At 44.4% G+C, this 72,089-nt stretch overlaps 1 long non-coding RNA gene across 1 annotated transcript; it reads left to right on the top strand.

The window, feature by feature from the left end:
• Positions 1 to 14,100: 14,100 nt before the first annotated feature.
• On the top strand, positions 14,101 to 70,342 carry LOC144827692 (uncharacterized). Its single transcript, XR_013610307.1, has 2 exons — positions 14,101 to 14,279; positions 69,709 to 70,342. It is a non-coding gene; the product is annotated as an uncharacterized LOC144827692 (long non-coding RNA).
• The last annotated feature ends 1,747 nt before the right edge of the window (positions 70,343 to 72,089 follow it).

The raw sequence follows: 72,089 nt of genomic DNA, 5'->3' as shown, positions 1-72,089 counted from the left end.
ATCTTCTTCCATTGTTTGTAATTCAACTCCCTCAGGAGAACAATATATTCTGCAATTCATCTTGCACAATATGTCTCTGCCCAATAGATTCACTGGACTACTATTACAAACCACAAATCTATGTTTGTCTTTGAAATTTCCAATTTCAACTGGTACTGGATCAGTCAAATCAGTCCTAATTTGTTGATTGCTTACTCCTACTACTTGGATGGTATCCCCAGAGAGAGGTAGGTTTTCTATTTCTACTGATCTAACAGTAGAACGGGTAGCACCAGTGTCCACTAGAAAAGTGATGTCTACATCATTAACTTTCCCATTTACAAATGGACCAGACTGGTCAACCTCAAGAGTGGCTCCAACAACACACTCTTCCTCCTCTCTTGGGCACCGTCAGTAATAATCATCAGAATCACTCTCCTGCCCTTCTGTTAACAAAAACTGTTGTGCAGTATTTTGCACCCTTTGCCTTTTTGGTTTTATTACCTGATCATCTCCTTGAAATCCCACACCTGAATTATATTTTTGCGTTCCCCCACAATTTGGAAACGGTGCCTGTGGCAATTGATTCTGACGGTTATTCACTTGATTCACCTGTTGCTGGTTTACCTGTTGCTGCAACTGTCGTTGAAGACTCAATTCGTTTAAACTCTGTTGCAACTGTAGCTGTTGCTGCAGGTCAACATCATTCTGCATCTGTGGATTTAACAATGGGCTTTTTAAATTTCTAGGTGGTTTCTTACACTCGTCTCTCCAGTGTCCAATCTCGCCACAATTAAAACAAGGTAGTCTTTGCTTCATCTCTTCAATCTTTGGGTTAATTTTTCTCACAAAATTATTACCTTTAAACTTCCCTTGCCCTTGGTTTGAATTTGCAGTTTGAATAAAATTTGTGTTTTTATTACCAAGGCTGGCAATCTGTTGCTCAGCCACTTTTACCTGAGCCCACATGGCTTTCTCCTTGAGTTTCTTTTGTCTCACTTCTAATTCATCGCTGCAGTATTTTGCCTTTCTCAAAATGTCATCAACAGAAAGTGCTTGCCATCCAACAATGCTATTCCTAATCATGTCTGCAATTTCTGGTTTTAAACCATAAACAAATCTGTAGACGAAATGACTCATATCTTTCTCGTCTATTTTTTCATAGCCACTGTATTGTTTAAAAATCAACAGTAACCTTTCATAAAATGAATGGACTGATTATTTTGTTTCCTGGTTTGTTCTTTCTATTTTAACCCAATCAACCTCTTTTGGTGGAATTTTGTTTTTCAACCAGTAAATCACTTTTTCATAAAAATCCATTACAAGAGGATTTGGAGCACCTGTTTCCTTGACCCGATCAGGTTCCGTTTTTGGCCAACTTATGGATATTTTACATTCTGTCCAAAGATCTGATGGAACAACTATATCAAAAAATCCATCCAGATCAATCCACAGAACTTTTGAGACTTTGATCAACCTGTCCACCTGCCTATACCACTCCACTGGCTTTTCCCTCAGTTTTGGAAAATCATTTGTGAACAGCAATATGTCCTGTCTTGACCATGGGACATGAACGTACCCTCCACCTGCAATCTCTCTCATTGGAAATTGTTTTGACAATTTTTCCAATTTCTCATCTTCCTTCTTTTTAGTCCATTTTACTCTCCACTTATTCAGTTCTCCCAATTTTTTTATGTAAACAATCAAGTCTTTTATGTGCATTATTCTTCCCATAGAGTTCAAACTTTCAATGTCACTTTCGGAAAAGTCTAATCTGTAATGTTTTGCAAAATTCTTTTGCTTGCTCACATCTATTTCAAGTTCAGCTGCCAGTTCTTCCAACTGGTCATATTTATTTTTTGTTTTCCACTGCATACTCTTGCAAATGAACAGTAGTTCATCATCTCGATAATAATTTAGACTGTCAGGACCAATCGTACCAATTATTAATTCCTCAATATTTGCTTTTAATTTTGCAACATCCAGTTTAGGTTTGATCACCCTGACTTCAGGACTCTCTACATCAGATTCTGCACCCATCGGTGTTTTTGGAGATAAATCTTCATTAAAAGTTAAATCTGGCATTCTCGATCTTGAAGAGTTTATTTCAGATATGTCTGAGTAAAATTTTTCAGCAACCTTCTGGATTTCTGCATTTAAAGGAACAGTTAACCCTGTCTTATTAACTTCTCTTTGTTCAAAAACAGGTTGAACAGGACCAATAGTTACTGGAACTGTCACAGCTTCCATGCTTTTTGTTATTTGTCGAATTAATTCTTCCTTTGATCTCAAATACTCAGAAGAATCAACAGCCTCAACGTTTCTTGTTTCTCTCACATAAATTTTTGGAGCTTCCCTTGCTCTTGGAGTCACTGAAAAATGTCTACCCTCATTACGGACATTTTCAAATTCTGGTCTTCTTGGAGTTTCAATAATTTCACAATTATTTGGATAAAGTTTAGGAGCTTCGTTAATTGGAGGTGCACTTGGTGAAGTTTCTGTAGAAACCACCGGAGTAGACCATGACCTAGGAGGTCTCAAAGGCTGATTCCTTTTATCTGTAGTGTATATTTCCTCTAAGACTGCATCTTCTGATTCACTTTCTAAAGGAGCACTATTTCTTTTTTCAGTTCTTTTTCCACCAGGAGAGCCTAAAACCATTTCTCTAATTACAAAAAGTCCCTCACTCATGTTTCCCTGTCTCCACATTCGCATCCTATCTTCATGTGTCTCTCTCTTCCAACTTGGAGGTTTAGAAGATCTTTTAATTCCACTTGCTTCCCTTTGTAATTGGTACATTTCATCCTCCCATTCAACTAAAGCTTCAAATTGAGTTGGTCTCGGCTTGGGTTTAAGAGCATTCAATTTCTCTCGCAGATTTCTCAAAACCTTTACATTAAATGAACCATCATCAGGCCAAGCCAAAACACCATCCTCCTTGGTGTAGTGTTTCCAGCTATCGAACCACAGAACAGTATGATAACCATATTCACCTTCCATATACGCTGCAGGTGTTTTGTACTTATGAAGTAATTTACCACCTCGCGTTTCAATTTTCTTGTCAGGCGAAATAAAAAAAAAATTTTTTTGAAACAACGTTGGCTTTTTCTCAACATGTTTAAAATGATAACTCATTTTTAAGATTTAAATTCAATTACCAAATTCGTTCGAAAAATTAATTACGGGATGTTCCGCAAAAACAACCAATCCGTACGCGAAACACACCAACAAGCCAATGAGAGTTGAGCTATGTCCCTTCTTTACTCAACCAATAAAAATGGAGATTTTCTGAAGAACCAATTAGCTTACAGCTCATCAGAGATTCAAGAACCAATCAGAGCACAGCTTGTGACGTATGTCACCCAATCCCAGCGCGGCTCTGTGACGTACACAGCAGCTGCGGTTTCTCACTTCTCACTCCTAGCGCTTACCCCTCCTTCACAAAATCTTTGCACAGCGCCATTTTGAGAACGCTTTCTCGATGTAAATTAACTTTTAACAGTGACAATAAGGACTCATCTGTCTGTTTCTCTAATTAGGATAGTTTGCATGCATTCAAGTATTCACGCTTCGGAATAGTCGGCGCTATTCTCATTAAGAATAATTTCCAATTGCCAGTAGAGTAACTCTTACTCTACCTTTCTAACAAGTAAAATATGAACTCATTTCCCTCAGAACGCACAACTAAGTGACTGTTCGAAAGTTCCACTTGAACATACCTTACAAAACAATCACGCACTTTCACACGGAAAAATCCCTAAAATCAAACACACATGAAACCCGTACAGGACTCTCACCTGTTTATAGATATCATGCACCGTTAGCAAAATAACGCCGTTATCCGTACAGGACTCTCACCTGTTTATAGATATAAAACATGTATCCCTACAGGACTCTCACCTGTTTATAGATAATCATGCACCGACATTACCCTACCCTTCACTCAAGCTCGAATATATCTAATACTCTTATCACAGTGAGTTTTACAACAGGCGCTTTGTCCCTATTCTCATGCTGCTCAAATTTCTTAGAAAATCCTCACTATACAAGATTCACACCTAGCCCTAAAACTGTGTTGCACGGCCACAACACTGTGTTGCACGGCGACAACACTCGTGGTACACGACGATACCACTTGTGATACACGGCGATATCACTACTCTGAAACAGATCAAATGTTCTGTGTGACTACCTTCTCATCACACAGTTTGTACCGGTACACACATAGCACAAAAACGAACTCAACATGTGTTAAACATCGATCCTATTTCTATACCATAACACCTTAGCAACCCTTATCAACCACCATATCATCCTTGGTTACCCTTACCAACCATCAATTTCTGCTACCAGAAGTATTGATCCAGCGGCCTATAGGAAATATATCATAAACAACGTTACCTAACTCTGTAACCTACTTCATAATACACCACTTTAACTCATGGACCCATTAACTAAATATGACATATTTTGGCCTACTGAATCAGGTGGTCAAATTAAACCTATTACTCTTTATTTACAAATTATATACATCTATATACATCCGCGGTAGATAATGACAACATAAGAACAAATCCTATCTATTTAAATGACCACCATGGCGATGATATCTAGCTAATAGTAACCTGTGCTTCTGAATAACCAAGACCAGCTTGAGTTCAAAAGTAAGATTGTATTAACTAATTGTAGATATTTCAAAATATAGTTTCATAAATGTAATTTTATTAGCATTAAAGCAAACATGTTTGAAAAGTATCATGAGAAAATATAGTTTAAGCAAGAAAAAATAAGTTTAGCATTTCTAAAATCCTAAATCCCTAACTGAGCTAAATAAAATGGAAATAAAGTAAAGTTCTTTGAGGATTCTTACGTGCTCCACGCAAAGTCCAGTAGCACGACACCCTCATCGGAAAGTCAGAAAGCAGCAGCCAGCCCATCCCCAGGGCATGGACTTTTTATACCTTACTATGCTAGCTAATCTAAGTAAAGGAAAAATTTCTGCAAACGACGATGTCTCATTGGACGAAGGGTGACAAGTGACATGTCACCTACATTTCAAAACTTCCATTCAGTCATATTCTTTGGGACCATTGTCTTTCTTGTACGAGTTCCAAAGCTTCCTTGGTTTGCAACAAATTAAAACAAGAGTTCATACTGACTTCATTGCACTTCCGCGGATGCCAAGTTAACAAAGTTCTTTTCTACCGATTTCTGACCTTGGCCACGTCCGACAGAATGATGACAACACATCATCTTTGCTGAATGAATGCAATTTTGATGGAAAACTTTTTCTTTCACAGAGACATCTCGTGCTCCTTGCAGAATTAAATTCATCTTTTAGCAAACTCGAGCAAACTAGGCCCAAAAGCAGGCAACTTATTTTTCTAGTATAAAACAAACACAAGAAAAGTATTAATGTAAGAAATGTCATTTATTCTGTATCCACCCTTCGTTTACTAATTGATTAACCCACCCAATTAGTCTAATGTTACCTAGCACCAAGCAACATATAAGCAGCATTTTATATCTACCAGTCTTTATGAATCCATGAAACCTTATGTGCACCTAGAATAATAGAAATGACATCACATAGACAAGGAAAGCAAAATAAGCACATGCTTCTTTTAAATCTGCTGCAGTTTAGTAATGACAAAAACGAAAACGACAAATTAATTTATTATTTTAGCACGAACAAAAGATGGAACATTTATGCACGTTTATGAGCACACGTGTTACCAACCCCATGTGTAAAGTTTAATCTAGGTTGTGTTAGCAAAAACATCACAAATCTTTAATATTATTATTTATGTTATGAAAATGTGACTTCACGAGTTCAAACAGATTTCTGTTTTCTATCTCGCTCCATCAATACCCAACTTTTCCCGAAAGGCCGAGACTCTACTGAGGTTGACACACAAAGATGTGTCCGATCTGGTGCTCTGGTGCAATGATTGCTTGAACACATTCCTGGAGCAGAAAAAAAGCCTTTGTTGCACTGCTGCTTTAGGAAGGCCAAATGATTACAAAGCCTTTTTGGTCTTTTGTTGTGAATGAGAAGGTTGTGTTCCCTCAGTACTGAAACAGAATCATGGAAGTGCCCATCGACCAGCTGCTTATTTTCCAGATATTCTGGATCCAGTAATAATAATATAAGTCTTTATTCAGATGTTATCACAACCATAAGAAATAGAAAAAAACATACAATAAAATGCATCACTACAAATACATTTCTGCAAAAGGAGGGGAATGCAAAACTCCTCATTGATATTGATTAAAAACAATGTGTAAAAGAAGCACAGTCCAGATGTCTATCAATCAGGTATTGATTGTCTTGACCTAATAGCTGCCCTCAAGAAACTCAAAACTATTAAAAGAGTGTGGTCATTAGGAAAAAGCTGCAAGTACATGAGCGCTATATAGGCTTGCCTAAACTTCAGGGATTTTAAAAAGGGTCAGGGAAATTGTCTCCTGCGGTTACTAAATTATTTACATTTGAAGGAATAAAACCAGTAGGGGATGACAGGAGATGGTGAAGCTGATTAAATCTAAAAATCTAAGTCGAGTTTCTAAAAACCTGTTGCTAGCATTTATGAGGACTGAGAGATATTTCTCCATACCTTTCGTTGATTTCACCAAGACATGCCCTCTCACAATTGGTTTCAAAGGCTTGTTGTTTTTTTCACATAGTCGGGTTTGAGAAAAATATCTGCCCTTCGTTTGGCAGTGAGGGACTCTTTTACATACTGTAACCAAGGAGTTTTAAGTGCATCGTCTAGTGACATGCAATCTGGTATGATCAGAGGGTTTAACTCAGCATCTACTCTAGACCATATCTACAACCAACACAACAGGGTCCTCAATGCCCCCAGGTCAACCTTTAGTTAGCTCCAAGTTCTTCATGTATGGTATACGAGGAGGTGCACTGAGGGACCTTCAGAATTCATCTCAGGAACTTGTTTTGAGCAATCTGTAACTTATTAGCCATCGTATACCCCCAATCATCACTACCGTATAAAACCCTCGAGATACATATGGACTGGTATAACTTTAAAATCACGCCTGGTGACCATGACCCCAATCTGTGGGCATAGTTTGCAATGGCCCCCATTAATTTATTAATATCACTCAACTTTCTCTAAATCAATTGGTTCCAATTAAGTTTTGTATCAAATAGGATTCCCAGGTAGGAGAAAACCCAGGCTTTTGTTAAGGTGTGGGACCCTACCTTAAAAGTTTTAGACTGAGTTGCTCGATGGCCAACTTCCAAAATGTACAATTCTGAGAAATTTACCATCAGGTCCTACCTGGCCATAAAAGAAACAAACTCATCTATTAAAACCTGCAGGCTCAAGGGTATACGTACCATAAGTACTGCATTGTTGGCGTACAAAACAACTGGCAATGATTTCCTACCAATTCTGGAGCAGTCATACTTTAATGTAGAGAGGGCTGCTTCTAGGCCATTGTTGTGGATGGTAAATAAAAAAGGGGCTAATATGCAACCTTGTCAGACCTGCCTGGTGCAGTTAAAATGTTCTGTATGTCTCACCCCCTGAGAGTATCTAACCACCTCTGTGGTATTGGCATGAAGGTTCATTAACAAGGATACAATGGCTGGTTCGACTTCAAAGGAAATAAGTAGGTCTCACTATTTCTTGTGATTCACATGGTCAAAGGCAGACGTGAGGTCCATAAAAGCTAAAAGCAGGCCACCAGGTTGGGCTACCGTATATTTATTCACTAATAAATAGTGGTTAAGGCATTGCTCGGTGGTCGATTTGCCCGGGCGGAAACCAAACTGCACCTCAGAAATTATTCAATTTGTGTCAGCCAATTTTGAAAGTCTCATCAGTACAAGCAACCCATAACCTTGACTTCATAATCAGTGAGTGATATGGGGTGGTAACATGGGGAATTGTCCCCTTCTTAAAAATCACTATAATTTTGTCAGTTGACCAAGAAGGCTGCGCCCCTTTTCCAGCTGCAGCGTTTAATACCATGGTCAAGACCGGGGACCAGACATCTATATTATCCGCAAAGAGATCCAGAACAATCCCATCGGGTCCAGGTGCCTTGTTATGGAAAATGCCTCAATGCCATGTGAACTTCCTCCAGGAAAAAAGTAACAAGTGTTTCACCCGGGCTGAGTTCTTTCACGTTGTAAGTCTCTTCGATGTGGCCAAAGTTGTATCCACCTTCGAAGTTGTCAGCCTACTGTTCAGGGGTGATGTGATGGCGTAGCGCAGGCTTTGTTGGCTCAGAAAAGCAGGGTCTGTTTATGACCTGCCAGAAGAGTGTGCTATCCCTCAGCTCACTGGCTTTAGATAGCTTGTCCCATGCCTATCTTGGTAACAAATGCTTCCGATCTTTCAAAGCCCTCTTATAAGCGCTGCAGCAATTTCCCTGTCTCAAGAGGACTGCTTTAGGGCTTTCTTCGGAGGAGGAGAGCTTGGGAGCCGTCCTCACACAAGAAGTGGAGCCAGGGAAATGGGCACCACTCGCATTCTTTGGCAAAGCCCTTACTCCAACGGAGACCCGATCCTCCCAAATAGAGAGAGAAGCATTGGCCATTTCCATCTATACCTCAGGGGTAGGCCATTTTGTGTGGTCACTGACCATTGGCCGCTTGTCCCTCTATTTTGTGGCACAGCACCACATCCTAATCCATGGATCGAGCACTGGGCCATTCAATTGCAACACTACCACTTGGAGATAATTTACCGAACTGGGCCTAGGAATCCAGCTGACTTCCTCTCCCGGTAACCACCTACTCATGTCAAAGACAACCACGACAGGTCGGAGGCCACGGAGGAGTATGTCAGTATGGTGACACAATGTGCATGTCAGCAGGCACTCAGCCTCCAGGAGATCAGTGATGCCACTAAGTCGGACTCGGACCTCGTGAAGGTCATGGACGCCCTCCATCGAGGGTCATAGCAAAACTTCTTAAGAGATGCCAAAAACTGGCATGGCCCTGAAAAAGAAAGCCTGATCAAAATGTGGACAGTGCCTGATGAACTGAGCACCACTAAATAAGGATTAATGCAGGGAGGGGCACGCATAGTTATATCTGAAGACCAGCCAGACAAAGTGCTGGCCCTAGCTCATTGAGGACACCAAGGGACAGGTTGAATGAAGTCCAGGATGAGAGAAATGGTCTGGTTTCCCAGGCTAGAGACAGCCATTCATGAAGCTGTGAGATGCTGTCCTTCATGTCAAATTACAAGTCTCCAGGAACCACCAGCATGCATCATCACCGAGGAACCGAGCACCACCCAATGGTACCAGGTGAGCCTAGACTTTGGGAGCTTCCCAAATGGACACTTTACCGCCGTAATGGTCGACAGCTACTCCTAGGTCCCATTGTTGAGTTGGTAGACTCCACAGCCTTCCAAAACATAGCCCTGGTGCTGGAAAGAACGTGCCACAAGAAATAAAGACGGACAATGGCTCACCCATCCAGGGATCAGAGTTTAAAGAACTCCTTCACAACTTGAGGATAAAACACCTCAGGATAACCCCTCAATGTCTGCAAGCCAACTGCAAAGATGGGCGCTTCATGTGCACCCTGAACAAAACACTCAGAATCGCTAAAGGTGCCAATCCAGAACTGAGCATGCACAGATTCTTAAGAGAATACCGGATAATACCTCACTGCACCACACAACGGTCTCTGTTGTCCGTGACACCATCGCAGTCTTCCGAGGATAGACTCCACCTTTATATGATCCAGCATGTGCCCTGGCCAGGTGCACTCAAACCAACGTGCACGCCAGTGTGAGGCGGCATGCAAGAGTCCGAATAATATCCCCTGGAGACAAAGTATTGATAAAAGACAGGAGACCAGGATGGAAGTTCTAAACTCCATTTGAACCCGGAACCTGGACAGTCACCCGCTCAGACTGTACCATAATCACCGCACGAAAGGGCAAAGAAACAGTCACCAGAAATGTGTCATGTAGTCACGAATGAGGTCATCACTAACCTGTTAAGCCGGATACAGCAGGAGCGATGAGAAGCTAGTTTACTCCCTCCCCTATATGGAACCACCTAGGAGTATTATAAACACCCACCATATGCCACCATAGTTGGGGAAGGGGAAAAAAGGGACAAAGGAAACAATAAAGTTGCAGCAGTCAACTGACGTTGTCCGAGTACTGCTGTGGAGTCGTTTAGACCTCTCTCCCTGCCGTGACTCAGTATATCCTGTATAAAGATATAACCATCCACACATAAATATACAGACAACACTGGCAGTGCTCTATTAATGTAATATGTGTCTGTGATACACTTACAATTATAACTGCTGCCAGCTCCTCATAACAAAAAAGACACAAAAGGAAAAAATAAAGAAAAGAAAGCAAATAGAGTTCGTATCACTTCAATAGCAGTGATAGTTCTAAGGCATAATAAGTAATCTGTTACTTCTTAAATACTATGCACTTATCTGTCACCAGTATATCCTCTGGTACTCTTGTAGAAAAATATATGAATGATATCTTTTCTACATCCGAAGTGTAGAATAATCCAAAGCTGCATGAACAACTAATCCGAGCCCTCAATAGTTCAAGGGGCTAGTAGATCCGTTGCCTAGTAACAGCAGCTTGAAGGTCAAGAACTCTAGGCAAAGAATATTGCTCCTTTCTGCTCTGGAGGCCACGTTGAGGCCGAATGCCACTGGTGCAGTGATAATAACCATATAACGCCGTCTGGCGTTTAAAAAGACAGAAGCGCCCAGCGCAACAACAAAACAAAGGCACTCGCGATTCCTGGTGCGGGAGAACAAAGGCGCCCCAAGCGCGAGGAGTACAGAAATGTGTAGCGCCGTCCGGCGCTCGAAGGAAATAACAAAGCACCCCAGGCGCGAAGGATTGTTTACAGGTTCAGCGTCTTCCGGAGTGAGGAAACTACACGGCGTCTCTAACGCAAAGGTGTCAAACGAAGGATCAGCGCCGTCCAACGCTCGAAGAATCAAAGCGCCCCAGCCGCGAAGGAATGCTGGATCGCAAGTCGGCTTCTTCTTTCAGGTGACAAGCACCCTTTCCCTGGCAGGAAGCGTTTAAAAGAAGAGAAGAAAGGAAGATAGGACTAACATCATCCCTAGGATTCTGGGAGATGTAAATGTAAATGTACAGGAATTTATATAGCGCAAATCACCAAGCGGTTTCTAAGCGCTTGCTTAGGGAACCCGTCCTGGTATTCCCCTGTGAGATAACCCCGGCAGGGTATCCGCAAGGTGAAAGCCAGGCATCCCGCCGCGAGGGGCCGTTGTGGAGATTAAGCAAGCTATTGCCCAGAGTCGCAGAGTGTGAACCCGTGAATCGAGTAGGCACCGGAGCGAGAATTGTAGAGTCCATGGACATTTTAGGACTCAAGACCCCGCCGAGCCGGGAATTGAACCCTGGTCCCGGGCTGACCTCTGCTTCCAGGTCTGCCTCCTCTAACCAGTGAGCCACACTTCTCCATGTAGTTCATGCATTCAACCATGTTTCCCACTATCTAACCCTTCCTCTGGTATGAATCGTGACACATGTTTCCAAAGAGTTGACTTCCCAATGCAACCAGTCTCAGAAGCAGAGGAACAGAAGAACGAGTTGTAGAGCTCATATTGGCAGCCAGGCTCCAGGGAGACCCCGGAAAGCAGCCCTATTCCTGCATCAAATGATTCAAAGGACAATGTTGTCAACTCCCACTTGGGCAGGCAGGAGTCTGAAAAAGGTAACAGCCACTTCTGCCATCAGCGATATATGACCACAGGGAAAATCCACCCCCAAGCCAGAAACTCAGAGACTTTGTATGCCAAGCACAACAGCAAAGTCCAACGCCAAGTTGCGGAGAGAAGTGATCCAGCTCAAGACTAATACCTAATCAGGAATTGATACTCAATATCATCACACTACAATGGCCCATACACATTCACCCAGAATCCCTGATGCGCTGGGGCCAATTTATAAAGACGTTCAATTCTTTTCTTTCATAGATTCAAGTTGACACTGGTGATGCTGTGTGGTACCTTTTCTGTGCATTTATTGGAATCTTGCACTCCAGTTCTGTGGATGCGAGAAACATGCTTTTGTGGTCCCCATGTGGAGCCTGTTCCGTGACTATTGTTTGTTGTGTTACACCTCTTCTGATGGGCCGGGGAATCTTTGCACTTCTAATGGTCATGTGTCACCTGTTATGTGTGTGAGAGGGAAGCTTGCACTGCTAATGCCCATGTGTTATCAGTTAACTGTGTCAGAAGAAAGTTTGTATTCCCCCAGCTCAGGTGCAGCAGGAGTATACCAAATGGCAATTTGTTATCTTTGAGAAGCAGACATTTGTTACTGCTATCCTAATGTTACATCTTCATGTTGACATCTCAAAATACATATCTAACCTAGACCTCAACTTTCCTTCTACTTTGTCGATGAACCAATTAGTTGAATAGTTGATGGTAATGATAGTACTATCTAACTAACTATTCAGTCAGTTAAATAATCGAAGACTCTTGGTAAAGTTAATAATGTTTTATCTCAAAATAAATGGTTAATCCTCATTGCACCCTGTCACAAAATGCAAATAATGAAGTTCACAAAGGGAGAGAAAACATAAGCCACTTCAAATGAAAACAAACTCATCATGCACGCAATGACTTTGTGCTTAAAAGAGTGGATAGATTAAGAGACAAAAGTTTCAGCAAAATTAAATGCGAAACAAAATACACCTAACGGAGGGGATAGATGAAGAGACAATTCCATCTAAAATAATACGTAACAATATACCTATGATGGAGTAGATAGGTGAAGAGACAAAGGTTTCAGAGACAAAGTACATTTGCAAGTAATTTTGCAAGAATGAGTCAGAATAATACAAGCCTAACAGTCTGTGGAAAACCACCCCCTTGGCCTAGGTGATGGTGGGGTTTCCCTGAAATAGAATCAGGGAAAAAAGATTACAGAACCCAGGAGCAGGACAGGGACAGGAACAGCTAGGCCTCTCTGCAAACTGACCAACAGAGACGTATTCACCTGTCTTCTCTTCCTCCCCACAAGTCTAAACCACAGCACTAAAGGCAACCCAATTATACCCTAAAATCTACATGTCCATCCGACATTAGTTCAAACAATTTGCAACACTCAACAGGGGATTGGTGGGTTTGGGAGGTGGTGTTGTCACACCACTGTGACTTCACTTACAATTTAGTCATTTTATTGTTCTACATTCTTTCTCATAGCTTAGTTCTTGATTCGTTCTCACGATTTTTACACAAGATACATTTAAACATTTTAATTCATAAACAATGTCCGCGGAAAGTGTCTCTGGTCCCATGGCTGGTCACAACCCTTGGCAGACGATCATCACATTGGCCTTCAACCTGTGTTCTTTTCTTTGCAGCACTCAGCATTTCTGGCTGCTCTGTCACGTCAATTAAACTCTGACTTCAATCCCTCTTTTATTCGGCTAATTTAGGAAAACATGGCGTCTCATCCAGTTTACTAAAGCAAATGGAGAATAGACATTCATTAATTATATGATAATGCATTTTTCACTGTTTACCACCCACCTTTGCATTATTCCTCATTAGAGTTACCTAGCATAAGCTCTAAGCAAAAGCGGCATTATTTATTATTTCAAAGCAAGATGCAACATGCAAACTACGAAATGCACATGCGAAATAGTCATGCATTACTTCTCGTTTATTTCAAAGCGCACTTGTGTAATTACGTTTTAGTTCTTTCATATATTATTTCATATTAGTGCATAAATGCGCAAAGCTAATTCCCTCGTGTTTGTGTAAGGTGCATGTTTGTTTTCTATTACTACATACTATTAGTACATATTATAGGGGTGTCAATTCGAGCAGGTTTCTTTTTGCGAATCCCTGCTCCATCAGATGTAACAACCAACAGGCAATGCCTCCACAGTGACGACATGCCCCGGTACTGCACCTAATGCATCCTCTGGACAGGCGTGGCCAGAGGCTAAATCATTAACTGGCAGAGACTGCACGTGGTCTGATGGCTCTCACCATAGCTGTGTGTGTGTGCTTTTCATTGTTCCAGCACGACATGCTCAGGCTTACTGCCCGAAGCGGGAGGCCCTGTTACAGGCGCTACCCAACTGGAAGCAAGCAAGTAATGGAAGATCTGCATAGAAAGAAAACTTTTTTTCAATAGCATACCTGCTGGTCATATGTTACTTCTTCTGAGTTCGTGCGAGCGGGGCTTTCACTTCTAATGGCCACACGGAACCTCATCATTATGAGCAATGGAAAGTGAACTGCTGTGCCCATTTAGAATTTTTTCTACTTTTGTGAGGTAAGGCTATACTGGAAATTCCAATGTGCTACCTTTTCTGTTTGTGGAAGAGCAGTTTGAACTGCTGATGCTTACATGGTACTTGTTCTGTGTGTGTGGGAAAAGCTTGCACTGGTGATCAATGTTCCCCCTAATTTTTTCCCTCAGTGTGCAGCAGTGGAGGGTCTCTGTGCACTGCAACCATGGCTATGTGCTCCAGGAACCAAAGCGCGCGTTTCTGCGGTGCCAAATGGAACTCAAAACGTTTACTTTAAAAAGTGAAAAGATGGTGCATTTTCACACATACAGCGCCACAATAAGTGTCTTAAGGGCAGTTTGCAAATTTATTGTATTGCCTGTATTTTCATTGTTGTGCCTGTGACTGCTGTTGTCTGTCTTCCCCGCTGCCTGTACGTGGTCCGTGCCCCTTTTTCTTCCCTCTGTTCCCCTCACTGTCCCCGTGCTCTCTCTGCCCGGTCTTTCCTTCTGTACCCCTCGCTGCCGTGTCTCTGCCCAGTTTTCCCTTCTGTTCCCCCATCGCTGCCCCGTACCTCTCTGCCCGTTCTGCATTCTGTTCTTAGCTGCCCCTATATTTCTGTATTCTGTATTTTGCCTCTGTGCCATTAGTTTTTGTGCCCGTCTTCCATCTGTACCACTTGTTTTTGTGCCTTTCTGCCCTCTGTTCCACTCGTTTTTTGTGCCTTTCTGCCCCCTGTTCCACTCGTTTTTTGTGATTTTCTGTCCTCTGTCCCACTCGTTGTTGTGCCTTTCTGCCCTCTGTTCCACTCGTTTTTGTGCCTTTCTGCCCTCAGTTCCACTCGTTTTTGTGCCCTTCTGCCCTCTGTCCCACTCGTTTTTTGTGCCTTTCTGCCCTCTGTTCCACTCGTTTTTTTGTGCCTTTCTGTGCTCTGTCCCACTCGCTTTTGTGCCCTTCCGCCCTCTGTTCCACTCGTTTTTGTGCCCTTCTGCCCACTGTTGCACTCATTTTTTCCTCGTTTTTGTGCCCCTTTTGCCTTCTGTTCCGCTTGTTTCCCCAGCCGCTGTGCCCCCTGCGGCCCGCCCTCCTGACTGCCCACTGTGGTCTTTTGTTTAAGTATTGCTGTTAATCGGAGCCCCTTCACAGGCTCTAATTAACAGCAATACTTAAACAAAAGGCCACAGTCTGCCCTGCGCTTTTCTAACAAGAGCGTAGAGACAGTTTCCAAACACAGCGTGTGCTAAAGTACACGCTGTGTTTGGAAACTGACTACGCTTTTGTTAGTAAAGTGCGGGGCAGACTGTGGCCTTTCGTTTAAGTATTGCTGTTAATCAGAGCCCGTGAAGGGGCTCCGAGTAACAGCAATACTTAAACAAAAGGCCACAGTCTGCCCCGCGCTTCCACATTGCCACAAGCCTCACCAGCCCCCCCGCCTCCTTACCTGCACTCCTCACGTGCCTCATGTTTGCGCCGCTCGCTTCTTTCAAGCGGCCGGCGGCGCAACTCTCTCGTGCGACGTCCTGTCTGCGCGCTCCACGCGAGGCGGTGCGCGCTAGCGTGAGGGGAGGTGCGCGCGCGCACCCTAGAGGGAATGGTACTGGTGATGCTGTGTGGTACCTTTTCTGTGCATCTACTGGAATCTTGCACTCCTGAGTTCTGTGGATGAGAGAAACCTGCTCATGTGGTCCCCATGTGGAGTCTGTTCTGTGACTATTGTTTGTTGTGTTACACCTCTTCTGATGGGCCGGGGAATCTTTCCACTTCTAATGGTCATGTGTCACCTGTTCTGTGTGTAAGAGGGAAGCTTGCACCGCTAATGCCCATGTGTTATCTGTTAACTGTGTCGGAAGAAAGTTTGTATTCCCCCAGCTCAGGTGCAGCAGCAGTATACCAAATGGAAATGTGTTATCTTTGAGGAGCAGACATTTGTTACTGCTATCCTATTGTTACATTTTCAAGCTCATTAACACATTTTCAATGCTAAAAAAATCCAAAACGACTGCGATTGCCAATGCTTGCTTCTGTAAAGGACTGACACATCCCTAATCACATTATATAGAACTTTGCATCTCTTTTGATCTGCAAGAGTTGTACCTGGTATCTGTCTTCTCTTTACATTATTGTTATATTTTATATACAAGGAGTTTACATAGAAACAGTGGAGTCCCTCTTGTCCGTGGAGATTTTAAAATGAGTTTAAAATATCCTAAATAGAAAGAAGCAGCTCAGAATAAGGTTTAAAATGGGAGAATTGTACGACCTTATTTTTGAAAGTTAAGAGAAAAATGCTTTGTTAGGGGATGAAAAAGTCATTATCATTGCGGGAGACATTTTAAGAAGGTAAAAATATACATATATATTTTATTCTGTAAAGCATGGGAGTTTATTTTATGTAACCCACACTTTCTTTGTAGATGGAAATTCACATAAATGATGCAATATAATTTTGATCAATTACTTCTCATTTTAGAGCTTGCCTATTAGACAGAGCATGCACTGTCTGTTGCGAGATGTATTGTGAGCTTACAGTGGACCTATAGCCTGCCCACTGCATAGCATTGATTGCCTTTTTGTCACCCTCATTTGTATGATTATTCTTCATACACTTGTGTAGGCTTTCCTTACTCTTGTGTTTGTCCCTCCCAAGGAGCATAGACGCATTACTTGTGTCTTTCCACCGCTCTCTTTTTATGTGCTGCTTTTTTATTTAAACACTCTATGAGCATGTGAACACCATTTAACAGCTGTCTCATGTACGTCTCCCTCCTCCCGCAGTGCTCTGGTGTTCCTCTCTCTCACCCATATCCTTCTACTCCATTTCCCTTGCATTGCTTTCTCACCTGCATGCTTTTCCCCATCAGCTCTGAGAGAGCACAAGTTTGAAAAAAATGTATAAGTACGCCATATTTACAAGCACGTAGTTAGTTTAAACATGTTTTGCACACGAGTGTTTTATATTCAATAGCGAAATGTATAGAATGTTAAGTAGAGTAACCATAATTATAACGGTGTGAGATTAAATGTAGAAATGTTGGAGTATATGTGAAAACCTCATGGTTCTCTCATGTTAAAAGAGTCATGTCCGAATTAAATGTAACTTTGGATTCCAGTATTTTGTGTAGGCCTTAGGGCAATTCACAGCAAACCTGAACGTGCTGCTAAAATGATGTGAGATAAAGTTGACATGGTTCTTTCAAAATGTACTATTGAACTTAGGGTTAAAAGTATATGCTTTATAGATGTGTTATTTTAGAAACGTATGCTAGTTAAGAATGTTTGCTGTTTAAATCAAGTTAACGTTTTAAGAGTGCAGGAACCTGCTGCATGTAAATCAAGTAGGCCAGAACAGATAATGTCATGTAGTTTAAATCGTCATGTGCTCGTTAGAGGAGAGGTCGTGAGGTGTCCAGTATGGAGCTCTGAGAGTGTTTTATGACCTAAGATATGGTGAAGTCTGGAATTTGAGGCCCACTGCAGGACGAGCTGTATGCAGGTGCGAGGGTCCTAATCAGCTCGAATGAAAGGGACTTTGTTCAGTGGCGCCTTGCGCAGGCCTGTAGGAGTTTCCAGGAATTTCAGGGGGTATCAGCGCACGGAAGAAGGAGCCTGGGAACCAAGGTCAACTATAACGAGGGTCTTCAAGAGTACCATCATGGAGTTTACCGCGCAAAGATGTACCACGTGAGGGGCGTCCCAAGGGGCGTTTCTATTGGAAATGTGATTTGGTATTAGGGAAAGTGACCTGGGAGGAGAGCAGAGCAGATGATTTTGGGAGCCTAAGGAAGCGGATGGGTAGGCAGATAGGCTGATCAGGAGAGACCCATTATCAGAGAAGAGACAAAGAGAAGTGCGTGATCTTCTTAGGAAGTCACCACGGCTGACACCTAGAGGGTTAAGATCTTGCTAAGTAGGGATGTCATTTAGTGTAGTGTAGGGACAGACTAACCTTAATTTTCTTTTCTGTAATGACTTTGAGGTTGCAACTTGTATCTATTTTAGCAACCCTGATGGTTTTCGAACTTGTACTTATTATTTTGTTCTTCAGACTCAGACTATTCAAAAAGTTCATGTTCATAGTGATTCCGATCTACCTCTTGAATCTCATTTTGAGAAGTTTGTATCTTCAGTTATCTTTGACTTTATATTAAATCTTTAAAACTTAATTTTGGTCAGTGGTCATTTAGAGTGGTGTAAGTTCTTAAATTGATTGTTTACTGCGAGATTACCTTTTACTCAAGACAGGTACCAACGATTCAGTCGACAGGAAATGGGATTTGGTAAGATAATTAGTAACCAGAAATCCCGCGTTAGCAGTTGGTAGCAGAGTGAGGATGGTTATCTTCTTGAGGAAGGTAATCTAGAGAGGTTAGTTTACCCCAAGGCCCGAGACGTCGAGAGACGAGCAGCGGAAGAATCGTGTGCCGAAAGGTGCAGACGGTGCGAGAAAAGCAGCAGTATCGGAGAGTGAGTATAAAAAGGGTCATGCGTGAACAGATTGCGGTGTTTTGTGTTGTATTTGTATTGTAATGTCTTGCGGAGTTGAATGCCTGTAGTGTGAAAGAGAGAAGGTTGTGAGCGCGCGCAACCTGGTAAACTGGTAACCTGGTAAACGGGTGAACTGGTGAAATCTTAAGTTCAGGCCAGAGCTTAAGTGGGTTTGGGTGTATCGAACATCCAGGGTAGTTGTCGACCATAGTACGGAGGTCACGAGGTACCATTGACCGCCGTGGATCCAAGATAGGGGGAGTGTAAGAGTGTGTGTATGAGTAACGGACGCTGGTCGAAAGTTACTGTGTGTGAGTAACCTATCGGAGAAGGCGATTGTCTGGAAGTAATCGGAAAGACATTTCGCCAAGTTAGGGTGACAACTACAGAAAGACTGTGGGCGTACAGTCAAAGAAAGGTGATCGCTTGGACGGAAGTAATCATTTTTCAGAGTATGAATGGGATGCGTGCATGACCGAGGAGACGAGCTGAGAAAGGAGGGGAACTGCTGCGAAGGGGGACGGGTGACGTCGGCTAGAGCCGCGCTCTGATTGAGCGGTTGGTGTGACGTTAGCTAGAGCCGCGCTCTGGTTGGGCGGCTAGAGTGACGTCGGAGGAAAGCCGCGTACGGATAGGCCAGTTAGTAAGAACGGGGCTGAGATTGGTGGAATATCATCAGGAAGTAAACAAACGCGGAGAAAAGAGAAATCATGAAGTGTTTTAAGTGTTTGAAAGGGATTTTTAAACGTAAACGAAGTGAACATTATTACGGGGAAGAGGCTCCCCCAGAGGGTACGCCAGCTCATTATATGGCAACGAATGTGGGGCTGCATACGATATTGTGGATTGGGGCTTGGAATAAGCTTACGGAAGGAAATGAGGAAATGCAGTTCCCGAAGTATGGAACGTTTAAGTTAGAGGTGTTACATCGGCTAAAAGCAACCATGTCCTCATTGAAACCCTCACCTAGACCAACACAGTTTGAGGCTCTTAATGCATGGATTAAGGCTGCACACGACCGAAATTTGAACAGGCGTCAACAAAGGCTGACGCGATCGGTAAGGGCAGTGCGAGATTCCAAATGGGATGAGGAGGAAAAGCGTTGGAGGGTACAGACTATTGAGGTGGAAAAAATGTATCCGATGAGGGAGGTGTCAGGAGGAGGAAACCTCATGGAAGAAGACGAGGAAAGCGAGTCGGAGGACAATCTGATAAACAGATTGTTGATGGATAGACCACCTCCGAGAGTGGAGTTAATAGAAGATAGAGGGCTCGCAAGGGAAGACGGGAATGAGATAGAGGGATATACACCACTCCCTATATCGGAATGGACACCTAGCAAAGGCGGAGAAACACCTCCAAACAACACTGTACAGAGTGTAGTGGGAAGGTTTGTGGTGCAGAAAACGCCAACCACAGAAAGGGTTGAGTCTGTGGGATTGCCAGACGCTCTTCAAGTGCCTGTTACCATAGGACCCATAGTTTCGATCTATAATTCTGAGAGAGATAGAGGGGAACAACAAAGGCAATTGGATAGGGAAAGGGTTGAGATGGAAAGGAGGAATAATGTGACGAATGCATGGAAACAATTGCCAGGTTCGGTAACATGGAATACCCCATTAGACACAACTGTCGGTCCCAATTCAGAACAGGGAGGTCCGAGAGGACCAATGGATCTAAGGGGACCGCGGCCAAGATCTTTTTCAGAGTTAAGAGCTGATTTGAGGGAATGGGACGGGTCCATAGTATCTCCGAGTAACAGGACAAGAACGGAACCAGAGTGGGAAAGCAGGGGTAACGGGACTGTATCTCATTGTGGGGCCAGCGAAAGCAGTCAGGGCCGGGAAGGCCAAAGTCAAGAGAATAGAGGGGATGCATGTCCTACAAATCAGAGAGAACAGCCGGAACAAAATACTAGGATTGTAGAATGTGAGGAAATGTCCCGTCTCTGGGGGAACGGAGGAGATGAGGCGGTACGGGCTTTTCAGAATAGGTTTAGGTGCCTTCATCATACACTTGGGGAAGACGTTCAACATTGGAGAAAGGAGAACAGCGATAGGTCCCGCCACGCCTCGAATAATCAGGAATCACAGGGAAGTAGGGAAGAAAGAGGGAGTAATAGAACCTCTTACCCTCTATCCCGTGAAACTAGCCAGGATGGAGAGAGAGAGGTTGGGAGGCATGAAGGAGTGTTTCACCACCCACCCCGAGAAGATGGAAAGGCATGGGACTTAGAGAGATGGGAACAGGGGAGGACTCCCTATAATTCACCAATACCTAAACGTAGATCTCGGAGCTGGGATGGGAGAGATGCGGATGGAGGAGCTAAATTGAGTGTCTTGAAAGCTGAAATAAAGGCAAAAAGGCTTGATGTTACCAGTTTAAAATCAGATGTTGATGAGATAATAGATGGAACATTGCCTTTGGAAAGGATAGAATTGTATGAACAGGATGAGTTATTGTTCATGGCAAAGGATATTACTAGGAAAGCTAGAGCGTTTCATGAAAAACTGACTGATTTGGCAGACAAGTATGCCGTGGATTTGTCTAGGACAAGGGCATTGCAGAGCAACCACAGATTACAGTACGCAGACCAAGATCTAGATGAGAAGAGAACTACTGGATTAAAAACACACATAAGAGAGTTGGTAACAGGGATAAGAGTGTGGAGAGAACTGGATAAATGGGAAGAAAGGTGGTCGAAAAAGGGCACAGTTAGGCGAAGTACAAATGTGATGACCCCTGAGGGAAGGGTAATGCAGATGGAGGCATTCCCTTTGCGAGAAATATCAAATGGAAATTATGTACATGTGCCCTGGAGTAGAGGAGACTTAGCCGCATTTACCAACTCATTTCCGAAGTTGCGGGACAATCCAGTCGAATGGTATAAGCAGGTAGAGAGGTTCGTTAAAATCTCGAAAGTACTGTGGATAGATTTGAACACGTTGTTTGACATCGTGGTCCCATCTGATCTATGGACCCCTTGTAAGACTAGTGTCGAATGGCCAAATGCTGAACCATTGAGGGATGCTCGAACAAATGGACCATCTGAGATTGTCATGCGAAAGTATGAAAGGGTAATAGCATGGCTGAAAGATAAGGTACCACCACAGGATATAGATTGGGTAAAAATAGACCGAACAAGGCAGGAACCCAAGGAGACAGTTCACGAGTTTTATGAAAGATTGTTGAAAACATTCAAGCAATACAGTGGACTAGATGTAATGGATCCCAAAGACATAGGGCAGTTCGTGTCAAAGTTTGTCTTGGGGTTGAGACCTGATATTTGTTTGATGATACAGCAACATTTAATCTGTTGGCAGAACAAACCACTAGATGAGATTTTACGATATGCGAGGTACTGCAGTGACGAGATAGATTCTAAAGCCAAGAATCTAAAGGAGAAATTGATGGTGGTGCAAATGCAGTCCGCTGGGAAGGGTGGCCAGCAGAAGCAGGGGATGGGACGAAAACCAAATGGTCAGAACAAAGATAATGAAGAAGGGCAGAGACCTAGGATAGACTTTGCCACTTTAAAGAAAACGACAAAGTGTCATCTGTGTCATCAGGTGGGGCATTGGCGACGCGAGTGTCCCTTTAACCCTGAAAACGGAGAGCTAGAAGTAGAAGAGCAGGTCCAAGAAGACCCAGTGCAAAAAGTGACAGTCCCAAGCAGTAAGGTGGCCAAAGGGGGGACTTCGGCCCCACGGGCCCAATTCCCACAGCCACCGAAGATAGCAGCTGGAGGAAAGGTCTTTAAACAAATGCCTCTGTTTATCGAGGAAGAAAAATGTTATTACATTGATCCATTGACAGGACAACGGGTGAGCAGTGAAGAAGACTGTACCCTCGGGGCAGTTCTAGAAGTGGATCAGAGAGGGCCATTTGTTGAGGCAGAAGTGGCAGGGTGTCCCACTACGTTCTTAGTGGACACTGGGGCTACTCGTTCGACTCTGAGATCAGCGGTAGTTCCAGACTTGCCAATGTCAGGGGAAACAATTCAAGTGGTAGGAGTCGCAAATAAAAGAATGACTAGTCCCTTGACAGAACCAGTGTCTGTGAAAATTGGAAACCACATGAACGAACATCAGTTTGTGGTTTGTGACTCGAGTCCGGTATGTCTGTTAGGTAGGGATTTGTTATGCAAATTGAATTGCACCATATACTGCACCCCACAAGGAGTGGAGGTACAGACTACCGACGATGATGCTACCTTTAAGGTGGCCAATTCAAAATTCTGTGTAGAACTATATCCTACTCTGACTGTAGAAGATCTTCCACAAGACTTAAGAGATGCAGTGGCGTCAGAGGTGTGGGATTTCACAGGAGAAGATATAGGATTGATTAAAGGGGTAGAACCGGTAAAAATTCTGGTAAAACCAAATGTTGAGTTTCCAAGAACGCCTCAATACAAATTGTCCCAGGAAACGATTGCGGGAATAAAGCCTGTGATCGAGTCAATGATACAGCAGGGAATACTGAAGGAAATCGTGGGCAGTCCTTGTAACTCCCCGATTATGGGTTTGCAGAAACCTAGCGGGAAGTTTAGGATAGTTCAGGATTTACGAAAAATTAACAACATAGTCGTTTCATGTTGTCCCGTGGTACCGAATCCATCAGTAATATTGTTTCAAATACCATGTCAAGCAGAATGGTTCACAGTGATAGATCTTTGTCAGGCTTTCTTTTCAATCCCATTGGATGAAGAGAGCAGGTACCTTTTTGCGTTTAAAATGGAAGATCGCGTTTTAACATGGTGTCGAATCCCACAAGGATTCACAGACAGTCCATCCATCTTTAATCAGTTGTTGAAAAAGAATCTTGAGAATCTAGTACTGCCACAGAACTCGGTTCTGGTACAGTACATAGATGACCTACTTGTTGCGTCAGAAACAGAGGAAGCTTGTAAAGTAGATTCAATTGCCTTACTGAATCATTTAGCTGAAAATGGACATAAGGTATCTCCGAGCAAGTTGCAATATTGTTTGACAGAAGTACAGTATCTAGGGCACAGGTTAGAAAAAGGGAAACGTAAGGTGTCCCCAGAGAGGATTGAGGCGATAATGAAAATGAATGCGCCTACAACTCAGAGAGAGGTTAGAATGTTCCTAGGAATGGTGGGTTACTGCCGACAGTGGATAGTTAACTTTTCACGGAAAGCAAAGCCCTTACAGAAACTGACGCACAAGGAGGTGAGTGATCCGGTACCATGGGATGAAGAATGTCTGGTGGCGTTTTTACAGCTGAGAGACGATTTATGTCGTGCTCCGGCTCTGGGAATGCCAGATTACGAGAAGTCATTTTCACTCTATTGCTGTGAGAGAGAGGGATGTGCTTTGTCAGTCTTGGCACAGACCCACGGTAATGCCCGTAGACCAGTTGCATATTTTTCGGCTACATTAGATCCAGTAGCCGCAGCGTTGCCCGGATGTCTCAAATCCGTTGCTGCAACGGGTGTCAGCATTGAAAGGAGCGAGAGTATTGTGATGGGACATCCAGTAGTGGTGTATGTACCACATTCAGTTGAATTGTTAATGACCAGGACGAAGACGCAGCATCGGACCAATAGCAGGCTCACGCGTTATGAGCAAGTTATACTTGCCGCAGAAAACGTGACTCTCAGGAGATGCTCTGTCTTGAATCCTGCTACTTTGATGCCATTACCTACGGTAATAGAAGGCGAAGGATGTGAAGACCACGATTGCCTTGATGTGACTGAACTATGCACGAAACCCAGACCAGATATAGTGGATGAGCCATTGTCTGACCCCGATGAAATTTACTTTGTTGATGGCTCATGTTTAAGAGACGATACTGGTCGGTTGAGAGCAGCTTATGCTGTTTGTACCATTACTGGAGTTGTGGAAGCCGCTTGCCTGGAAGGAGTACATTCCGCACAGGTAGCAGAGATTATTGCCCTAACTCGTGCCTGCATAGCAGGAAATGGAAAGAGAGTCACCATCTACACGGACAGCCAATATGGTTTCGGTGTGGTTCATGATTTCGGGCAGTTGTGGTCTCAGAGGGGTTACATGACCTCCTCTGGTTCGCCCATTCGAAATGGAGAATTTGTGCGATTGCTGATAGAAGCATTACAAGGTCCTGTTGACATTGCAGTAGTGAAGTGTGTAGCTCATACTAAGAATACAGATTTTGTGTCACAAGGTAATAGATATGCTGATGAAGTCGCACGCTATTGTGCGGAACAAAGTTATTCTTTCTCAAAGGTGGAAATAGAAGGTGCAGAAGAAAAGACTGAATTAAGTATGATGTTAGAAACTGTAGACACTTGGGAGGATTTAAGGATAATGCAGGAGAACGCACCTGAAACAGAGAAAAAGGCATGGGAAATAGCAGGCTGTGTGCGAAGTGAAATGGATTTTTGGGTTTCAGCAGATGGGAGAGCTGTGTTACCTGAAGAATTAGCTAATCCCATGGCGAGAGAAATACATGGTCCAGTACATCTAGGAAGGGATGCTATGATGAGAGTTTTTAGGCAGACTTGGTATTGCCCGAAATTCAGAATAGCAGCAGAATCAGTATGTAAGCGATGTGTTACCTGCCAACAACTGAACGTAGGCAAACGAACACCAGTCACACTGAGTCACATTGGGAGGTCGGGGGGGCCTTTCAATAGAATGCAACTAGACTTCATCGAGATGCCAAGAGTCAATCGCCTTCGGTATGTGTTGGTGATTGTATGCGTATTTTCCAGATGGGTTGAAGCGTACCCTACACGTAGGTGCGATACACTCACAGTGGCTAAATTGTTGCTCAGGGAGTTGATACCGCGCTTCGGGGTGCCTGCCTCTTTGGAATCGGACAGAGGAAAACATTTTAACAGCGAAATAGTGAAGATGTTGTGCTCCACACTGAATATCGATCAAAAGCTGCATTGTAGTTATCGACCAGAAGCTTCAGGAATTGTGGAACAAGTGAATGGCACGTTGAAGAATAGATTGGCTAAAGTAGTGGCATCCACATCTTTGAGTTGGCCAGATGCTCTTCCATTAGTGCTCATGAGCATGCGCAGCACGCCAGATAGGAGGACAGGTCTCTCTCCCCACGAGATCCTGATGGGGAGGGCCATGAGACTTCCTACAGTTCCAACTACTGCTCTATTGAATATTACAGATGATCTGATCTTGGATTATTGTAAAGGACTGTCTGACGCCATCCATTCTGTGTCCCTTCAGGTGCATGCGGCTGAAGTTCCAGCAGCGAGGAACCTGTGTCATGACCTGAACCCAGGGGACTGGGTCCTGGTTAAAAAGCACGTCCGGAAGAACTGCCTAGATGTTCGCTGGCGAGGGCCCTTTCAGGTAATCCTGATCATGAACACCGCGGTGAAGTGCGGGGGGCTGCCAAATTGGATCCATGCATCCCATACTAGAAGAGTTCCAGCACCTCTAGAAGGAACAGCTCCCATCCCAGACGAAAGCCCGGAAGTGGAAGAAGAGTCGCAAGAAGGGATTGGGGCAGCTGAGGAGGTGTCGGAAGAAGTTGGGAACGCATCGGATTCAGAAGAAGAGCGAAGGCAGGACGGCAGTGAGACAGAAGACGCAACTGAAGGAGAGAGCAGAAGTGAATACGACTCAGACTCAGATCCGTATCGGAGCGACCAAGAACCAAGTGGGAGGACAAGGAATAGGAGAATAAGGCTTGGAGCTGCCACTTGGCCAGCAAGAAGAAGAAGGATAAGTTTGAGGTCGGCCCAAGAAGAAACGCTTACTCCTATATCCGAAGACTCAGATCCAGAAGAAGATATCCAGGATCAAGCCGAGGAGGGTCTTAGAAGATCAAGTAGGGTGCGAGTGCCTAGCAGAAGATACTCTACTCCCGATTGGACCTACCTCGTTGCAGATGTCTGGGAGACACAGAACAGGGAGGATCAGGGAAGTGGAACTGATCAGAACTGACCCGATCATCACAGTGCAAATAAAGTTTCTACTGCCAGGAGCGGAGACCGAAAGGTTGCTGACACTCAACATCGTTCATCCTGCTCTCCTGAGTGGAATAAGAAAATTGATTTTAGAGACAGTTGAGTTTCCAGTTTGCTGTTCACGATATCCAATATTGGAGGGAACTCTTCTTCGTTTGGAAATGCTTGAGCGAGTAGTAGAAATGCTAGGAGCGCTTATTGTTGTGGACTAATACCATATTGTGAATGTCTTCAAAGGGGCGCAGAACTGGAAAGGTGAAGAAAGTGATCTTGATTAGAACGGACCCCTTTGTAATTGTGGATATAGAACTGATAGTACCAGGATTGGAAATTGAAAAAACGCTAACTCTCAATTTCGTCCGTCCACTTGTCTTGAGCGAAATAAGGAGAATAATCCTAGAAAAAGTTGACTTTCCATGTTGTGGTACGAACTGTCCAGAACCTGAGGGAATGATACTTCGGATGGACGTTTATGAAGAAGTAGTGTCACTCCTTGAGTCATACATAACTTCAGACGAAAATAAGACTTTTGAAAAGAAATTGTGAATTGTTGCAAGATAACCTAGCGCCGAGTGGAAGAAAAAAAATGGTAGGGGTTTCCTTTTAGCGGATGGAGAAGGGCTAGGGTTGTCTATTTTACTGGACTTTGAACTGTTTTGCGGAAACAAATTGTCAAGCTTCCAAGTGTTCCAAGAAAGACATTGCAAGAGAGAAAGACTTTGTTTGAAAAGAAGAGGAAGTAAATGCTGGAAGAAAGTCGAAAACTACACTGTTTGAGAACATGGAGGCTGGCAACCCGAACCGCAGGGCAAAATGTATAGCTGTTACATTTTTAGGAGTAGTGGTTTCTCTTATAATTTTAGTGGTAACTGTTTCATTCCTAGCGGGACACGAAGGGGATGGAACCACAGTTAAGGAGGATAAGGGAGTGTCAACACCGAGAACTACCATTATTAAGGAGAAGGGAAACATCAATGAGAAAGACAAAGCGTTGTTAGATGCAGAAGTAAAAAGGTTACACATGGATGAGTCACAGGGGAATTACAAGTCAAATGCTTATGCTAAGTTGCTTTATGAATATGTTGATGCCATGGAAGTAAAGGATTGTTATGTCTGTATGCAATTACCAATTTCAGTGGAGGAGGGTATCAAATACCATCATCTCCCGTTGACCTATGGGATAACGTGCAGTTTATTGTTAAGTATGTTTTATGGACGAGACGGATTTGAGTATTACTTCTCGAATTTCGACTCGACATTGCCAGAGGTTCCGAATTTCAAGCATTTGAACAAATGGGACTACTACAAAAGCGAAGACAGGTTACACAAATGGTTTATTCCATGGAGAACGTTAGATACTTCACATGCTCGAATCAACAATCTGACTTGTCAAATATCAGAAGTTGAGAAAAAGTTTATAGCTCAGGTAGATACTAGATACAGGAGGCAGAAGATATTGAAGGCATCAGGACAAGGGGAAACAGATTGGACCAAGGAGGAAAGGGCACAACAACGAAAAGGTAGTATTGGTCCAATTGCTTTGGATAAGGAGAAACGGGGGAAACTGTGCATTCACAGGAGTTACTCCTATTATGAAAACGTTTATGTAGGACAAGTCAATTGTGAACATGCCTTTCAATTGGAGTACTACTCTAAGAACTTCATGAAAGGGATGCAAGCAATACCAAATGTATATTTTGTATGTGGAAGATATGCCTATGTGAAGTTACCAGATAATTGGTACGGATCATGCTATCTGGCTGTTGTCTTCCCTAAAATATATCATGTTGAGAATTTAGACACGCCTAAGAAAGAAATATCAACTAGATGGAAGCGAGGGCTGGGTGCAGCAGAAGTAGTTGGAGATGTAATAGGTGCTGCATTCCCTTTCTTAGGATTGATAATGAATGACATTAAGATCAGGAGGTTAGCTACAGTCGTAGATAGACTGTCTGCCAGTACTGCAAGATCCTTGATGCTGATAGAAGGGGAGATGCAATCGATTAGGGCAATGGTTCTTCAGAACCGACTTGCTTTAGATGTTCTGTTAGCAAAAGAGGGAGGAGTCTGTAGGGCCTTGAAGGTACAGGAATGCTGTACTTACATTCCAGACAATTCAAAGCCTCTAGAGAAGTATATACAAAACATCACTGCCATACACTACGAAATTGAGGACCTGGCAAAGGTAAATGTGTGGGAAAAAGTAGGTCATGAAATGGGTAAAGTTGGAAGTTGGTTTGCCAACTTGGGAAAGGGTATCGTTTGGTACATATTGAAGCCCATCATCATAGTAATGATTTGTGTAATCACTTTGTGGGGATTGGTGCGTTTGTATCAATGGTATAGAGCAAATAGGTTACAGAGAGCTATGAAGAAACAGGAAGAAGAGTTGACAGCGATGCAGGACACTCAATATAAGAGTCTGAAAGCATTAGAGAGTATGAAAAGAGGTGGCACTGTCCTGACTTCACTTTAAAGGTTCTACATTTTAGTGTCATGGTAATGATGACCCCTAAAGGTCATCAAAGGGGGGACTGAGAGAGCACAAGTTTGAAAAAAATGTATAAGTACGCCATATTTACAAGCACGTAGTTAGTTTAAACATGTTTTGCACACGAGTGTTTTATATTCAATAGCGAAATGTATAGAATGTTAAGTAGAGTAACCATAATTATAACGGTGTGAGATTAAATGTAGAAATGTTGGAGTATATGTGAAAACCTCATGGTTCTCTCATGTTAAAAGAGTCATGTCCGAATTAAATGTAACTTTGGATTCCAGTATTTTGTGTAGGCCTTAGGGCAATTCACAGCAAACCTGAACGTGCTGCTAAAATGATGTGAGATAAAGTTGACATGGTTCTTTCAAAATGTACTATTGAACTTAGGGTTAAAAGTATATGCTTTATAGATGTGTTATTTTAGAAACGTATGCTAGTTAAGAATGTTTGCTGTTTAAATCAAGTTAACGTTTTAAGAGTGCAGGAACCTGCTGCATGTAAATCAAGTAGGCCAGAACAGATAATGTCATGTAGTTTAAATCGTCATGTGCTCGTTAGAGGAGAGGTCGTGAGGTGTCCAGTATGGAGCTCTGAGAGTGTTTTATGACCTAAGATATGGTGAAGTCTGGAATTTGAGGCCCACTGCAGGACGAGCTGTATGCAGGTGCGAGGGTCCTAATCAGCTCGAATGAAAGGGACTTTGTTCAGTGGCGCCTTGCGCAGGCCTGTAGGAGTTTCCAGGAATTTCAGGGGGTATCAGCGCACGGAAGAAGGAGCCTGGGAACCAAGGTCAACTATAACGAGGGTCTTCAAGAGTACCATCATGGAGTTTACCGCGCAAAGATGTACCACGTGAGGGGCGTCCCAAGGGGCGTTTCTATTGGAAATGTGATTTGGTATTAGGGAAAGTGACCTGGGAGGAGAGCAGAGCAGATGATTTTGGGAGCCTAAGGAAGCGGATGGGTAGGCAGATAGGCTGATCAGGAGAGACCCATTATCAGAGAAGAGACAAAGAGAAGTGCGTGATCTTCTTAGGAAGTCACCACGGCTGACACCTAGAGGGTTAAGATCTTGCTAAGTAGGGATGTCATTTAGTGTAGTGTAGGGACAGACTAACCTTAATTTTCTTTTCTGTAATGACTTTGAGGTTGCAACTTGTATCTATTTTAGCAACCCTGATGGTTTTCGAACTTGTACTTATTATTTTGTTCTTCAGACTCAGACTATTCAAAAAGTTCATGTTCATAGTGATTCCGATCTACCTCTTGAATCTCATTTTGAGAAGTTTGTATCTTCAGTTATCTTTGACTTTATATTAAATCTTTAAAACTTAATTTTGGTCAGTGGTCATTTAGAGTGGTGTAAGTTCTTAAATTGATTGTTTACTGCGAGATTACCTTTTACTCAAGACAGGTACCAACGATTCAGTCGACAGGAAATGGGATTTGGTAAGATAATTAGTAACCAGAAATCCCGCGTTAGCAGCTCCACATTGCTGATTTTGCCTGTTTGCTCCATCCACTGCAACACTTTGCTCTATATCGGTGTATTTTGCTCACCTAAGCCCTCCATGTTGTTTCCTTCCGCCTCAACCTCCTTGTCACTTTCACTCACTCGTGCCCCCCATGTAGTGTGTTGTTACAAACTGGGTTTCTGTTTGGCAGAGGTACGCACTATGTCCAAGCAGGAACTACAATCTTAGTAGGGGTAAGTGTACTACACACTGAAAGTTTACCCATGCTCACCCTTGGGTAACGTGGCACAGAGCAATCAGGCTAAACTAAAGAGGCAATGTGTAAAGATTTTGTTCCCACACACACACACACACAGTAACAGTGAAAACATCACAAATGTACTCTACACTAATTTAGAAAGAAAGACAATGTTTATCTAAGTATAAGAAGATCAAAACAACAAAAATCCAACATACACAAGTCAAGTTATTAATTTTGCAAGATTAAATCAAAATGCAGTGCTTAGAAGTCAGTAGCTCCAACTGGGGCTATCTAGTTGTGCTTGACCGGTGCAAATCCAAAAGTTCTGTCTGACCGTAATGGAGCGTGGGCTGGATACCGTAGTCACACAGACCCGCTGACAGTACCTTGTATGTGTTGATGCTCGGGGACGATGCATTGCAATACAGAATTGACAAATGGCTGTCATATGCGATACGTCGATTCCGAATTCTGGAAAGTCATTGATGTGTCAATGTCAAGAGTGCTGTGTGTCGGTCACAAGGCATCAATACCGAACAGCTGGACTGAAGGCGATGCGTTGGCTAGAAGCCACGCCGGGCATGCTTTGGAGTCGGAAGAGGGCATTGCAGACGTCAGTGATGCGTTGTCTGAGACTCACACGGCAGCAATGGTTCCGAGGCTCTGCATCCAGAAAATGTCTGGGCTGCATTGTAAGTCGAGGTTATTGCGTAGCGCACTTGTCAAGCAGTGTCCACGGCTTCAGTGCAGGCATCAGTGATGCGTTGATTTCGCATGGTCTGTGCAGAGTCAGAGCGATGCTTTGATGTCAATGCGTTGGTTACATGGGTTGCAGCACCAAACACTCACTGCCAAAGACACCGGGCTGGATTTGGCACCACTTGGCAGACTCACAGCAGAGGAGCCCAGGTGCTGGTAGCAAGATGCAGGTGAAGTCTTTGATATCCCTCAGACTTCAGAAACAGGAGGCAACCTTTAGAGATGAAAGATGTAAAGAGTACAGTCCAGTCCTCTCACTCCCAGGGAAGAAGCAGCAGGTCATCACAACAAAGTAAGCAGCAAAGTGGCATTCCCTCCTGGCAGCACAGCAGCTCATCTTCCTGGCTGAATGTCTTCAGTCAAGAAGTGTTACGAGTATCTGTGTCCGAGGTCCAGTACTTATTCCCGTTTTAGCTTTTGAAGTAGGTAGACTGTTGTAAACGAATCTAGGACCCTAGTGTAACTTTTCCTGATTCATGCCCTTATATAGGTATATTTTACCCTATCCTTATATAGGCATAGAAATTATTACCATATTTGGCCTGAGCCTTAGAGCCCAAATACGGCAAGGCTACTTCCCCTAAGTTCCGAGAATTCACAACGATTTCTTGGAGAAACCCGCCTTCAGCAGCTAGGATCTTCCCCCTGCTTGAATATTAAGTTATCCAAGAAATCCTGGAGTTTTCTAGGAATTGATCCTTTGAGTGACGTTATTAAGTCCAATCATGCGTCAAACTCGGCACCTTCATGGTATAAATATGCCTAAATTTGCCCAAACTAACACACGGTGGTTCTTGGAGCAGATCGACTAACTACTTGCCCGACGCCCTGCAGCAACACGTGCCAAAGGAAGCCGACCCTCCAGCAGACGCACTGAGAGACGCTGTTTCTTTTCTTGCCGAGAAATCCATCTCCAGTGTTTCTCTGGGAGATCGAGTCCTGAAAGAGAGATACAAGACCTCCTTCATTCTAAACCAAGGTACGGAGCTGATTAGACCCTTAGAGAATTCTTGATTAGACTCTTGGCAGATTCTAGGCAAAGAATACTAGACTTGAGACTACTCCTAAACTTATTTCTTCCCTTGTACTAGGCTTAGGTCAGGTACATCGGGGTAGGCGTATTTTAGAAGCCCCAATTGAGTACTTTTAGCCATCTCTTTTATCATTGTATGTATTATATGCATTTTATCTATTTAAAGCAACTTATGGCTTAGAAACCATATCATGCTTTTACAGTACTACTTTATAATACTGTTTGTATTATATGCCTTGTACTTTATAACCGTGTTGAGTTTCAACGGGGTTTACCCTGAAAACTACCTGACCTGGGTCGAAATGCAAGTACGTTGAATGTGGGTCAGTGTTTAGACATCATCATAAATGTATACAGAATCTAAAAGAGCAACAGTTCACCACAATGATATATCACATTTCATATTTTAATGAACAATTCTTGAAAAATCAGTCGCAAAATGTCATCGTTTCAAAGAGAATAAATCAATTAATCAAAACAATTTCAAATGGATAAATGCCAAAATTCATAGGTAACTCTTGTGTGTCAAAGTTATCTATCTCATAATAACATTTGAAGGTGATTACCAAAAAAGGGGACACTGTTCCTAATGCAGGGTGCAAAAAGTCACCATTGCATAAGGGTGCTAATGTCACCCATATATGAAAAAAAGGAAAGAAAAGGGGAGAAGAAACAGAATCCCTAGGTAAGGGGACCCACAGAAAACAGGGAAAACATTTTGTGTCCTCTGTTGCCCTCACACACCTCGAAAGGTGTCATGCTTCATCATCGGGCAGTTGCTCCTCGTAGGGCCGGCGCTGCAATCCCCTACGGGTCCCCCCGAAGGGTCTCTTTATCGGAGATCTTTTTGTAGGACTGCCTCTCCCCTCTCTCTTTTTCTATGTATTCCCACAGATTAATCAAGTAATGGAGGAACTTATCTAAGTCCAACCTAGGCGGTCATGGTGTGGCCGCTCATGAAGTAGGTATCATGTAACTGGATACCCCTTCAACATTACTAGTTCACCTTAGAATGTCGGATTATGACAATGTACATATGTTCTTCATTTTAGGTGCTCCAATGTAATTTTGTTCTGATGAAGACTCCTGAATGAGGCGAAAATAGCCCTTTGTATCCAGCGGAGTCGAAACGTAGACCAACCACATTATTACCTCACAGTATAGGATCCAGATATATTGAGAAACCTAACCTCAATCAATCAATCAATCACGGCATTTGTATAGCACGCTACTCACCCGGAAGGGTCTCAAGGCGCTGGGGGAGAGGGGGACGTTACTGCTCGAACAGCCAGGTCTTGAGCTGCTTCCTGAAGGAGAGATGGTCTTAGGTCAGTCGAAGGTGGATAGGGAGGGAGTTCCAGGTCTTGGCTGACAGGTAGGAGAAGGATCTTCCTCCGGCGGTGGCTCTGTGGATGCGTGGTACGGTGGCGAGGGCGTGGCTGGTCAATCGTAGCTGGCGGGTGGGCATGTAGAAGGTCAGGCGGTTGTTGAGGTACTTGGGACACAGGTCATGGAGAGCCTTGTGTGTGTGGGTGAGGAGTCTGAACGTGATTCTCTTGCTGACGGGGAGCCAGTGCAGGTCTTTCAGGTGTCCGGTGATGTGGCTGTGTCGGGGGATGTCAGGATGAGTCGTGCGGAGGCGTTCTGGATGCGCTGGAGTCTCTTTTGAAGTTTGGCTGTGGTCCCGGCGTAGAGGGTGTTCCCGTAGTCCAGTCGGCTGGTGACGAGTGCCTGGGTGACTGTTGCTCTTTTAGATTCTGTATACATTTATGATGATGTCTAAACACTGACCCACATTCAACGTACTTGTACTTTATAACCAGCATTAATATTGTAGCAGTACATTTCTCATGCTTGAGATAGAAGACTGTTCAATAAATACCTTTTATTGAAAACGCCCGTCTCTCTAATTTCTCAGCAACTCTGGTGAAACTAAGTATACACGATTGACTGAGTAAAATAGTTATCTACTGTTTCCACGACTCTGAAGATTGATTTCTTATTCTTGGGAAACAAAGTTGTCATGTTATGTGGATGTCAGAAACTAATCCCTTCTTGTACTTTCGAGAAAGTTTCTAGTGACCTCTGAGCTAGCTGGCACACACATAATTAAGTCTAATATATTCGGTAGAGACCTAGTAGACCTTAGTCCTACGTCTAAACTACAGTACATATTATTCCAATGCGCAGAGCCTATTGGGAATATAGGAACTACATTACAAAACTTCAAAGAAAGGTCTTTGTTGTGCACAAGACTTTGCTCTTCCTGCCCCTGGCTCCAGACACACTACAGAGGGGTATTCAGCTCTTTGTCTGGTGACAGCCCTATTCAGGTGCAAGTGTCAGCTCCTTCCTCTCGCTCTAGCTCAGAAAGACCCATGAGTCTGGTGATGGGCCATCAGGATATGCAGGGCACACCTCAGCTCCTTTTTTGTGTGACTGTCTAGAGGGAATGCACAAAGCCCACCTGTCATCCAACCCAGACGTGTAGTCCAGGGATAAACAGAGGCATAGAATGGTTAAAGTAAGAAAATGACAACTTTCTAAAAGTGGCATTTTTAGACCTGGAATTTAAAAAACAACTTCACTAAAAGATGTGTTTGAAATGTGAGTCCAGAGACACCATACTTACCCTTTCTATATTTTCCCAATTGGAAGTTACACTAGTAAAGCGTTACAAGGCAGCTCCAATGCTAACCTATGGGAGAGATAGGCCTTGCTGTAGTGAAAAACGAATTTAGCAGTTTCTCACTAATTTTAAACTAATTTTAAAATCTTCACGGCCAAGAGGGACTCCACTGTTTCTATGTAAAGCTTCTTGTATATACAATATAACAATAATGAAAAGAGAAGACAGATGCCAGGTACCACTCTTGCAGATCAAAAGAGATGCAAAGTTCTATTTAATGTGAATAGGGATGCGTCAGTCCTTTACAGAAGCAAGCATTGGCAATGGCAGTCGTTTTGGATTTTTTGCATTGAAAATGTGTCAATGAGCTTGAAAATGTAGCATTAGCTATTTTTTATTAAACTGAGTGGACTCCTTCACTTGTCCCAAGCGCAAATGCCGCATTGTTGACGCCACTGTCTACGGACAGCGAGGTCATGCAGTCGTAGAATTTATTTCCTGACTCTCCCGTCTGGAGCATTTAACACGGGGCAGCGAGTAAACTTTTTTGGGCTTGGGACAAGTGATGGAGTCCACTCAGTCTAATAAAAAATAGCTCCCTTCTAGCAGTGTCGTGTCGCTGGAGCCATTCTTCATATTCAAACACCACATTAGGTGATCCTTGGAGGTTTCCATTGTGCCCCAAGTCCTGATGAGGCCCAGACGAAAAGGGCCGAAACGCGTCGACCTGACAGAAAAGAGAAGCCCTCAAAAATAAGACTATTTAGCAAAGAAAAAATACGGCATCCGGTAAGAGTGTATAGGGCGTTAGATTGATTTTTCACCAAATCGGCGCTGCATCAAGGGCTATCTCTTGGATATGGGTTGCGAAGTATAATCTATGAAAAAAAGTGTTTCCTCGCAATCCTTTAAGAAATTAGGGCAACAAGGATTCTTTTTGTTTGTTTGTTTGGATGTAATATCGTATTCATGTATATTAAATGAATTTATGTATAACAAAAAAGCCTTTTGTATCATTTTATTGTCTGTATGTCTAGATAATTGATGTTCTTTGGACAAATATACATACTATGATCTAAACCTAGTGCATAGACTGGTGCATGTTCTTATATGTTAGAATATATGGTTTTCTGGGATTTTTTCTCACCTGAGGGATTAATTAAGGTTTCCTTCATCATGAAAAACGATTGTCCCAGATCTGTCCCACAGCATCCATTCTTTTCTTTGCCGTGCATGTGGCTACATAGGGCTTACCTTAGGGGTGCCTTACATGTAATAAAAGGGAAGGTTTCGGACTGGCAAGGAGATGAACTTGCCAGGTCGACATGGCAGAGTAAAACTGCCCACACAGGCTCTTCAGTGGCAGGCCAAAGACAGATTTGAAGGACTACTCATGTGTGTGGCACAATCAGTGCTGAATGCTCACTAGTAGCATTTGATTAACAGTCTCTGTGCACCTGTAGTGCACTGTACTAGGGAAGTATTAATAAATCAAATATGCCAATCATGGAGAAACCAAATGCCATGACATTTTAGACTTAGAGCACATGCACTTTGCACTAGTCAGCAGTGAAAAAGTGTCCAGGGTCCTAAAACCAGCAAAACGAAGGTCAGCACACAGTCAAAACAGGAGGCCAGAAGGAAAAAATACAGGAGAAATCATGCGAAAAGATGCCAGGTCTAACACTTATTATATATTATGTGGATTTGTACAGCGCACTAATCACCTGGGAGGGTATCCAGGCGCTTTACAGGTGAGCAGGCAGCTGTCGCCTGGTGAGGTTAATCGAAAAGTCAGGTCTTCAGCTTCTTATGAAACTCGAGAAGCAAGTAGGAGGCTCTGAGGTGGTGAGGGCGGGCATTACATGCTTTGAGGGAGAGATATGAGAAGGCGTGGCCTCCGGCTGTGGCTTTGAGGATGCGGGTATGTATGCCATGAGAGTAGGGCTGAGCAGAGGTGCCTGGAAGATGTGTAGACGTTTATGCGAAGTTAAGATATGCAGGGAAGGGCCGGTGTTGTGTGGTGCTTTGTATTTATATATGTGTGTGAGCTTCTGCCCCCCACCCACTCCCTCCATATTGCTAATGGCCCTCCGGTCCACCATGTTACTTCTTCCACCGCCCCCTCCCAACCCCATCCTGCATTGCTTACCTCCCTCCACTTTAAAAAAAAATGCATTCACGTTTTTTTCTTTTAAGCTGCAGATCCAACTTGGATCAGTAACTAAAAAGAAAAATAAGCTGCCATATCATTTTATCGGCCCGCATGCCTACAAAAGTTCTTTCCTTTTTGACCGTGTGCACATCTTTTTTTAATTTAATTCTTTAGCCATGCTGCTTAGCATCAGGGATGCTGTGCACCATGAGTGAAAAACGTTGACAAAGGTAATTGGTCACAAAGGCGAGACCTATTGGTTTTGCGCAATGCTTGTTTCTATTTAGATTACTTGCTAGAGGATACTGAATAAAACAAGCCAGGAAACTTGGCAGGCAGTCAAATAATTCTTTCAGGGTCAAAGTAACATTATAAACTATGCAGGTAATCATTTGATGTTTACTGATTTGCATGTTGATCGTGCATAACCTAATTGCCTCCAGGTGCTACCATGGCTAGTAGCCAGAACATATGTTTCCTAAAAAACAGAAGAAACTTAAAAACCATATGGAATTGCAGATTGTAGTTTAGTTTGGGGGTGTTATTGAAAGGACATTTCCAAATTGTGTAAAATGTATGTCGTCTTTTGTTACTTAAAAAATAAACAGGTTATTGGCATGGATTGCAGCATTCTACAATTGCTGGATTTTTCACCTATAGGGATAGAGTTTACATAAATGTGAGATCTAGCCATGAAACACTACGTGTGAACGAGGCAGAATGCAATACGAATCTATGTTTTATGTTAAGTTCATTTATTAAGCGCCTGTGAGCGATGCTTCATGGCGTCGTAGAAAAAGTACAACATAACCAAATGCATAAACAGAAATAAATAAAACTGCTTAAATAAGAACAAGGAGAATGTGAAGACAAGGAGCTACTGACTAAAAAAAGATTACAGATCTTTTATAAACCTGAATAAGCTGACCTCTGCCTGCAAGGAAGGTGGAGTTTGCTGCAACCTTTGTTGCCACAACCTTTGGCAGTTGCCACCGAGAAGGCCCTGTCCCAGCAGGAGACCGATCTGTTCCTAGGTACCGACAATATGCACTGATAAGCAGGTGATAAAGGCCTGCCTTGGGACACCACGTGAACGTGTCTAACAAAAGGGACAAGGTGTGCTCATGAAGGGCCTGTTAGGCAGAAACTGAACGACAGTTTTTTCTTTAGCATCTTCAGTTGGAAAACGCAGGTATTTGACCAGCATTTTGTGCAATCGGTGAACTTTGATACTATTGAAGAGGCTGGGCCTATTCTTTCTGGCTCAAAGCAAACGCCCCCACCATAGCAAGCAAAAAGTAGCTATTGCCCCTGTTAACCTCAACAATATAACAGGCATTTGCAATTCAATAGGTCTCGCATTTACGAGCGTTTGAGCAAATGGCATTGTAAATACAATAGCTTAAATTCCCGCAAATCGAGTCCTATTGCATTCAAAATATTTTTTGTTTGCAAGCGCCCCATTCCGCGCTTTCAAGTTAATAGAGGCTGTGCCCTTTTCTTTAGACAAGCCGCGTCTAAGGAAAGGGGCGCGACCGCTATTAAAGTGAAACCGATGTATGGGGAGCTTTTCCCCCCAAAAACATTTGTTTGTCAAGATGACAAACAATTGCTTTTTTTCGTAAAAGCACCCCTTGTCGCCGTTTCCCTTTAATAGCGGCAGTGGACTTTTCATTAGATGCGGCTCGCCTAAAGAAAGGGGCGTGGCCTCTATTAACGTGAAAGCGCGGCATGGGGCACTTGTAAACAACACACAAAATTTGAATAAATAGTCAAAAAACATGCAGCCGCTTTAGGTGAGAGCGTGTCTTGCCTGCAAACAGCAGGCAGGTGAAAACAATTTAAAGAAATAGTGCTTAGAGGCTGTGATTAAAGCCTACCGAGTAACAACACACTTAAGAGTCCTTTTCGGAGGTTACAAGATGAGAAAAGACGGTACTAAGGAGGGACTACTAAGCCTATTGACCAATGAAAAGCCACAGTTTACAAAGGACAAAGACACAAGCCTATAAAAAATATGGGCAGAGAGTGAGAGGAGCTTCAAGTCCATACCTGAATACAGCATACCTCACAGAGCACCACATTCGCGACCCAGGCTCGACCTATAAAGAAGAGACTGGATGATGAGGGAAGGGCTATCCTCTCAGAATTTTTTTTTTAAAAGAGTGGTTCACAGTGGTGAGACTTTAAAAAAAAAAGTATTCCTTTTATTACATTTTTTAGGTATACCATATCAGCAATACCACAACAACAACTCGCGGTTACAAGCAAGTACAGTTTACACAGTACAATTCCAGCCGGGAGGCATGTGCACCCTAGGGACTGGAACACAGTTTCTAAGATGCTTCCCCCGGTCTCTCTATGACAAATATATCAGGTTACTTTGTTCTCCTCACCCTAAAGGTGGTCTGTTATTGGGGGCGGGCAGATATTTTCACATACATTTCTGCCCACTCTGTAAGATTTTCTGTTACTTTGTTGTCTCAACGAGACTCAACGAGACTGCTTCATAAGTTGTTCTTTGGCTAGAGCCCGCTCCATCAAACCTTTATTCCGGCGGTCCTTCCCTGGGGATCCAGGAGGAACCCCATGAATACCGACCCGTCTTTACGCCAGGACTGTGCCAAGTGCCTGCATTCGCAGGCTGATTTTACAATTTTGTTTCCATGACCACTTACTCAGCACCCTAGGGACCGAAACACAGTTTCTAAGATGCTTCCCCCGGTCTCTCTATGACAAATATATCAGGTTACTGTGTTCTCCTCACCCTAAAGGTGGTCTGTTATTGGGGGCGGGCAGATATTTTCACTAACATTTCTGCCCACTCTGCAAGATTTTCTGTTACTTTGCTGTCTCAACGAGATTGCTTCATAAGTTGTTCTTTGGCTAGAGCCCGCTCCATCAAACCTTTATTCTGGCGGTCCATCCATGGGGATCCAGGAGGAACCCCACGAATACCGACCCGTCTTTACGCCAGGACTGTGCCAAGTGCCCGCATTCGCAGGCTAATTTTACAATTTTGTTTCCATGACCACTTACTCAGCAAATATGTTTTAATCAATTTTATCGTAGCCAGACCTGTTATTCTGTTAAAAGATGTTACCACCTCAATTCAGACTTCCGTTACCTTAGGGCACACCCACCTTGTGTAAGAGGTCAGCATTTACTGTAATACATCTACTCCAGAGGGATGTCCTACCTAAATAGATCAAGGCCAATTTGCAGAGAGTCAAATATGTTCTGTGTAAGTAATGACATGTTATTACTCAAAAGAGGGTTTTGAAGGAGATCTTCTTGACCTGCTTACCAGGATTGGATTGGGATTAAAAATCGGCCCGGGCACGCTAAAAAAAAGTAGCCCACTTTAGCATATTGCCTTTCCGCAAAACACTGCTTTGGGGAAGTTTTATAAAAAGAAGTGGGGGGATCTCTGACGGCATGTTTTCTTATCTTCACACTGGTGAAACACACCTGAAAACAAGTGAGGCCACTTCTGCTCAGGCTCCCTGCCCCCACTAAATATGCATAAATTAATGGGCAGGGCCAGCGAGAGAAAGTGAGTGACACCTCTGTCCGTTGATAAAAGGGAGGAAATGGGCGCCCATCTGCCTCCAGAAAGGCCGCTGAGGCACCCACTGGGCCGCTGGTGGCATCCGGACAACACAGACACTGTCAAAATCGGCCCCCCAGGCTGCCCAAAAAAGTAGCCCTCGGAACTCGGATACCAAGCCCCTCGGCCATTGCCCGAGTGCCCGCCTTACCAATCCGACCCTGCTGCTTACCTGCCTTTTTCCACTCAGACCGCATTAGGTCCACCTGGCAGTGTGCCGCCCAGCGGTTTCTATCTCTGCCTGTATCTCCCCTTCTATTCAGGACCATCGTGGCATAGAGTGCGATAATCAATTTCCTACATCTGGCCATATCTAGTTGTCTGCATGTTGTCACACGATCAGCCCAAGCCTCAAGAAACATGCTCCAAATAGAAAGAACTTTATGCCCCATACTGGCGTATTGTTAAAGATTCGTCTGGTCTGAGCCTAACTTGCTCTTGCGCCTGCTAAAACACAATAAACCTATTATTTAAGAACAGATCCCCAGCCTTGTTACATCCCCGTACTTGCCAAGCACGAAAAGATATCCCTTTTCATGTCTGGAAAAGGTTTAAGAATCCAAATGAGCATGAGACAATGACCATAAGCTTATAGTATGATTACTTAAAATCGTTACAAAACATAAAATGTCTAAATCTTTTGATGCACACACCTTTGTTTGGTCATTATAAAAACCAAAATATTGTACATATCGAATATTGTACAGAGTATTTAAAAGCTTGGTTGTGTTTATAAGTGTGCTAGCGGCATCATGTGTTTTTAATCGGGGGTCATAGGAGACAGGAAGCGGAGTGAGATCACACTGGAAGCAGGGGACAATTCTTTGGAAAACATGCTGGGTGCAAGGAATGAATGAAGTGCTCTGCCGTTGTGGGTTGAGAACAGATCTGGAAAAGGAACAACCATTGGCATTGCCAATAGGTCTCGCCTTTGGGACCTTATAAGTGTTTAGTTATCCAGCACAATATCCTTGGTGCAACAACATCAAGTGTTGCATGGCTAAACACTTATAAGGTCCCAAATGCGAGACCTATTGGCTATGACAATGCTTGTTTTGAGTGAGTGGCTCGTGCAGGTATGCCACTGTGAGGTAGAGATGCTGTGAGTGCTTTTACAGGAGCCCCTGTGACATTGCCCCTCTTCAAAATGTATCTTGGGTCTAGTGTAATACTTCTAGCCCCTTTTTCCGATGCATCCTTAAATGTCCCATGTAGAGCTGCGGTTAACACTCCTATTACCCCAGCCCTCCAGTGACACTTTACCCGTTACGGGTGGTGGTGGTGGACGTGGTGCTGGTGGTGGATGTGGTGGTGGTGGACGTGGTGGTGGTGGATGTGGTGGTGGTGGTGGTGGTGGATGTGGTGGTGATGGTGGATGTGGTGGTGGTGGACGTGGTGGATGTGGTGGTGGATGTGGTGGTGGTGGATGTGGTGGTGGATGTGGTGTTGATGGTGGACGTGGTGGTGATGGTGAACATGGTGGTGGTGGACGTGGTGGTGGTGGAAGTGGCGGTGGACGTGGTGGTGGACATAGTGGTGTTGGACGTGTTGGAGGTGGACATGGTGGTGGATGTGCTGGTGGTGGTCGTGGTGGTGGTGGTGGACATGGTGGTGTTGTACATGGTGGTGTTGTACATGGTGGTGGACGTGGTGGTGGATGTGGTGGTGGTGGATGTGGTGGTGATGGTGGACATGGTGGTGGACGTAGTGGTCGTGGCTGTGGTGGTGGACGTGGTCGTGGTGGACGTGGTTGTGGACGTGGTGGTGTTGGACATGGTGGTGGTTGATGTGGTGGTGGTGGACGTGGTGGTGAACATGGTGATGGTGGACGTGGTGGTGGTGGACGTGGTGGTGGATGTGGTGGACGTGGTGGTGGATGTGGTGGTGGTGGACGTTGTGGTGGTGGTGGTGCACGTGGTGGTGGTGGTGGACATGGTGGTGGTGGTGGACGTGGTGGTGGACGTGGTGGTGGTGGACATGGTGGTGGACATGGTGGTGGAGGTGGTTTTGGACATGGTGGTGGTGGAGGTCGTGGTGGTGGACGTGATAGTGGTGGATGTGGTGGTGGACATGGGAGACATGGTGGTGGACGTGCCGGTGGTGGTGATGGACGTGGTGGTGCTGGTGATGGACGTGGTAGTGGTGGATGTGGTGGTGGATGTGGTGGTGGTGGTGTACGTGTTGGTGGTGGACATGGTGGTGGGGGACTTGGTGGTGGACATGGTGGTGGTGGATGTGGTGGTGTACGTGGTGGTGGTGAATGTGGTGGTGGATGTGGTGGTGGTGGACGTGGTGGTGGACATGGTGGTGGTGGATGTGGTGGTGGTGTGGACGTGGTGGTGGTGGACGTGGTGGTGGTGGACGTGGTGGTGGACGTGGTGGTGGTGGACGTGGTGGTGCACATGGTGGTGGTGGATGTGGTGGTGGTGGACGTGATGGTGGTGGTGGACGTGGTGGTAGACATGGTGGTGGTGGATGTGGTGGTGATGGTGGAAGTGGTGGTGGTGGATGTGGTGGTGACGGTGGACGTGGTGGTAGTGGACATAGTGGTGGTGGTGGATGTGGTGGTGGTAGTGGACGTGGTGGTGGTGGACGTGGTGGTGGTGGTGGACATGGTGGTGGTGGAAGTGGTGGTAGTGGTGGACATGTACATGGCGGTGGTCGTTGTGGTGGTGGTGGACATGGTGGTGGTGTTGGTGGACGACTATTGGGTAGGAGGGTGCTGGCAGAATGCGGCTGGAGAGGAGTATCTCTAAGGGGGCACATGGGGCATCGCTCTGGTTGATGTTTGGGAGGTGGGAGGGGTGTTCTGTGCAGAAAGGCATTACGGCTCTAGTAAATAAATAAATAAAACAAGTGCGAAAGTGAAAGCGACCGCGTTCAGAGCTGAAAGTGCACACTGTGCTTAATGAGCCATGATGAGGGAGGAAAGCCGTGCTCGCTCCCGCGGACCCTAAGCACGAGCGTGTGTTCCAAAGTTTAAAGCCCTTACTAAATATCTCGCATGCGGCGCATGCAAGCTGGCTCAGGCGAGACGTAAAAAGGGTTGCGACGCTGCACTGCTCTAAAGTGCAGAATTAAGGTGCGCCGTGCCAGACCAAAGAAAGTGCAATTATAATAAAGATAGGTTCGACAATTCCCCCCCAACAGCTTAAGGCCAGAGTGCAAAGTCCGGTTCTGGAAGGACTGCGGGATATTAAGAATATGACGACATGTGCCTGGCGCTGGGGCATGGAGTATAGATGCGGGAGAATTATTCAAGGCCACTGGAGTTGGGACTTCAGGCGCCGTGCTAAATATTTTCGGCCTAGTGTGGGGGTATGCCTGGGATGAACTGGGAGCATTCGAGTGCAGCTGGCCAGTCTGGGAAACGGTGACTCAGTGCTTGGCTATAAAGTTAAAATGCAAGTTAGAGCATTGTGTAAAAGAATAATAAAATAAACTGTTTGACTTCTGTGACAATTAGATAGTCCTGTTTTTTATCTGGTTGCGGACATATTTAATAAATCTGGCTATTTCAGACACTGTTTCCATTGAATATAAACGTACAACGGCCCTGTTGGCTGCACAAGTTCCATGCTGTATGAATATTGGTCTCAGTAAAGTCCGCTGGGCTTGGAACAATGCATGGCAGCACAGCAGTAAATGCTCTCTTCTGTAATTGCAAGGTCGGCACCCCATGATGGGCTTGAGTGCTTTCCAAGATGGATTCAGTTACCTGATTGGCAATGGAACTAATCTCGCTGGCAGAATATGTCTTAAGACGTGTTTGCCTTAGGCTTGGTGGAGGTGGTGGTTGTCGGGGGCTTTCAGTTGTGGTGCAGGAACAGTCAGTCTCATGCGGGATGTGACTAGAAGGGCTTCCATATCCACTTCATGTGACCTGCTGCCTTATTGCGGATTTAATGCAGGAGTAGCTGATTGCGTTAGAATCCCAGTTTTCACCACCAATTGCAGGCACTCTGTGGCTAATTCTAGGTTTATTGACCAGGAGTTGTTAGCGCTTGTACAGATTGTTTTATTGAAGATTTCATGGAGTTTTCCAGGGCGGTCAATATCTGGAAGTAGGACTTTGCCAAAGCGGCCAGGTTTTCTAGTTTTTGTTGCGCGAACCCGAATTCTAGCCTGATCATGGTAGTTCTTGTGAACTTTGGAAGTTTAAATAATTTCTTGGAAGCTGTGCACTGGATTTTCTCTAAAGCAGTAGCCAATTTGGCTGAGAATGCTTGCTGTGCACAGTTAAGCATGGGGAGCAGCTTGGCCAACACCACACTCCGCATAGCAGTGGTCATTGGACTGTCTAGGGTGGCTTTTAGTTTACACAGGGAATATGTGACCATTCTTGCCTTTCTTTTCATTTAATTTAAATGTAAAGTTGTTTTCCCGGTTTTGCTTAACCAAGCTTCCAGGTAGTTGCAGTGTTGTAAGTAATCCAATTTTAGAGGCCCCAGCCACCATTTACTGACCCTGTTTTTCAGGTACTTTCCAAAGCCACGGCATTTGTTTTGGTACCATTAGCAACAAGCTCATTCCTCTAGTTATATTTGCAGGCCGATTTTTGTATGGTCCAGCAGCACTAGGCTGTCAGTGTATTGCATGAGAGAGATTCTCCTTTTGCCAATTCTGGGGGTGAGTAGGGCGGCACCAGGTATAGTCAGACCTAGGTCTGCTGTGTAGAGATTAAATAGCAGGGGGGCAGTACGCAGCTCTGCTTTAACCCTCGATCTGTTGATCTTAGTGGTTGCTGCCTCGGCTTTGAGTTTTACTCGGACACAGATCCTTGTGTATAAGGACAGGATTGCACATAGAAGTTTAGGGTAATTGTTCAATTTCTCCAATTTCCCTTATAAGATGTTCCGGATGACTCAGTCATTCTGGCTGAGCAGTCAATAAAACATGCAAACAGGGGGAGCGATTTCTGGGTTACTGCATCGTGGTCGAAATACGAGAGAGCAAATATATTGTCCACCGTTGATCCCCCTGTATTGAACCCTGTCTGCCTCTGTCCATTGTTTGAGCTTCAAGAGCGATGTACTGGCATACGCTTTGACCTCAATGTCCAGCAGGGCTATGAGCCGATAGTTTTTTGGGTCAGCATTGGATCCTATCTTAAAGATGGGCTGAAGGAAAGAACCCCTCCATGATTCGGGGACCTCTTTCAGGAGACAGCTTTTGGTGTACAGTGGTGCTAAGGTTGAAGCCCAGAACTGTGGATTTTTTTGAATAGAGGCCCTGGGAGGCCGTTAAGGCTAGGGGCGCCATCCCTTCTTATTTTCTTTAGTACTTTGAGGATGACAGTTTACCTCGTTCCTAGGGGTTTCTTTGGGTTTGCTTCCTTGTTGTGCGGATCTAGGCTTCTCCCTCTTGGGTGTTCAATCTGTGTGTTGACCTTTATCCCCGGGCTTGGTATAAAGTGTTTTAACATGTGTGACCCAGTCTTCTGCTTGCACCGAATTCTTCCTACTTGAGCCCCCATGACGTATGGCATTTATGTATTGCCAACATTGCTGATGCTTGTTCTCTGTTATTAAATCAAAGATTATTTTCCACTTGACATCCTGTGCTCTTTTCCTGTGCTCCCGTACCCAATGTTTATTATCCTTGGTGGCAGCGCGAAGCAGCTCACTTGAGCATAAGCAGTTCTGTTTCTTGTGTGCCCTTTGTATGGCTCTTGAGTGTCGTGCACTTTCCTTGATTTTCTCCGCCAGACCAGGTGAGTGGATGCTTTTGTTTTTCGCTATGCCTGTTGGGCTTGAGTAGTTTTGTTTTGGCGTACGGCGGCGATTCCCTTGTAGATGTGCGCACAAAACTGTGGACAGCTCAGTCCAATTTGCGATGGTTTCCTGTTTTTGGGGTTTGGTAGCTGCCCACACCAGCAGGATTTCCAGCTTCCAAATTTCTCCTTTGGTCACGTTGGTCCATTTGATTCTCCTCATAAGTTTATATTGTTCTTCTCCAGTTGCAGTCCCAACAGGACTTAGACAATGTCATACACCGACTGAGGTATCTATCCCGACCACCAAAGCAGCAGCGTGGTCGCTTTCCTTATCTTGTGTCACTTCATGGTTCATAACACAGTTGCTTAGGCCCTGATTCAGGAACACATAGTCTATGGTTGTTTGGTTGTTAAAGGTGGGGGAAAGGTTTCCCATGGGTGGATTGTGGCCGCTATTTACTGTGCAGATTTGAGGTTGTAGGCTTGCTGGAATTCATTGAACCTTCCAGGTTCGCTAAGCTGCCTAGCGCTTCTGGCTTCAACTGCCAGGCGGGGCATATTGAAGTCACCAAATAAAATAGTTTCTGATCCAGAGTTCTGGGTTATTAGGTTTTCGAGCTGTTGGGTCATTTGATCCAGTTTTCCTCGTGTGTACATTCTGGAAGAATTGAAATAAACATTGATTACCAGTATGGCGAGGGCGCCACCTTGGCCCATGGTGCCTTCTTGGATGCCTGTTTGAAACATTTCTGTATTACAGGTTAGGTCCAGATTTGTCAGGTTTATGGAATGCTTGATGTAAGGGGCCATCCCTCCCGATGGCCACGGCAAAGGTACATTTTCCTGGAAGATTTGTGGAATTCTGCATAGCCATGGAGAGGAGTTGGGCTCGCTCATTGCCCATGTCTCCTGTAGGCAGATGATACCTGCTTTGCTAAGCAGCTCTGACACTGCCTCGTTTTTTAGGATTTTGATGATTCCAGCAACATTCCATATTAGAAGATTGATGACATTGGTTTGTTTTGCCTTGTGATCCACTTTCGTTCACTTTATGCTAGGAATGAGCCCATTTCCTGTGAGCAAGGCTTGTTGCGACCCAGTCCCTGTAGGCGGTATCTGGAGTGTGCTGTGATCCGCACTCGTGATCTGCACTAGATGTGCAGGTTCATATTCGTACAGGGCCTCATACCTTTGTGTTCCCTTTAGGACGTCTTTCTTGGGGCTGATCTTCAGGGGTACTCGTAGTATATGCGGGTATTTTTTATCTTCCACCACCCGCACAGGGATTACTCATTCTACGAACTGGGCTTTTCCCTCAATACCTTGGCTGCTGTAGTGGCATCTCGCCAGGTAGCCATAGTGGGTTCTCCCCCTGAGTCAGCAAGCGTATATCAAACTGTATTTGGAGTATGTTTTTGCTCGTGATGCAGGTGAAGGTTCTTATATGTTGCAGCAGTGTCACGATTTTCGTTCTGTTAAGGATGTCCACTTTACCTCTGGATGTGTATTGCAGGGAAAATATAGTTTTTTCTGAGGATGACCACCATACGTGATACAGGTGCTCATTGGGCCGCAGGACACAGGGGGTCTCATTATCTCCCCCAGTGGCGGCTGCCACACCATCGATATGGGGGGTTCAGCAGGTCTTGGGTATGCGTTCCTTGTAGTTGTTACATTCAGGAGACTTGAACCTGCCTCGCCCACCTCTGTACCATTCCCTGTTCCATTAATTCCTGCTACAAGGACTTTTCTCCCAATCTTCAGGGATGTGGAGCTGGTCTTTTTGCGACTTGCTTTTTGACAATCATGGGTGGACTTGTGCTGTTTAATTGTGGTGTATTGAAAGGCCTCGAGGGCCTGTACTGAGTTGATTGGGAATTGCTACCTTTGTTTTGCGGCAGGGTGTGGGCCTGCGAGTCATCTTCCTGTGCCTCTCCTGGACTGGATTACGTGGGGGAACCAAAGGTTTTTTTGCTGAGGGTCTCAATCTGATGAGCACCGTCGAGAGTCTGTACCACCTGTGCGTAAGTTGGCTGAGCCTCTAGCATGTGAGGGACATTTATCTTATCTTTCTCAGACCAAGGGTGATGATCATTCTAATCCTGGGGTTCTGGTAAAAGGGCTTGACTAGTTACCAGGTTGTCAGCATTGTATTCTTCATTTATAGAGACCCGCAGTTGTTTGTTGGCTGGGCTTCCTGAAGAATGTTGCAGTGGGACTCAAGCACATTGTGAGCTGGAGCACATATGAGCAGCAGGGGAGAAAGACCATCTTCAATACAGATATTCAGCCCTTAATCAAGAGGAGGAGTGTATTACAGAATGCTACAGAGCATTCCAATCAAGCTCTCAGTCTGCCCACATGAAGTATATATTGGGCTCTTGGGCAGAACATTACCCACACTCCTAGATATCTGAAGCACCTGCATTCCCATTCTAGTCCTACACTCACAGGAACGTATTCTTCTGCCTTCCCCAGTCTGCCCAAAGGATACATCCTAGATTTATCACAGTTAGTATGTATACCTGACACTGCCACAAATTACTCTAGTTCTTCCAATAAGAGTGAGACAGATATACATGGGTCTAAATATATTAACGCATCAATTGCTTACAAGGAGACCACATGCATCATGTTGTCCACTCCAATTTCCCACTGATGAAGCCTCCTCCTCAGACCACTAGCTTATGGCTCAATTGCCATGCGAATAATAATGGTGATAGCGGGTACCCCTGCCTGGTTCCTTGTTCAACTCCTATGGCTCAGATATGATGCTGCCCATGCTTACTCTGGCTGCAGATTCCATATAGAGCAATTTCACCCAATTTATGTAGCAAGGGCCAAATCCCATAACTTTCAGCACGGCCCACAAGAACTGCCAGTTTACTGTATCAAAGGCACATGATAAATCCAGGGACGTTACCACACATTCTGTATCTGAAGCTTCCACCGCTTGCATGACATGCAAGAGTCTCCATATATTGTATCCAGTATTCCACCATGGACAAAACCCTGTCTGATCAGTCGCAATTAGTGAATCTATCCCCCAATAAGTCAATTGGCTTCATGTGGCAGGTTCACAGCTGTTAGGAGGATCAACAGGGGCCTGTTGGACAAAGGCAACTGTGGGTCTTTGCCTGCCTTAGAGATGAGCAGTATTACAGCCTCCTCTGTCAGTGAGGGAGCTGTTCACCTGTCAGTAGTGGGAGTCCAACCTCCCGCAGATATCGTATAATATTATCATTGGGGGCATTCAGTCTTTTAGAGAAAGTGTCCTTTAAGTCAATCAATCATTCAGGATTTATAAAGCGCGGTTAATCACCCGCTAGGGTATGCAGGTGCTTGTAGCTCCAGGTCCCGGAGGCTTATTCGAACAGCTAGTCTTGAGGGCCATTCGGAATTCCGGAAGTGATTTGATGGTCCAGAGGTGCGTGGGGTGGGGGCTGTTCTAGGTCTTTGCTGCGATGTAAGAGAAGGAGCGTCCTCCACTTCTGCTTCGGTAGATGCGGGGAGTATGGGCAAGTGAAAGGGAAGCAGAGCATAGTCTGCTCAATGGTTGGTGGAAGTTCAGGCATTGGTTAATGTAGGCAGGTCCTTGGTTGCGTAATGCCTTGTGTGCGTGGGTCAGCAGCTTGAATTTGCATCTCTTCTGTCAAGGGAGCCAGTGGAGTTTCCTGAGGTGGGGTGTGATGTGGGTTCATTGGAGAAGGCCGAGGATGAGTCTGGCTGTGGTGTTCTGTATGGTGTGAAGTTCTGTAGAAGGTGTGCGGCAATTCCTATGTATGGGGCATTGCCGTAGTCCAGTTGGCTGGTGATGAAGGCTTGTGTCACAGTGTACCTTGTGTGTATGGGAAGCCACTTGAAAATCTCACGTAGCATGTGCAGAGTGAGGAAGCTGGCGGAGGAGAGAGCATTGATCTGTGATTTCATTGTGAGCTTTTTGTCAATGATGAGTCCAAGGTTTCTGGCATGGTTGGAGGGAGTGGGTGCGGCTCCTAGGTCTGATAGCCACCCGGTGTCATTCTATGTGTTGCTGCTGTTGCCAAAGATCACTCACTATACCTTACATTCCTCATTAATACAAAGGATTACATTTAAAAAAAGGCAATTATTTGGTATTTTCAGATTATTATTGTTCTGTCCTGAATTATTGCGAGGATTATTAAAAAAACTGTGCAACTGAAGGGAAAGAAAACCAGACGCACTGGTCAAAACTGGGTATATCTTTACACAGACTGGTGATCCTTTCCTCTGGGATTGTTTTGGGAATGTGTGGCAAATAGTACATTTTAAAACACAAATTTACTAAGTGTGTAGGGCTTCTCCTCCCAAGAAAAAGGTGGTCAACTCTGCGGCAAATGATGTATGTTTAAGAACCTGTAACCAAATGTGTTAGTGGAGACAGGATGGTTTTTAAAAGCATTTTTAAAGACAGGTAAGCACAGAAAGGGACATATAGTTACGGCACTGAAACACAGGGCACACACAGCCATAAGCACACAGGCAAAGTCATCACAGGCCCTCATTAAACTCATAGGGAGGCAGGGGCTTTAACAGCTGCCATACTTTTGATGGAGAGTGGCAATGCTTCTTTGAGGGTCCAGACATTTATTGGTCAGTGTTAACATGTGGTGTGTACTTTTTACCAGTAAAGCCTACATGGTGTGGCCACTATACGTGTATGAGGCAAAGCGAACAAAGCTCCTTGGGCTACCATGCTATTATTAGGCAGTACTGATCCATCTCAGTAGGACTGCCAAATACTTTATGGAATTATCAACACTTCTCAGCAAGGCTTTCATAATTTTAATGAGGCTTAGCAGATATTACACTGCAGGACCTTGTCACTTGTCATGGACAGTACCAATATGTCTAACCAAGGCTGCAATCTGTTGTTTGGCCAATACAGCAAGGCTGTTGTGCTTTTAATGGCCAATACCAACTCTTCCAAAGAGGGCTGCCATATATGCATTGATCAGTACTAACACTTCTCACCAGGATAGTCAAACTTACCATTGATAATACCAACACTTCTCAGCAGACTACCATAACTAGTCGTGGATAGTACCGATACTGCTCACCAAAGCTGCTATGCATTTATTGGACAAACCAGCAGGACTGCTGTCCTCTCAATGGACAATACCCACACATCACAGCAGGGATACGATTCTTGTATGAGTCAATATTAACACTTCTCAGCAGGATGGTTATACTTACCTTTGGCTAATACGAACACACTTCTCAACATGGCTGCCCTACGTTTATTGGACACTACCAGTACTTCCTGCCTGTACTAACATGCCTTTATTCGGCCAGTACTAGTACTCTAAAACTTCTCTTAGACCGTAATACACGTCTCTGCAGGGCTGCTATACTATTTATGAGGTGTACAAATACTTCTCAGTAAAGAAGACATATCTAATGGAGAGTGGCGACACTTCTCAATAGGATTACTTTACTAGTGATGTAGTATAGTATAAACGCCTGTCAACAGGATGCCATCTCTCGATGAAGAATGCTAACATGTCTATGCAGAGCTGTCATTCTTTCTTTTCATGGGCAGGCTCATCAATTGCCACTTGGGCTGCTAAACATTCATTAGACAATACCAACACTTCTCAGCAGTGTCTCATGTGAGTACTAACACATCATTGCAGGGATACTATATTTTAGATAGTACATTGTGAGCCATTCTCAGCCGGGCTGTTATTGTGTATATGGGCAGTAGGAATTGACCCCCCTAGAGGTGCCATAATTGTATTAGCCAATACCAACATTTCCCATCAAGGTCTCATGTGACTACCAACACATCATAGCAGAGATGCTATAATTGAAATAGGACATTGTGAGCACTTCTCAGCCAGGCTGTTATTGTCTAAATGGACAGTATGAATTGACCCCACAAGAGGTGCCATAATTGTATTAGCCAATACCAACACTTCCCGGCAAGGTCTCATGTGAGTCCCAACACATCATAGCAGGAATGCCATAACTGAAATAGGACAGTGTGAGCACTTCTCAGCAAAGTTGTAATCTTGTATATGAACTGTACGCGTAGACACCAGTAGAGGTGGCATCATTTTACCAGACAATATGAACACTTATCAGCAAGACACACATTTATATGGATGAGCCAGCCCTTTAACTGGCTGCTGTGTGCTTCATTAGTCAGTTCCAGCACATCAGCTCTCTGCTACACTTTACCTAGATGGCACCAAGACTTGTTAGCAGCATTTGAATACTTTTAACTGAAGGTCTCTCTTCTTGGATGAAACCCAGAAGATCCTGGTAGCTCTTAGTTGCTGATGTGTTTGGTTTAATCTTACAGGCTGGTAAGATATCACAGTGAGTTATTTATTTATTAATGATATTTGTAAAGCGCTAGCAAATACCCGTAGGCGTCTCGGCGCTAAAATGCAATTGTTGTCTCACCATGATCAGGAAGTGCAGAGATGTGGATTACTGGTTAAATAGCCACGTTTTCAGTTTTTTTCTAAACTGAAGAAGCGAATGGCATGTTTTTATGTGACTTGGAAGGGTGTTCCAAAGTCTGGGGGCCGCAACTAAAAAGCGGCGATCACCCCAAGAAACTGTTCGACTACGTTGAACCACTAGATGGTTAAGTGAGGTGGATCGGAGGGTTCTCGATGGGTTATAGGGGATCAATTGATTTTTAAGGAAACGAGGTCCTTGATCCTGTAGTGTCTTGTATACTGTGCATAGAGCTTTGAATTTTACCCTATTGTGAATGGGCAGCCAGTGGTAATTTTTCAAAGTATCTGAAATAGGTGCAAATTTGGTTTTTTTTGATAGTACGCGAGCGGCCGCATTCTGCACGGTCTGTAATTTTTTAGTAACTCTGCTCTGAGCATTGAGCAGCAGACCGTTGCAATAATCTAGTGATGTCAAAACTAGAGTGGTGACTAGAGTTTTGGCAGCTGAGTCTGGTAGATACGGAATGATTTTTCTAACCGTTCTAAGTTTGAAGTGGGCGTTGGCTGCCACCTTATTTGCATGGGCCATGAAGTTCAGCTGGTCATCAAAAGTTACACCTAGGTTTCTAACTTTGACCGTTGGGGAGGGAGGTGTACTTAAGGCCGATGGCCACCAATCTGCTGACCAGGCTGGTGAGAGATTACCAAAGATAACCACCTCCGTTTTTTCGGAATTAAGCTTCAAGCAATTGCTTGCCATCCACTCACCGATAGTGATCATCCCGGTTTTAAATCTCTCTGCTACCCTCTGTCCGTCGCCCTTTATTGCCAGCACCAGCTGGGTGTCGTCAGCGTATGAGGTTAGGCTCATCCCATGTGCTTTGATGACACTAGCAAGGTCCGACACATATATATTAAATAGTGTCGGACTTAGGGATGAGCCTTGAGGAACCCCACACGGTAACGACAGCTCAGCCGACTGGAAGGGGCCCAATGTAACCGCCTGGGTTCTATTGGCCAAAAACGAAGCGAGTAAGTCCCTGGCAGTGAGCTGAATGCCCATCCTCTCGACACGGCTGACCAAGATCTTGTGGTCAACCGTGTCGAAGGCCGCTGAGAGATCCAAGAGAACTAACAAAGCAGTTCCTCCTTGGTCGCGGATGACTCTTATGTCATCAGCTGCTTTTATGAGTGCGGTTTCTGTGCCATGGTTTTTACGGAAACCGAACTGCGTCTCATCCAGTAAATTGTGTTTTTCAATGTAGGATGATAGCTGCTGATTCATAGCCTTTTCTAGGACCTTGGCTAAGAAAGGAAGGCTCGCTATAGGGCGATAGTTTTTTAATTCGCCTTTATCTGAGCCAGGCTTTTTAAGCAGGGGTTTAATCAACGTGTTTTTTAATTGATCAGGGTAAATTCCAGATGTCAATACTGTATTACAGACAGCAGTGATGATGGGAATGACTGTGTCTGGTACAGTAGCGAGCACGGAAGTCGGACATGGGTCAAGAACAGAGCCAGCTTTAATCGTTTTAACTATGCTTTTGATTTGATCAGTGGTGAGGGGACTAAAACAGGTCATGGAATTTTTGGGAATAGTTGTGGTGGTAATAGCATTACTGCTGGTCAGGTCTGAACTAAAAGCTTGATAAATGTCATTAACCTTTGCGTAAAAGAACTCCGATAAAGCATCACATAAAGCTTGTGAAGGGGGAGGATTAAGATCTGGGGAGTCTCCAGCTAAGGTTTTAGCAATGTTAAATAACTGTTTACTGGAATTTTTCGCAGTCTCTATCTGGCGAGTGAAAAAGTCTTTCTTAGCTGCTATTATCATAGCTTTGTAAGTAGCAAGGGCTTTTTTATAATTTTCCTTATCTTCACTATCATACATTCTTCGCCATTGTCTTTCCCTGTTCCTGGTTAATTGTTTTTGAGTTTTAAGTTCTGTTGTATACCACTGAGCTTTAGGCGCATTTCTATTCTTAGAGAGTGATTTAATGGGTGCCAGCTGAGTCGTGGCTTCACCCAGCCACTTTTGAAATTGATTAGTAGCGATGTTGGGATCAGTGGATAGTACTGGAATTGTGGAATTAAGAATCAGCGTTAGATCACTGGGGTTGATATCCTTCCAGGCTTTAAACGTACCCTTTTTTTCAAAGCCCACTTTTTTTCTCTGTGAGCCTTTAATGGTAAGTCTACTAAAAATGACTGAGTGGTCTGTCCAAGTCATAGGGAGAACTGAAGTAATACACAGTCCATCCACATTAGTAAAAATTCCATCCAGCGTGTGGCCTGCCTGATGGGTGGGAGTCAAGACCAGTTGTCTGAGGCCCAATATATCTAGGTCTGATAGAAGGGCTGAAGTATCCCTATCACCAAGGAGCTCCAAATGGAAATTAAAGTCTCCCATAATCGTAGTGGAATCTTCTGTAGCTATGTACTCAGTCATATTAGTAAGGTTTGCGAGAAACGAAGATCTTGTCCCCGGGGGTCTATAAATCAATATTCCCTTAAAGTTATAGGTAGGAGACAATTTTATATTGAAATGCATGGCTTCGCATGAGGTGGTAGGAATCGGCGAGCATCGGACTTCAAATTGGTCTCTCACTATGATAGCTATCCCACCACCTTTTCCTATGGGCCTGTCCTGCCGGTATGCACTGTAGCCTGAGGGGACTGCTATGACGTAATCGGGGGCAGATGCTTCATCAGACCATGTCTCTGTGATGTAAAGCACGTCTAAATTGAAGTTGCTAATAAGGTCAGCTATCTCCTGGCAATGTTTGCTCAGGGAGCGCGCATTAATGAGTGCCATGGAGACATGGGTATCGGTCTCGTTACTTACAGATTTAGCATAGCCAGTTGGATTATCAATCACAGGGGAAATGTTACAGTGAGAGCATTGTGTGTGTGATACCAACTGCATGAGGGAAAGGTCACGTTTGGTGCAAAGCTGAGCGTCAGTTGGACAAAGTTCCAACAGTGCATTGCGGGTATAGGAGAGGAGAGGGGCAGGGGTTGTGGCCCTGGGCCCGGTCCTGGCGCGGACGGGCGCAGACGGGCTTGCCTTTGGCGCGCCGCCGGCGCGCCGCCGGCGCGCCCGCTGCGCCCGCCCGCTGCGCGGACGGGCGATACTGTTGTTTTTATACATATTTTGGGCGGGGCGGGAGGAGGGTGGGAGGGGCGCAGAGCTCTCCTGCCAGCCTCCCCAAACTAAGATGGCGGCGAAAGTGATGTCCGACGCTTCCCTGCGCCTGAGTACAGCGGCGCTGAGGGGGAAGTGTTCAAGCCTCGGCGAAGTAGTCTCGCCTAAGGAGGTGACATGAATTAAAAACGCACCAGTTAAAATATGTTACAGTATTTAAAAACAATTTGTAAATTCAATCGTTTTTGCAGAATTCGAGCAGGGGAGCAGAGACAGTCCTCCGGCTTCCGCCTCAAAGGACACAACAAGCAATGTGCTTGCTAATGGGGTCTGAGTGTGATTGCCAGGTGGATTCCCCCTAAGATGGTCTTGCAAGTCTGATGAAAGGTATTCCAATTTTGATTGGGCGATAATAACTGCGTAAGTAGTCGATCTCTGCAAAAAAGCATAGGTGAAAACATTACATATATAAAACATTATTATTATTTATTTTGCTTTTGGATAGTATTCAAGTAGATCACAATACTGATGGTTAATTCATGTATTCCCCCTTCTTAAAACTTAAAGCGACAGGAGAAAGGGCATACGGAGACCAGACACAGAGCTCCATTTTGTCAGTAGGGACTCTCTAGTTCAAACAAAGTACATGCCCTGCAATGGGACGAAGCCTGTGCCCATACAGGAATTCAATTGCCCTTAAGGCTTTGTGGTAAGATGGACAGTGAATGGGGTGAGCTGGCAGCCAAAGCCCTGTAATGAATACAATCCCCTCGACCTTCTGAGAGATCTTGTAATATAAGTCATTCTACGGGCTTACTTCCGCTTGTACTCAGAAAACAGTCTAGAGGTCCGAACGAACATATCTGGCCTGGATCACAAAACAGGCATAAATTACATCATGCATAATATATGCATGTGCATGGTTTTAATTTACACCCAATTGCTAATTCGCAATTTTTCCGCTGACACTTGAAAACGTGCGTGGATCATAGTTAAAAGTGATTTCACGAGTAAAGTCATCTTCAGGCTTCATTTAAAAACAATTGCTCTTGTTAAAACAAATCACAGATATGGTTGTCTGCTAACCCCCCGGACCACCATCATCCCTGTGAAGTCAGCAAATACAAGTGGGCCGCAATGTGTGACCTACATCATGAATGTTCATGAGGTAGGTCGGATTGCGACCCACTGCAATTCGGTATTTTGAGAAGAACATAAGTCGGTTCGTGAAATACAGCTGAATTAGCCAAAAGTCGGTGCACAAATTGCGATCACTTTTAGAGAATCCAGTGTGTGCTCATCTGGCAGAATGTGTGTCTCATAATGATGAGCTCGTTATAAGATTGTCTATAAATGTGCCCGATTCGCAAAAAAACTATGAGGCTGAGTATTGTGGCGTGAATGAATTTAGTGGGTTTCAAGCAGGGTACCATCGAGAAAATAAGAAAACGGTACGACTTGGATCAAGAACGAAGGAGAGAGTGGCCAGGATTCTAACTGAGCCACGTGGTACAGAAGGAGGACCTCTCCTCAGCCACCAAACGACTCTTGAGGAACTCATTGAGTCAACCCTTGTGCCTGAGAGATTCAGTGGTTTCAGTTCAATCCACACATCACTACCACCCTCAACTGCTGAAGGTAAGATAATTATTTTCAATATTTATATTTAAACTTGACATTTACTTATTTTGATTTATTGGAGCTGTTTATGGCTTGGTTTAAAATTTTAGAAACGTGAGATAAATAATGTAATACGCACTCCAGATGAGCTTTTGGATTTCTCTTTGCAAAGCATTATGGTAAACGTAGTGCTTTCAATTTATGTAGCCTACCGACAAGCATTACGAAATGTTCAAACATGACCCATACAATACCAAAATGTAACAAAATCTACTTTCTACAACCACATTAGTATGAATAGCTGATATCTTTTTTTAAATAAAAAATTAAAGCTACAGTTTTGTTATATATTATCACAGCTATATGCAGTCTGCTCTTGGGCAGATGTGCCAACACAGAGAAGACAAGAGCCTGACGCAGAGGCACCTCAAAGCACTGTAGCTGAACTGGAAGAAGTTAATGAGCTACAATACATTACCACACCACCTGGTCCTTCAAGACACAGGACAAGAGTCAGCACCCTCTGAGGTTTTCCTGAACAGTCTGAGGAATCACCAACACCCAGGGACATTCCACCACTGGCTATAAGGGCTAGGGAATTGGGCATGAGGATTTTCCAGAGGTGTTGCAGTACTTTGAGGTCCAGGTCCTCTGTTGGCTTAGAGGCATCCATGTTGTCAGTGCAGAGCCTACAACATAAAAGTGTAAAAGGAAATAGCAAACAGTTAGAGGCTATTGAAAAAACAATAAAAGATGGTTTTGAAAAGGTTTATAATACTGTAGAGGACAATAAAACTATCAGTTGTGGGAAAACTTGCTAACATAATTGAGGCAGTGACTCATTTATGTACTGTTATGCAACAGGTAAGTGTGTCTCATAGATGTTGACATTACCAATATATCTCGCGTATGGATAGTTTCCATCAATCGGCTCACTGTCTTGCGCATGCTACTGCCACTTTGGAAGGCATATGGTTAACCTCCAACGTTGAAATAGGCACTTTAGTAGGGATGTGGCTCTTGGCCTTGTATGTGTAACCACTGCCCTAGAAAGCATCCAAAACACACAAATAGCTACTGATGGTTAAGTAGATGGTGGAGAAATTGAAAAGGCTTTAAGCCTAAAGAGCATCTCTGTTTCAGAAGCTTCAGCGTGGTTAGGACTCCTAACCACGCTGAAGCTGTTGATGTGTCTGCACCTGCTACTACTGCAACCTCAGAAAAGGGGCAGCATTGGGAGAGGAAGAAAAAACATTAAACAACTGCTTTGTGGTTGCCATTTTTTCACGCTTTTTTGTTCGACCAAATCTAAGTTTGTTCATACTTTTGAGACAAGTATTGTGACTTAGCAATATTATTTACTAAGTACAAGCCTGAAGATAAAGGTTCTGTTTACTTCCAGAAGCGGCAACACAGTATATTGTGTCTTTTGTGAAAAAACACTTCTATCAGTACTTACCATAAAAGAAATGATTAGCAATGTCTGGTTGTCATGTTCATCCTTCGGCAACTTTTGAAGGATCGGGAGGTAGATATGGTAGTAGATTCAATTCATTATTATGTGTATATGGTGGGGACTCCCTATATAGTTGCTAAATTATGCACTATAGTACAGGTAGCTATAATCTTACAGGAGATTTCAGGGCTATATTGCAGTGCTCCATCAAACCAATGCAGGCACATAAATCTTCCCTTCAAAACTCGAATAGTTTGCTCAACTACAGAGTGTGCTCTTATGTGAGTAGTATTGTATCTTCCCTCACTATGGGTGGGTTTAGATATGGTGTTGAAAGCCAAGGCATTAATGCATAAACAACATCTTATATAAAATAAACAAATTGGTATTAATAATTCATATCAACAACCCAGGCTTTATTGGCCACATGCATCATTGTAGGATTTTGCATTTCCTAAATTGCGAAAATTAAGGAATCGCAATTTAGGAATTGCAAAATCCTATGCATCAAGAAATCCTAATTTTTTTTAGGATTTCTTAATTTTCGGAATTTGCGATTCCTTAATTGCGAATCGCAATTAAGGAATGGCATTACATTGATTCCTATGGGCCTAGAGGCCCATAGGAATCAATGCCGTTTTGCATTTCTTTTTTTGGGAAATCGCAATTTGTTGATGCATTGTAAGGGTGCAGAGGGGAGTCCCCCCCTGCACCCCTGAAATGTATTTTAAAGTGCATGTTTCACACACACATGTCCTAAGGACATGTGTGTCTGTAACATGACACTTTCCAAAATGCATTTTTGTGCTTTTTCAAAGATTTTCGCAAATTAACACGAGGGTCAATCTCGTGTTAATTTGCACTTCCTATTTCAAAATTCGCATTTTTTAAAAAATTGATGCATTGCATTTAAGGAATCGCACAAATGCGATTCCTTAAATGCATTCGCATTTTTAGGAAATGCAAAAAAAGCGAATTTTGAAACATTGTTTCATGCATCTCAACAACGTATTTAGGAAGTGCAAACGGCCGAATTTACCGATTGGCACCATTTGCACTTCCTAAATAGGTTGATGCTTGTGGCCGTTTGTGTCTTAATATCTACTCATACACTTAGCATGTACATGTCTATCACCAAAATCTCCTCTAGCTAGAGGACTGTAAATACCACAGTGTCTAAACTTTTAGAAATTGTGGCTGCTGCCTTGGAAATGTGCTACTATGTCTGTGATGTTACGTGATGCATCAAACACAACCTGTATGTCTAATGAGTAAGTATCATTCCTGTTTTTAAATAAAAACTCATTAGCAGATGGCGGGCACATGCCTACATGAGTACCAACAATGCAACTTATGACGTGGCAAATGTACTATCCAATAAAAATTTAATTTGGTCTGTTATAAATCCTGTTGAGTGTGACGGAAAATGATATGGTTAATAATGTTTGCTAACATTACATCTAGAAAATGCCTAAATAATCTAGATAAGGCACCATGTTCAGAGCCCTTCCGACCGAATCGGTCAGTGCCGGCCGGATTCCATTCCCGCCGAGCCATTCCGATGGGCTCGGTCGGAATGGAATCCGACTCGGATTTCCGGATGGCCTACGACAGGCTCGGAGAGACCGTCTGCCATCCGAAAATCCTCCAGTACTCCCACGGTCGCCTCTTTACGACCGAGGGAGTACGATGGCGGTTTTTCACTGCCTTTTCGTGCCGGTCTGTCCGGCAGGAAAAGGCAATCGGAAACTGTCTTTGGGGCCCCCAGCAGGGCCCCCATGGGTGCAAGGCTGCCAAATGGCAGCCTGGGGGCACCTATGGTGCCCCTCCGTGGATCCCTGCACCCGGTGGTAGGCACCTTGGGGTGCCGGACACAGGGTGCAGGGGTGAACTGCACCCCTGCTTTTCTCAATGCAGGCATGCATTCTGCTCGGAATTTGCGAAACTAAAGTGTCGGTTACAAAGATTCAGGAGACTCTAATGGTATTCGAGCAATCCGTGGTATCTGTTAATCTTAAACTACAGCAATTTAAAACTATTTATTTGATGTGTTATACACCTAGCCGTATCTCTGAGTGGGCACATTCAAAAGCCTCGGAGAAGTCATTCTGTCCGAAGTGTCACCACCACTTTGCTGCCCATTTATCCCATATGTTTGTAGAATGCCCCTCACTTAATATTTACTGGGTAGCTGTGATCCAACTGTTAACAGACTGGCACGGCTGTGAGTTTCGATTGGAAAAAAAATCTCCTTGGGTATAAATGGGGACTGGATATACATCTCGGCTCATTAGTTGCAATTGCAATTGTTAATGCCCGACTATGTATCACCCGGGCCTGGATTGATCACTGTTCGCCCAAGGTCAGTGAGTGGTGGGCGTTTTTACAGCACATATTAGAATGTGAACAAGCCGTCGCTAAAGCTTGTGGCCCTTGTTCAGTAAAGAAATTTGAGAAAATTTGGGCAAGGCTTCGGTGGGTCTGATTAGGTCCTGCTGTGATTATCACTATTTGGTTTCAAGCAAACGTATACTATTAGTAACTTTTCAGTTCATGTTCTTTTTTTGTCTGTTTGTGACGAGGAGGACCCGGACTCGGGCCCTCCCGGCTTACCTTTACCTGTGTCCCCTCTTTTTGTGCAGCACACAGACACATGGAAAACAGCTGACGACAGGATACACCCCCTACAGGACACGGAGGAGCCGTGTTACTTTAACTGGGCGGAGCAGGACCCTGAACCCGCCCACCAGCTGGAGCTAAAAGAACGCCCGGAACAGACTCAGGTGTGTGTTACACCCGGAGGAGTCGGAGAGTGGTGGCGTGAGAGAGGAGCTGAGTGGACTAGGACGGAGGAAGGAGAACCGAGGATTGCAATCGAGGAGGAGTCGGGAGAGCAGAGGAGGAGGTCGGGACAAGAGACGAGCGAGGAACATCAGCTGGAAGAGTCGGGAGAGCAGAGGAGGAGGTCGGGAGAGGAGACGAGCGGGGAACATCGGAAAGCGGAGGCAGGAGAGGTACAGCGGAGGACGGAGACCGGAGCCGAGGGGAGAAAGACCAGAGACTACTGCGACAAGCCGGGAGGCCAACGGGAAGGCGCATCGCCCAGCCACACTTCACATGAAGGGTGGCTAGAACAGGTACGGTCACGGTTCACGGGGTGGGCGGGCCGTAAGTGGGGTAAACCTCCGTGACACCAACCAACGCCCTTCGGTGCACAAACCCCCCCCTCACTTCACCGGCACCTTAGACTTGAAGAGCACGTGTGGTCCCTCACTTCCCTACCCCGAGTACGCAAGTAAACAGTAGCCTAATGTTGGTTTCTTTCTGTTTTGGGCGGCGTTCCTGACGGGAGTTGAGAAACGGCGGACTCAAGGCCTACAACACCCAGAAGGCACCGGGAGTTCCGGCGGCAAGGAGCGGCAAAACAAGCATCAGAGGACGCCGACAACCCGCTACCGTTCTACAGGGTGCCAGTACAAAAGAGGAGACAATACAAAACAATAAAACCCTCGTTACCTAGAACTCCCGTGTCAGTAAGCTTATTTGAGAACCCAGCCAAAAGCCCACACTGTTGTATGTTTTTTCCTCTTTGTAAATTGTTTCAAGTGCAAGGAATGGGACTGCTTTTGTTTAAAATGCAAATAAAAAAATTAATAAAAAAAAGAGACAGGGAGAAAAGAGGGAGGGTGAAGAGTTAGAGAGCTAGTGAAGTATGAGTAATAAAAGCTTGAGGATTAAGGGGATGGAGAAGAGGGAAAGGATATTCAGTGAGTTAGAGAAAGGGAAGAGAGTGAGGCAGAGAGCACAAGAATAGGGAAATGAATGAGGAAAAGAGTAGGAAAGGGAGATAGAGGAGAAAAGAGAGAAAGTAGGAGAGGGCAAGAAAGCTATGTAGGGAGAGGAGAATGGGGTAAAGCATAAGAGAAAGTGAGAAATGGAGTGAGAGAGGTACAGCTACGTTAGAGTGATGAACGTTAAGAGGTAAGAGAAAAAGAAGGAAAATTGAGTGAGAAGGAGGAAGAGGTGCAAGGAAAACGAGGGAGAGGGCAAGATTGAAACAGAAGGAGAGATGAAACGAGAGCGAGCTAGAGAAATAAACATTGAATAAGAGGGTGCGCCGAAGGTCCTGTAGCTAGTATACAATTTGAGATTACCTCCCTGCCGGGAGGATAAGGATAGCAGCTGGACAGAGAGTAAACAGTAATCAGAAACCCGCCGGACTGACAAATACAGAGTGGAAAGTAGTAACAATAGAAGTTGTCAAACACAACCCAAAAGCTTTTTCGAAGGTGTTCTTTCACAAATATTGTCTTAGCTACTAGTTTGCTAAAAGCCTTTTTAAAAAATGAAAATTGAGGACACGTGAAGTACAATAAACCATGCTTTGGTGATAAAACAATTGGCAATTTAATTTCCCAAATAAAGGTACCCCAGCGTCTCTCCCACCTCAAGTTCCAGGAAACGATTCGAAAATAGTTTATTACGTAGAACCTATGCCACAGCCTGAGGCAAAATATACTAAAGAGTGCCCAGAGACACCAGTAGATAATGAAAACAATCCACACATGTTAAAGAATGAAACACAGAGAAGTGGTGGGTTGGAGGGGAAAGAAACAACACAGGCAAATTTGTTTTCATAAAAGTACCTAAATCACAGTGCAAGCAGCGGAAAGACACTAAGTAAGCAGAATCAATTTGTACAGGAAGTGATGCCTGGCCTGCGCCGACCAAGTAGGAGGCAGCAAAGAAGAAGTGACACTGAAGCCAGGGAATGGTAAGCAATGGGCGGGCTCCAAGCCAGGCCCGGTTCTAGTGGGTGGGCGGGGTGGTCCAGGCCCACCCAAACATGAGCCTTGCCCACCCAAACATGAGCCTTGGCCCTTGCAGTGAGTGCTTGAAGGCCAATAGAAAATGGACACTTCAATTTAAAACGTTCCTCTGAACGTTGTTTTTCTTCGGGTTTTAGGAGTTGCATAATTGGGCCTGGGCTCTTTCTCACAGGCACCCTCAATAATGCATCTCCTTTTAGAAAGGTGGGCTGTGTCTCGTGCAGGAACATAGGGGCATGGCGAAAGGGGACAAATCCTTTCTTTGGCACCGGTGCCCTTTGCCTACTGTCCTGCTGCGTGGATATATTTTTTTCTTTGCACCACAGGAGAAAAGTAGTTTATTTAATCTAATTCACCTTTCCTGGCCCCTGCAGCTGCTTATCACATCAGACTGTGACACAAAGTTTGACTAATGGAGCAGGTAAGGGAATGTGTTACTATTTGTTTTTCTTTTTAAAATCTGCACAGGCCCAGCAGGACACATACTTTGTGTATGCTTCATTTAAACAATTTTTATCATTATCATGGCTGATGCAGGACAACAATAAACAAGCATTTGCAATGCAATAGGTTTTGCATTTACACAAGACCTATTGCATTGCAAATGGTAGGCATCGCGGACAAAGGGAGGTGAGGGGAAGAAGGCACGGACAACAGGAGGGGAGAAGGAGGCACGGACAACGGGAGGGAGGGCGGGGGTGGAAAAGAAGGTGTAAAGTCAATCAATCAATCAATCAGGGGTTTGTATAGCGTGCTACTCACTTGTGAGGGTCTCAAGGCGCTAGGGAGGGGGCGGCTTCGGATCAAGTCGTGGGGCCCTAGGCCCTCATATAATAATAGTAAGGACATAGACTCTGGACTTAGATGGTAGAACTTGCCCAGGGCACGTGCGCCTGGACCCTTTTAGTTACAGGGTCACATTTCCTTTGACGCCTGCGCTAGATCGGTGTGGGGTGCATACATGCCAACATTTTAGGACAGGGACGTGGGAGATTTAAAATAAAAAATCGTGAGAATGAAAATTCCTCATTGACTTCTATTGTTGAAAATGCAATTTCAGGTGGGAGACAGCTAAAATAAAGCAATTTTTGGCTTGAAAAATCGGTAGTCTCCCTCCTGAATCGGTTCTATTGGCATGTATGGTGGGGTGGGGTGTGAGCCAGCCCTCTGGGAGTGGCTGGTACTTTGGAACACTAGACCAGCAGGTCAGTACAGAAGGCACGGACAACGGGCAGGAGGGTGAAAAAGATGTCACAGACAATTGGAGGACAGCAGGAGGGGAGAAGAAGGCACAGACAACGGTCGTGAGGGCGAGGAGGTGGAAAAAAGGCACAGACAATGGGAGGGAGAGCACAGGGGAGAAGGCACAGACAACGGGAGGGGCAGGGGAGGGGAGAAGAAGGCTCAGACTACCGGAGGGAGGGCAGGGGTGGAAAAGAAGGCACGGACAACGGTAGGGTTGGGCATAGCTGCCAAGGTTTCAGATTGCCATGTGTGACATTTTTATAATTTCAGTGTTATTATGAGTGACATTTCAACGAGTATGAGTGACACTTTCTCGCGAGCAAAACAAAGCAGTGAAGACGAGAGAAACATATAAAAATTGCAAATTACAACCATTTACTCAATGAGAAACCATGTACTAGTTTCTCAGTGTACCCCTGCTTCCTTTGTTGCAGGAGTGAAATGCCTGGCAGTCATTACTGCACTTTGTGAAATATACATCAATGAAGTTTGAATGGGAGCATCAGAAGGCTGGGAAAGGCCTCTGTGCAGTGATACTGTGAACACTGGAATTGAGAGACAAGGAGGCAGAAAGAGATGTATTAACTGACACTGGGACACAGATACAGAGAGATAGACACGAGGGCATTATAAAGACATGGACAGACTGCCACTACAATTTAATGCAGAAGCGGGGTAGAAAGGCAGAGGTAACATCTCACTCCTGCGTCTGGGACCACAGGATGTGTGAGGCCCCAACAACTGCAACAACACACTGGTACCTAGTGTTGACGAAAAGAAAAAACAAAATACAGTTTGCACGCCAATGTCCCCCCAACCCCCTCCCGCTACCGGTAAAATAAATCTCAGGTCAGGACTCGGGCTGGTACCACTGTGATCCGAGTGATTGGCGTGACCCAGCCGGTGCCCCAACAGCACCGGAGTCCCAACATCTTGTCGGTGCTGATCTACCAATGTGCCCGAGAGTGCGCTCAAAATGATATAATTAACACGCACGGACAGACACTCGGTGGGTGGCAAATGGTAACTACTTACTTACTGTTCTGAATCTTCAGCCAGGCAGCGCTGCATGACTGACATTGGCAACTCTCTGCAGCAAACTGCCAGGCTCAGGCGAACCTCCAGGAACCCTCGGGGCACTCACTTCGGTTTGCCGCCTGCGCCCGCGTTATTCCATGCTGCGGCCTGTTCATTTGAGTCCTGTCTATAACTATCCTGGTGGCGGCTGAGCAATGGCCATAAAATAAGCCCCACTGTGCGACGGCCCAACCGGTGCAGGCACTAGAGTCAGCAGTAGTGCGCAAATGGAGCGCCGAGAGCAGCAGGCATGATGACGCACTGTGATCACCAATTGGGCACTGGCAGCGAGCAGTGCGAGTAAATGCTGCCGCTTAAATTAAAGTAAGAAATTCAGTAACACTGCCACATGCTCCCACCGCGGCCCGCCCACCTCAGGAGAAACTTGACTTCCAGGCTGTCTCCCTCACAGGCCTCCAGCCGCGATGACTCCCCAGGCAGTGTGTCCAGTGCAGGACTCGACTCGCACGGCAAACAGGTGGCAGACGCCAGTTCAGTTCAGGGTGCTGAGACACCACTCTGGCGTCGGCCGAGGTCCCGGGTCAGCCAGGTCAAAGGCCGGTCAATCAGTGTCGGAGAGTCGCGCCGGGGGATTCAATATGCAGCGGCGCAGATTTGTAACATTGTAGCACTCCAGAGCTGAGCACACAATAAAGATCAGTTAACAGTTTAGTATCTGAGCTAGAGCTGCTGGCAAGTCTGCGGGGACCAGCAGGTACACAGAGGCGCCAGGGGCGTGCGCTAGCACCCTGGCATAGCCAATTTCAGAGTGGCATTAATACCTCGGCCCTCGCGTCTTACCTCGGAATTTCAGCTCGTGCTCTATCTTCGCCAAGGGGGGGGGCGCCGAGCGCTGTTAGCGTGGGTCAGGGAGTCAGGGTGCTGCTGCAGCGGCCGGGCAAGCGGCAGGACGAGGAGGTTCCAGAGAGGGAGGCTGACTGAGGGTGGGGATGCGGCGGCTGCCAGCTCTGCTTGCCGTCCGCACAAAGGAAACCGGAAGTCATATACATGCGAGTATATCTATGCACAAGGGTGAGAGAATGGATACCACTGGCTAGATCGTTGCGGGGGTGAGACAGAGTTGCGTCAATGCAGCACCCTTTACAGACCTCCCCTCGCTATACCGAGCACCCTTCTTGCCCAGCTGGCGGCCGAGCATAGTCCCAACGCCGCCCCCATCGTGCTGCTGCTCCGGGAACGCCTTGTGATTCCGTCCTAAGGTCGCAGCTCCCACGGGGTACTCTACCGCAGCTCGCAGCCCCTGCTGTTTACTATTTCCCTTAGCTTTCGATTTCCCGTAATGTCAGTTCGCCACCCCCTTGCAGTACGTCACTTCCGCTTATCATGTATGTACCTACCAGGATTCTTTTGCGTGCGTCACTTTTTTTTTTCAGGCAAAGCAGCGCATGCCCAGGACATAAATAAACAATAAGATGCTACGATTGTAGAGTGATCGCTCTACGTACTTCTGCCATTGTTAAACGCCATGTTTGTTGGCTTTTTATTCTCCATGTCTTATATTTTTTTTAATTGAATTTGTCACAATTCGCTGCATAATTAGGGAAGAAGCCAACAAATGAGCAGGGGGAGCCAAGCGAAGGCTCTAAAGGTCCCGTGCACGAACCTAGCCATCGGTTTGGCATCGACATTTTGCAAACAAGTCAGGTCCCGGGCCGGCCAGCCAATCACAGCGCGGCCCGGGAATGACGTCACGGGGGTGTCCCGGGCCGGCAGCCAATCACAGCGCGGCCCGGGACAAAGGGGCGGGGCTTAAAAAAAGCACGAGAAACGCCCCCGAATCGCGTTTTCGCCGAGAAAGCGCGATTGACAGCCTCTGTCTCCCAATGGCTAGCCTCCATTTATGGAGCTAGCCAATGAGAGACAGAGGCGGGTCATCTATCAGATAATAGAACTCAAGAGGTTTTGCTAGCGCATGCGCACTATGTGCGCACTTGCAGGCAAAACCTAAAAATGTCCAGATTATGCTGGTGATTAATGATCCTGAAGAGCAATAATTTTTCTGCTAGTAGTTTTTAAATGCAGATATACTCTTTTTTGTGGAAGCTCAGTGGGTTACTGCCTTTGTCACATAGATCCTTGTGTTACTTGCAGTTCAGAAGTTATAATCCTAACATATATCATCCACAATAGAGTTTGATTTATTTATCTAATGTGTTTTGGATTATTGATTGTTTACATCGTTTTTTAATATGCCTAGTGATTATAAAGTGTGTCTTTACCTGATGTGAGACTCACGATTATCACTCCTCACATTCTAATTTATGTTGGAGGAATAATTGTGTGGCCACCTAATGGTTATGGATCTGTCCATCAATGAGTACCTATTTTTCTTGTGATTTGACATGATGGATCTGTACAATAAGTAAGAGTTGATCAATTATCTACTCATGTACTTAAAATGTTGGTACACTAGGTATGTTATATCTACAACAGTATAATCCGTTTGTTTTTATCATTAACTGTCACTATATATATATGTATATATATATATATAGAAAGACAAGACAGCCATTAAAGGCTTTTTTACTTGTCAAACGTGCAAGGCTTGTAAAAATAGTGTGAACAGAAAATCAATGAAGTTATCAAAAAATCACAAAGCCTTCACTATTGAGAAACATCTATCATGCAAATCTGACTATTGTGTCTACGCACTTTGCTGTCCATGTCCCCTGGTGTACATCGGTAGCACGATACACCAGGTTAAGAAAAGAATCTTGGAACATACCAGGGCCATTTCCAATGAGGACAAGAATGATCCCATTGCCAAACATTTTAAAGACTTTCACCAGAAAAATGTTAAGCTGTTACAGTTTTGTGCCCTTGACAGGATTCCAATTTCTGAGAGGGGAGGTAACAGACTCAAACAGCTCAGGCAACTTGAATCGAGAATGATAATTAAATAGATACGGTTCAACCGTTGGGTCTTAACAAGGATGAGGAGTTATCTGTCCATCTTGGTTAAAAAATAAAAAAATAACAAAATAACACTGTCTCCACCCACTTTTCATACAATGACCTGAGCACTGTAAAACTCGAAGCATTTAATCAGTTTTTATCTGTCTTTCAATTTTAGTGATTGTATTTTCTTGTTTATGTTTGTAGGAGACAAGTTGTCCATAGGCAGTCGGAAAGTGGACCTAGTGACATCCAATTGAAATGAAATGGAATTTATTAAGATGTCAAATTATGAACAATGAGATATTTGGTGATGACATTAGCCCACGTGGGCAGCACACAAGAAATAGAATAACCAGAACATCACGTATGAGATTGGACAATGCCCAATAGGGCTAAACATCATACAAACTTGAGTTGGAAAATGCCCACTGGGGCCAAATTATGCTGAACTCTGTATAAATTTAAATTGCATTCAATATGAATTTTCAATATGAATTCAATTGGTAATGTGAATAAGTCCTGATAGTTTAAACATGTGATTATAATAACATTGTTACAATGCTAAACAGTTGTTTCACCAATCTAAAGAATGTATACTAGTGACATCAGTTGATTCCAAAAAACATTCAAAGATGGCCGCCACTTTTTGGTCCTTAATCTTACCTGCTGGGGACTGGTAGTCCTACCTTTATTTTTTACTTTATTGTAATTTGAAATCACTTTATAAAAAGCACTAATGAACAAACTGATGTTACCCGTGACCAAGGTGCGGCTGCACCGAAATGCGTCGGGCGTTCTGACCATTTTTGCTTGATTAAAAATTCATCACGCTTATGAACTTGAGGCTCGAGTTTCCTTCTTTGAACTACGAAAGTTGGGGTGAAGAAATATATATATATATATATATATATTTAGGATTTTAGGATGGAAGTGATACCAGATGTGGTCAATTAATAGCATTTTTTCAGTCTAATCATCACTCAGAATCCTTCCATATATTTCTGTGGATGGATGGATATTATTGTTCATAAATTATAGATACTCAGACTTTGTGTTATCAACAGTATGCATTCAGGAGATGTTTTTCCTAAACAGTATGTAGCTATGAGGTTCCATGTGTTTATGTGTAGCTTTACCAATAATGATTGTAAGTGCATTGTGATATGTCAATTTTTATATTAAATAGATTGTTATTGTTTTGATAAGGCTGAATTACCTTTTCTTACCTTTTCTTAACTATGCATTTTTAATTCACAGCAAACATTGTGGCTATTCCTGAAGAAGGTGTGTTGTACGCCGAAATGCGCGTCGAGACAAAATCCCAACTTTAGTGCCACCTTTTTTATGTATTTTATTTTTTGTATTTTTATTGACTGTATACAAATAGTTTTGACCAATATATATGAATTGTAATGCATTGTGGAACTTTTTTAACAAAACCAATTATTAAAAATTGAAGGTATTTTCTGTACTTATTGCCTCCCTACTGTTCTGTTATTGCATACTGTGGTATTTTATTTGATTGTCTATCTTGAGTTTGATATTTTAGATTGCCTAGGATTGTTTCTCTCAAACAGTTTTTACCTGTCCTAGGAATCATACCATACATGTTTCAGGGGGTCCTTGTTTTTCACAAATAATCCTAACATAGGACAGTGACCAATGAACTGTCATCAAAGAGCTGCAAACAAACATGAATGGTATAGTTAGAACATCCCTATTTTTGTTTTGTGATATTATTAGAACTTTCCCAGTCTTTCATTATTCTAATGTTGCTAAAATGAGTATGTTTGGGCAGATATACATTTTTATCAGTAAAGCCAACCCCCAGCCACTGGAGTAGTTAGTTAGTTAAAAAATTCTTGATAGAGCGCACTGTGACCAAGCGGCTTCCTGGCGCTAGAGTTAAAGACTGAGGAGCACAGAAATCTGCCGAGATGGAAATCAGCAGGAGTACGCTTGGGAGAACAGAAAGGTCTTGAGGGCCTTGCGGAATTGGGAGTAAACTGGGGTGGATCTAATGGACAGAGGAAGGTTGTTCCAAAAGCGAGGGGCTAGTACAGAGAATCTAGTACCTCCAGTTTTGGATCTGCGGACGCGAGGGACATTGAGAAGTGCCTGATTGGAGGAACGGAGGGCACGGCTGGGGGTGTAGGGACTGATGAGGGAATTAATGAATGCCGGGGCAGTGCAGGCACGTGTCATGAAGGCCAGACATCCCATCTCGAAAAGGGATCTCTGGTAGATGGGGAGCCAGTGAAGGGATTTCAAAACAGGAGTTATGTGGTGGAACTTGGGGAGGTGATAAATAAGACAGGCGGCCTGATTCTGAATAGCCTGAAGGCGGCGTAGTTCGTAGGCTGGGATGCCCACGTAGAGGCTATTCCCGTAATCAAGACGGGAGAGAATCATTGCCGAAATAATAAGTTTAAGAGCATCGGGAGAAAAGAAACAGGACACTTTTCGAATAATCCGGAGGGAAAGGAAGCAGGAGGAGACAACTGAACTAATCTGGGCATGCATGGAGAGGTCCCGACTGACTTTAATACCCAAGGTCTTTGCTGAGGCCGCCGGTACAGGCGAGG

The sequence above is a fragment of the Lissotriton helveticus genome, chromosome 4_1 (genome assembly GCF_964261635.1).
Source record: "Lissotriton helveticus chromosome 4_1, aLisHel1.1, whole genome shotgun sequence".
Lineage (NCBI taxonomy): Eukaryota > Metazoa > Chordata > Amphibia > Caudata > Salamandridae > Lissotriton > Lissotriton helveticus.
The sequence above is the reverse complement of the archived record's forward strand: the minus strand, read 5'-3'. Positions and strand labels throughout refer to the sequence as shown.